This window comes from Nicotiana tomentosiformis, chromosome 3 (genome assembly GCF_000390325.3).
Source record: "Nicotiana tomentosiformis chromosome 3, ASM39032v3, whole genome shotgun sequence".
NCBI lineage: Eukaryota > Viridiplantae > Streptophyta > Magnoliopsida > Solanales > Solanaceae > Nicotiana > Nicotiana tomentosiformis.
Window position 1 is genome coordinate 148,794,676 of NC_090814.1, and position 58,795 is coordinate 148,853,470.

The window sequence follows — 58,795 nt, forward strand, 5'->3', positions numbered from 1 at the left end:
AAATAGGTAGTCTCTTTTTTTCTTTTATGTACATAACTTGCAAGTTTGGTAAATAAAAAATTTACCAAAGAAATAGGTCAGCCACCTAAGCGCATACACAAGCGAGGACTAATTCTTTTTTAAAAATGGGTTTAAAATAAAAAAGACGAGAACAGAAAAGAAAAAGGAAAAAAGAAAAACAAAAAGGAAAGAAGAAAAAGTGAGGTGGGTGGGGGAAGAATAACGCGATCTAAACCGAAGAAAATTAGTCTATACTTATTATTAAGAGCCGTAGGAGCCTTCTCCATTTTGGTTGAATCTGTTCTGTGTCCAATTCCACACTCCAAAAGCCACCCTCCACCTTCACCCGACCCTTTCATAGCGAAATACTGCTTTATTAACAATTAAAGGTAAGAAAAAAGGGGAAGATTTTCGATTTGGAGGTTTGGAACCATCATTATGACTTACGCTACTCACGTCCTTCGTCACTCCAAAAAGGTTTGATTCTGATTTCCTTTTTTTTTTTTTTTAATCTATTCAAGTTTTCAGTATTGACTTGTATTCTTGAATCCCTAAAATCTGCGCGTTTAGGTTAATTTGTTGAAGGAAGAATTTGATTGCCAATTATGTGATATCTGTGATCCATATGAGCCCGTGGTTGTGCCGCATTTTAAGTCAATATTGAAAAGAATATATATTTCTTATCGACGTTTTTCTTCATCGCGGTAGACTAGTGATTGGCGGTGTTTTATTTTGTATGAGATTTTGGAATTGGAGTTAGGAGCTATGCTTGCAGTTGAGCTATAGATTAGTTTATGACTATAGAGCTTAATTTTTATGAATTTGGAGCTTTGCGATTTATATCGATATTAGGTTGAATGAGGCACATTTCCTCAGTGGCGTTTTGATAGTCAGAAGCTGGTTCACTGCTCACACCTAAATGAAATAACTCATGCACATGGCGTGGGACATGAAAATTCTTTATATTTTACCGATAGCAGTTTTAGACTTAGGCATCTTGCTTGCTGGTTGATATTTGTCGTATGGTGATATCAGCGTGAATTCATGCAATTAGTCTAACCATTTCGATCCTAGACATATTCGTGCTATCTATATCTAGTTATTTTTCGCCTTCCCAAACCATTTCGATCCTAGAAATATACTTGCTATCTGTATCTAGTTATTTTTCTACCTGCTACTACAACATAAGTGCTGAGTAACTCTGGCCACCGAGGCTTAGGCATATGGGGAAGAAATCACCTAGTATTTTTTGCCTCTGCTGAGATTTGAATCTGAGACCTCATGGTTCTTCTCCCACTACATTGACCACTAGGCCACACCTCCCTCGCAATGTTAAGAAAGGAGAAAAAAAAAGAAAGGGAATACTTTAAAGTATATAGCGGTGATGCATCTAATGTACTTTGTCTTTTCAAATGGCATCGCCTAATCTATGTAATTTATCTGGTCCTGCCCTTGGAACATCCAACTGTGTGTCCAATTATTCCAGAACCTGTTAATCTTATTTTGTTTCTGTTTCTGTTGCTTTCAAATTATTTGCAGATCAGAAGTTCTTCTAACTTATTACGGCATGACTCTGCTATTCTTGTCCGCTGGTTCAGTAATGGCACGAGGTCTTCTGTGGAGAAGGGAGATGGTAAATTAGTATCTTTAATTATTGGTGTTTATGAATTATCCGTATTATCATATGTTTGTCACTGTGTCCAATTCTTTAACAATGAATATTACAATGTCTGAACATGTCCATGAAGAATATCTTAGTTGTCATTCTTTTCTTGTTATTGCGACTAACCGTCTTGATGATCTCTTCCTGGTGATGTTTTCATTTTTCCCTGTGATGTATGATTCAATTATTTGTGGCTTTTACAGATATTTTAAGGTGCCGTTTTGTATCTGTAGGGGGACACAACATTCCCAAGTCCTTCAGTGGATGCAACTCTGGTTCAGCAGTTTCCAACAACCGTTGTAGAGCAGTGTCACCCACGGTTGTGACCAGACCTCTATTTCCTTTTTACCTTCCTTTTATAGTTTTCTTTTTCCTGTTGAATCTGAGCAGCAATGTTTACATTAAGATCATGTTTCTGACTGTAGGTGTCATTTGTGGCAACATATAATGGAAATGCTTTGAGAAATGCAATTGATCCATGCGCCTCCACGGCTAGCATGGCTTTCATGAGAGGGTCTTCAGGGTTTGTTCTCTGTCTTACTTCTTCTTCTTAATAAATTTAAAAGTATGTTTTGATCATCCTCTTCAAGCAAATTCTGATTTTTATTTGGGGTGTCAGATCACAAGTGCCTTCAAGGAGGTGTTTCTCCACTGCTTCAGGTACTTGTCTTTTAATATCACTTTGTCCTTTGGCTATTCAATCAGAAAATTTATTCTCAGGGCACCCTCCAGAATGCTTATAAACCATGTTTTATTTATGGGCATTTATCTACTCACTATAAGTCTAGTTCCTATTTATCAGTTAAGATTCACGGGAGGACAATTCCATGTCAATGCTCTCTAATTGAGTCATTTGCATTAACTTGTTGCCTATCTTTTACTTTAGTTCTATTTGTGTCTATTTGCCCAACCTATTGCTAGAGAGATCCTTCTTATCCTTAGTAGCTTTAATTTCGAAACATGGAACCAAAGCGGGAGAACCCCCACACCTTTAATTTCTTATCCTTAGTCGAAGCTTTAATTTCTGTTTTCAGATCTTCCTCCACACCAAGAGATTGGAATGCCATCTCTTTCACCTACAATGACAGAGGTATAATAGCTTCTCTCATTAAAGCTCCTCAGAGCATCATTAGTCTTTCTGCACTTTTGGTTGTCTTAGCGCCTCAGCGGTTCCTCATACTTTTATGCAGGGAAATATTGCTCGATGGTTAAAGAAAGAGGGTGACAAAGTTTCTCCTGGTGAAGTGCTATGTGAAGTGGAAACAGTAGGATCACTTTTTAGGTGCTATTATCATGATGTTGTTGAGGGACTTTTTTTTCCTTATGTGTCGTGATTCTGGATTATGGTATTTATGATACTCATTCAATCCCCTTAGGATAAAGCAACTGTGGAGATGGAGTGCATGGAAGAGGGATATCTAGCTAAGATTCTTCGCGGAGACGGGGCAAGCAGTATCAAAGTTGGAGAGGTATAGATGCTTAATCTAATTGATTGAGAGTACCAATTGGGTGTGTTGTATCTTGGTGTTAGACAACTTAGACTCTAAGCCATGTGGTATAAGGGACTCACTATTATCTCCATTGTTGATTTTTTCACTCGTTTGTCCAGGATTTTCACAGTGTGGAATGTTATGCCACTTGTCTATATCTGCATCTATGTAGTTGATGCATCACACAGCACATTCCACGATAAAAGCTAGTGCTTGGACCTCCTAGTTCCTATTTGACTTGTATCTTTGTTGGTACTTCCATATTTTTAACTAATAGCTGCATAGAGAAACTGACAATTCCCTTATTTTATGATGCAGTGCATCTGTTCATTCATATATACTCCTAATATCACATAGTTTTTTTTTTCCATTCTAATATCACATAGTTGACCCACTAGAATTTTCCTTCCTCTTTGAATTTTACTGCCTTGAGCTACATGCCAAGAATAGCCAGATCATTGTGGGAACTAATCAATAAAAAAAATCCTTGATGAATACTGGTAATTCTGTAGGTGATTGCTATTACCGTTGAAGAGGAAGATGACATTGCAAAGTTTAAAGATTACCAACCTTCAGCATCAGATGCTACGCCTTCACCAAAAGCATCTCCTCCTCCACCTCCACCCAAAGAAGAGGTTGCCGAGAAACCTGTCACCCCATCAGAGCCAAAAGCTTCTAAACCTAGTGCGCCTGCAGATCGCATTTTTGCTAGTCCGCTGGCTAGGAAACTAGCGGAAGATCACAATGTACTTATTTTATCCAGTTAAGCTTGTTTTGAAAATATGATTCAGGTCGACGTGTTTTATCCATGAGGTTAATTCTCCATATGTCTGAACATGAGCAGATACCTCTCTCAAACATCAAAGGAACAGGTCCGGAGGGACATGTTGTGAAAGCTGATATTGAAGATTATCTTGGTAACCTTTTTCCTATTCTGCATATATTCTTATATGCTAGCTGATGTCACTATTGGTTTTATGTCACTGAATTTATCTCCTTTTTCTCTTGTGGGAGGAAAGATTTCGCTTTGGAAATTATGTAATTTAGAAGAATCAATAATCTTTTCTTTTATTTGATAGCTTCTCGTGGAAAGGAAGCCCCTGCAGCAGCTCCCAAGGCTGATGCAGCTCTTGATTACACGGATATTCCAGTTTCACAGATAAGAAAGGTACTATTTACCCCTTTGCGGGATGCATCTCGTATTCCCAAAATTAGCGAACTTTAGGTGCTTGTACCGTGTTATCTACCATTTATCTCTTGTATTAAGTTTTAGATAGACTTTCTGTTTACCCACTTCTTTAACAAGCACAAGGTTTTGTCCTAGTTATACCAGTTTGGTGTAATCTGTGCAGGTGACAGCTTCTCGGTTGCTGCTGTCAAAGCAAACCATTCCCCATTACTATTTGACTGTTGATACATGTGTTGACAAACTTATGGAGTGAGTATTACTTTCATTTCACAACAGCAGAATTCAACTTTTTTCTGATATTTATCATGCCCGCTGCTCGGTCTGCAGATTGAGGAGCCAGCTCAATTCATTGCAAGAGTCTTCAGGAGGAAAGAAGTTATCTGTTAATGATCTTGTAATAAAGGTATGAAATACTCCTTTAAGATCCACTCTGCCTCCCAACAAGGAAAAAGAAACCAGCGGTCTTGTTATCTCGTCTCAAGGAGACAATTCTAGCCTTCTTTCTGTAATTGTGAAGGGTCCAGAAAAGAGAGAATATGCGTGGACCTCTGTTTCACATTGGAGCCAGAATCTCGTATATTTCTGTCATAATAAATCTGAATAACTCCTAACTGGTTTCCTTAATCACTGCACCTTGTCAAAAAAAAAAGGGTTACTTCTCTGTCCCATTATATATGATGTTAGAACTATTTGGGAAGTCAAACAGTTTTTCCTCTGGCTACATTTTTCTGGACAATTATACATTTAACTATAAAAAGTGTAATTTTCTTTTCATAGGCAAAGAATTTGTAACTATTTGTACTACTTTTAATATAGTTTCTAAATATACAAGTTTTGGTTATGTTGAAGAATCGGTGTCCAAATTTATACTGACAATTAGGTCTTTTGACTTTGGGAATGGAGTACATAGTATGGGGTGTATAGAAGATATTGACATCAGTTGTCAGTGGTGATGTGTCGCAGAGAGATGACCTGGGTAACTTCATTGCAGGCTGCTGCTTTGGCTCTTCGAAAAGTTCCTCAGTGCAACAGTTCATGGACCAATGACTACATTCGCCAGTAAGTGGAGTATATGAAGTGAGAGGACCTCTATAGTTGAAACTTGGAGTGGACATTAATAGTGCATTCTTTCTTTCAAACACAGGTATCACAACATAAATATCAATGTTGCGGTGCAGACTGATAATGGACTGTATGTTCCTGTCGTCAGGGTTTGTTCTCATCCCAGTCTACTGCTCTATAGTAATTGGAAGTTTCTTGATTCTTACTACCAGTTGTATTTCATCTTGGAAAAATCATGTTGTTGGCAGGATGCTGATAAAAAAGGTTTATCCACTATTGCCGAGGAAGTTAAGAACTTAGCTCAGAAAGCAAAAGAGAACAGCTTAAAACCACAGGATTATGAGGTGTGCATTGCAGTTGTTACGTATCTGCTTTTGCATAGTTAGAGAAAAGTATATTTTATTCGAGCACTTGTTTCTTCTCCACAGGGAGGCACATTCACTGTCAGCAATTTGGGAGGGCCTTTTGGCATTAAACAGTTTTGTGCCATCATAAACCCTCCTCAATCGGCCATTCTAGCTGTTGGGTCTGGTAAGTTTGCATCTCAGTGGATTGATATATTTTAGCTGTGATCTTGTGCTCATTGTAGTTTCTTAAATAGCTGAGAGAAGGGTGATACCTGGTACGGGCCAAGACCAGTATAAGTTTGCCAGTATGATGCCTGTAACGTTGAGCTGTGATCACCGGGTGATTGATGGTAAGTGGCTTGACTGCCTATTTAGATAGTTGAGTCCTCATAACCCCCTCTTTAGGAATTATGGTTAAACCTTTTAATAATTTCAATTTGATACCTTTATCCAGGCGCAATTGGTGCAGAATGGCTCAAAGCATTCAAAGGCTACATAGAGAGTCCAGAGTCTATGTTACTGTAGATTGACACTTCCTTTTCTTGTCTTTTGAATTCTTCACGTTTTCCTCAACAAGCCGGATGAAATTTGGATGTATTATAACTGGGTTTTTTTTTGTGCCATGGCCTATTGCTTGATATAAGCATCTTTACTAGGGAAAATAGCTAAACGACTTGAGAATAATGAGGCTGCAAGGCCATGTACCATTGATTTAGACTTTCCTTCACGCAGTGTAAAAACAAGTTTTTGCTCGAGGTCATTGAGTTGATTATCTGTCTGAATTAGTAGAATACTAGCTGGAAATTCATTTTTTAATAAGATTCACTGACCTGTTAAGTCAGAGATGCTAAATCACGAGGCTGTTGCTTGAATCCATGATTATCTACTTCATTAACGTATGCCAGTTCTGTCTGTTTCTTTTGATACTGTATCTCCTAAGAGCTAAGCTAAAGTTGCGCATTGATCGCATTGAACCTTGTGGGTAATTGCAGTATAGGTAGTTTGCAAAAACTTTTGGGGTATAAGATGGTAAGAACACATTTTTGGAGTAATATGTAATGTGGATAGAACTTATAATTTGGTACGATTCAGAAGATCCTCGTTAAACTAATTTGAGCAAAACCAAGAACCTTGGTGGAAAACTCAGGTAAAAAGAACAAGCACCTCTTCTATGACCAGACTATTATGTTAAAGAAGCAAAGTAAATTTAATTGAACACTCACGTTTCAATAAAAAATTTCAGAGAACACAGCTGATAAAATACTTGGTCTAGAATTGCAACGCATCTAAGTCACGTTTTCTCTAGAGTGAGTGTATATGGACTGGGTTTGTTCTGTTTCTATCAAAACCAAAACAAACAACTATATCGGTTTGAATTGGTTCGGTTTGTCGAGTTTTTCAAAAATTTTAATTATATAAATATTATTTCACTCTTACTTTATTAAATTTTATATAAGTAAATATATGTTTAATAAAATTTTAAAAATTAATAAACACATGATCTATTAAAATATTTTTTTGGAAAAATTTTCTTTGTAACATATAATAATTATTTTTTGGTCATCTCACAATAATTTTTCCTTAATGTAATCTATCAAGGTTAACCAAATTTAATAATTAAACATAAAAATCAATATGATACCTATTTATGTTCTATTTAGTTTTAAAATATCAAAATACCACTTCAAATTCAAAAAAAATATAAAAATTTAATAAATTTTGACATATGAATATGGAAGACAAAGAGATTGATGCATTTCAACCACACTAGATAAGGTTTTAGACATCTACGATTTTATTTTTCTCAAGCTTTGGAGAGTTTTTCCTCCCCCAATCGAGATTTTTAGTGTACTCAATTGTGCTACTCGCGTGTGAAAGCCCTCTCATAGCATTTTCATAAGAAAATCTAACGGGGGTAATGCCCATGAATCAGGACTCCAACCTGAGGGTCAATACTGCCTCTTGTCGAGATCTCGAGAGAGAGAGAGAGAGAGAGAGAGAGAGAGAGAGAGAGAGAGAGAGAGAGTAAGTAAGATAATGGGGAGGAATGGTTTTTGAGAAGAAAGAAATGGGAACACATCAAAGCCAGAGAAGATAATAACCAGGTTGTGTAGATATTAGTGTCTCTATGGCTATGAGTGAGAGAGAGAGAGAGAGAGGGAGGGAGGATCGTAAGAGGACGTGGTGAGAGAGAGAGAGAGAGGAAAGAAAGCATGGCTGAGGGGAGTGATTGAGCAACTTAGAGTTGTGTAACTAAATTGTAAAGATATGCAGCCTTTACTTGAGTGGTTTTGTAATAAAATACTCAAATACCAAAAAGAAGAAAAACTTAGAACGGAAACTAACTAGCTGGAAACAACAGCACATGAATTCAGACACTTGACAACAATCATTGGAAAAAAACTAACACCATCTTAGCAGCACTAGCACATGAATTCAGACACTTACAACAATCATTGGAAATAATTGCCATCAGAAGGGTGAACTAAGAATCATTTCAAAGTCCCATCCTTTGCGTATCAAGGGCATGGAACTCAAAGCCCTTGCGCAATTACCCAAACGTCACATGGCAGTACAAAGAGCTGGAAACAAGAGTACCAAAAACATTCAGACAATAGGGAAATACAGAAGTTAGTGTAGTGAAAAGAAAGATGCTATTTCCCTCCAAATTCAGAAAACAGAGTATCAAACTCATTCTTCCATTTTATTCTATTCAGTAGATATCTAAGTCTAACACCATCTTAGAAGCACTAGCACATGAAATCCAGACAATTAACAACAATAATTGGAAAAAGAACTGCCATCAGAAGGGGTGAACTCAGAATAATTTCAAAGTCCCATTCCTTCATGTATCAATGGCATGGAACTCAAAGCCCTTGCGCAATTACCCAAACATCATATGGCAGTACAAAGAGCCAAAACAAGAGATGCCAAAACATATAGACAATAGGGAAATATGGAAGTTAGTGTAGAGAAATAAAAGATGGTGTTTTATTTTCTCAAAAAGTGCCAATCAACTCCTCCAGAAAACAGAGTATCAAAGTCATTCTTCCTTCTTAATCCTAGTCAGCATATATCTAAGTCTACCAATCTTAGCAGCACTAGCACACGAAATTCAGACACTTGAAAACAATCATCGAATAAAACTGCCATCAGAAGGGGTGAACTCAGAATCATTTCAAAGTCCCATCCTTTGTGTATCAATGGCATGGAACTCAAAGCCCTTGCGCAATTACCTAGACATCATATGGCAGTACAAAGAGCTGCAAAACAAGAGAACCAAAAAGCAGCACTAGCACAAGAAATTCACACACTTGGCAACAATCATTAAATAAAAATGCCATCAGAAGGGGTGAACTCAAATCATTTCAAAGTTCCATCCTTTGTGTATCAATGGCATGGAACTCAAAGCCCTTGCGCAATTACCCAAACATCATATGGCAGTAGAAAGATATAGCAATAATACTCTACCATACATAGTGTCCATAAATCTATTAAGAGAAAAACATCTCACATAACCAATACTTTTTGCTGATAAGTACTCTCATGTGTAGCGAATACACTGCTTAGAAATCAATAAAAAATCACATTACAGTCTCTTTGAACAGAAAGCGTGAGGATGAGGCACCATTTTGGCACAAGGCATGTTATGATAGCATTGATTCTTCTTCAATTAAGATTAGCTAAAATTCAACTACTTGGTGCCCCAAGCCTTTCCACAAACACTGCACACATGTATATACAGATGCAATTAATAACTAGCAGATTTCTACTCGTGAGAACCACACATGAATTCCATAAGGTTATTCACATGCCAGAACTATCTGGAATCAGAGAGAAACTCTTCCACCGCCAAAACAACTAGCTGGAGCATGCCATCAACATTGCAGCTAGCAGAAAGTTGATCAAATGCATGGTATCTACTGAGCACACTCTTCAAAATAGAGTAAAACTTGGGCAAAAAGACCATCTTTTTTTGACAAGTACACTTGGAAAAAAAAAATTAAGCACGAAAAAACGCATTATATCATCTATACAAATCTTCAACACAAGCATCGACATAAAAAGAAGTAATGAAATAAGCATATCAAGATTCAGTTTTTTCAACTTTATTGGAGAGCAAGTCTCCTCTAAACCTAATTTCAGCATATATATTCAATAAATATGTTTAAATATAACTAAAAAGCATGCAACTTTCATGCCAAATTACATTACTTCGCAGTGTGAGAATCACATTTCTCAAAGGTATCATATCAAAATTTTTAGAAACAAATAACAGCTACCAAAGATTGAGTGTCGACAAACCCAAAAGCAGCACAAATTCCTTAGATCGGCACATATCGTTTTAGCGCCTGTTTTCCGGTGACCCCCAAGCCAACAACCACGCCGCCAATAACCCCAGCCACGGCCGCCGACCTCAGCCCCGCCGCCGCCCTGTAGAAAGCTCCAGTCCCTAATCCAGCAACCACACTGTTGATGACGTCATCGGTATCCCTAATAGCCACCATCCCACTCTCCATCCCAGCATAAAGCAGCCCAATAACGCCGGCCCGATTCCCAAACTTCCGTCCCGTATGACCCGACCCGTTTAAGATTCTATTGATCTTAAGCTTCATGGTGTCACCTGGCTCCGAAGCTCTCACACCGTCAACAAATCCTTTACCGGCGCCGACAACGGCGCCGCCAAGATAACCGATGCCGGTGTAGTAGGTCAAATTTTCACCCCATGATCGACGCTGGGCGACGGATTCTTCCTGAAAAAGGAACTCCGGTGAAGTTGGAAGCTTGTAAAGTGTTTGAATTGGAACGTGTAGGTCTTGGTAAGGGTTATAGAGCCGGCGATTTTTGCCGTCGTCGTTTTCGCCGTTGTGATTAGGTGATTGGTGCTGATATGCCATTGCTCTTTGGGTTTGGTCTAGGGTTAAGAGCTAGGGTTTTGGTTTGGCTTCAGAAAAAAGAGATCGCAGAGAACCCAAGAGAGAAAGGGGGTTCTTTTTTCTTTCTTGTATATTACTCTACCACTTCAAAATGTGGCTTCGGTGTTTTTGCGCGAGTTTTAATAAATCGGACCGGTTCAAGTGTTTGGGTCGGCGTGTTTAATTCGAGGGTTAGGGAACCGGTTTTATGAAAGTGGGACTTTGACTGGTTCAATTCCATTGAATATTCGCATCCCATCCCCACCTCTGATATTCGAGTTTTTGACATAAATGATCCCTTGAGTTTAAGGGTTGGTCTAATCTTGTCCCACAACAAAATATGTTCTTTGAATTTTTTTTTGGAAGCACTTTTGGTTTTCAAACTGAGAACATGTAGAACAAGTTAAAATGAATGAAACTCGATCACAACCAAACGTACGTTGATATGTTTGACAATCTCCAACATGCCATGATTACTTTTTTATATATATATTTTTGCTTATATAATATATGTTGATAGGCATATAAATATACATATATTCTCTCTTTCTTGACACATATTAGCACTAATATTTTAGCTACTCATGCATTAATTGAGTTTTCTGGTAAATCAACACTAAAGATCAATAATAATGGCTTGTAAAAAATTAATGATATGATTATGAGGCGAGGCTTCAGATTTTCGAGGACATGACTTTTGATAGAAAGATGTGGAGGTCGAGTATTAGGGTTGTAGGTTAGGAGGTAGTTGAGTCTACCTTACTTCGTACTTTTGTGAGGCTAGTATAGTAGGGTTTTTGCCGATGTCAGCTAGTGGCAATGTTGTGTCTTACTGCTCTTTTGTTTTTCATAGTGTCGCGTCTATATACTCTCTATCACGTTTGTTTTGCATCTACTTTCTCATTTACATGATGTTATCTTTCCTATGGTTTCTATTGGTGATACTGATATTGTCTCTTTTAGTCTTTTTGAGGCGAGGGTCTTTTGAAAACAGCCTCTCTACTCCCTTGGGGTAGGGGTAAGGGCTGCGTACATATTACCCTCCCCACACCCCACTAGTGAGATTTCACTGGATCGTTGTTGTTGTTGTTGATAATGAGTAGCTGATTTTTTGAGCTAAATGGCGTAGCGTATTCGAGTTGAGAGGCCATCTATTAGCAGGACAATAGTATCACATTTGTAACCATTGCAATGTTTGGAAATTCATCGCTGATTCAAATTAAATATGTTGCTCTCAACTTTGTTCTATATGTTTCGTTAGTTGAAACCAAAACTGACCGAAAAATGAACTTAGAGGATTATTTATGTGAAGTTCTATATTTTAAGGATGAGATATGATAACTCTAAAACTTAAGGGAGCATTTCCGTAAAAGAAACACTGCGATATTACAGCATCGTAAGCTCAGCACAAATATAACAGCTGTTACCGTCGTACGTCGTACTTATACGACGACGTTTCATCTTACTTCATCCATAATTTCCCACACTAACGAACCTAACCATATACTAAGCGTGGAGCATTTTGGGAGGGGGGAGAATGCATGCCGCCGGCGCTCCTCCGGTTACGGTGTTGCCGTCGACGTGGCCAGCTTATTCAGCGCCACGTGTAGGCACGAGATATTTGAGTATTCGAGCTTGGACTTCATTATCCAATGACAGTGAGAACCACCATTACAGTAGAAGGTCTCAACAGTACTGGGATAAGTTCTACAAGCTCCACAAAAACAAGGTACAAAGCTCCTGCCTTGTCCATACTCCACAATAATGACCCAATTGCTTGTATTAACAAATAAAAATCAAATCTTTCATTTTTATCATCTCATACATTGTACTTCCTCCGTTCCAATTTATGTGATAGAAAGGAAAACTTTTGAAATTTGTGGTTTTAAATGTGTTATAAAATTTAAGTGACTATAAGAACTTCTGGGTAAAATGAAGTTTAAAGTTGAAATGTTACTATATATAAAAATGCATCATTCTTTTTAGAATGGATTAATAAGAAAATAGTGTCACATAAATTGAAGCGAAGGGAATAGAATTCAGTTACAAACATTTGCATATTCGGCAGTTTTTCAAGGACCGGCACTACTTGGAAAAGGATTGGAGAAGTTATTTTGATGATGAAATTGAATCTTCCCATGTGAAGGTTGTTTTAGAGGTGATTTCATTGCTGCTATTTATATACCTTATTCTAGTAGCTACCTGAAGAGTTTAACTAAATAGATATTGACAGGTGGGCTGTGGAGCGGGGAATACGATTTTTCCTCTCATAGCTACGTTTCCCAATCTCTATGTTCACGCTTGTGATTTCTCACCCCAGGCAATAACCCTTGTTAAGGTTTGTCAACCTTCTTGTGTTATACTGTCATCAAGAGTAACTTTAAATTCATAGAGACTGCCAGTTTTTACTACTTGCATACCTTAAAGAATCAATTTTTAGTTACAAGTTGAAGTATTTGGAAATTTGTTTGTATTTTCTCTGTCACGGTTTAATGGCTAAGGAGTCTTTCCAATATGGTCTGAACCTTATGGTAAATAATTGGATTTGGCATGATTCATCGTGTGAAAAATGGAACTAAAATTTAGTTCTGAAGGTTCTCAATGGAACTCTATGTTGCTCAGCATGGATCATTATCCAAATGTTCTCCTTTTTGCATAGAGGAACTTTTCATGTCTTTTGTATCTTTCATTTGCAACTTTCTAAAATCATTATCAAATAGAAGTATTTAAGTGTTATGGCTACTTTAGCCCTGTTACATTAGCTGTAATCTGGTTAGGATCTCAGTCAGTACCCCTGATCATTTTTCTCTTTAGATTAGCTGCTATATCCAGTTTTTGTTCTCTAAGCTTTTTTAGCTTCCATTGTAGTCTGCTTAGAATCTCATTGAGCATCCATAACTTTGTTCTCTTGATGACTTTCTGTTGAATAAATTTTTTTTTCTTCAAATTTTGTTAGCTTCAACTGGATTATTCCGTTATTTGCATTTAATGTGATATGTCTGAGGAACTGTGCTTGTTCTCCATTGCATGACAAACTCAAAGTGTAATCCTTGCTTTTTTTATGGCATGCTTGTGGCCTAAAGCTACTTATCCTATATGATGCAGCAGTAACTACACACAAACTCCTAAAGTTATTTGTCCTATATGATGCAGTCACATGCAAATTTCAGTGCGGAAAAGATGAACGTCTTTGTCTGTGATGCCGCAAAGGATGATCTCTGTGTTAACGTCATGCCTTCTACTGTTGATATTGTAACCTTGGTAAGTGAAGGGAGTAAGTATAGTAATCAAATCATCACTTAAAAAGGCAAAAAGTATAGTAATCAAATCTGAATCTCTACAACTGCTTAAAGCACAGAATAACCATATCTTCTTCCTTAGGGAAAGTTCAGAAGATGTATGCCTATATGAGCATCTAACTCCTTTAAGTAGATTTTTACATTGTCTGCAGTTTCTCCTGGGAAGATGGCTTCCATTCTAGAAAACTGTAAAAAAGTACTAAAGGTAAAACTTGAATTCAGAAGGATGCTTTGCCTCATTTTCCTATCTCTTTCTCTAGTATTTGATAATTGAATGGATCTGCCATGCTCTTGCGATCTCATTTTGCAGCCAAATGGTCACATTCTTTTACGAGATTATGCAGTTGGAGATTCTGCTCAGGTAAACCCCTGTATATGCAGCCCTTGAATCTTCATATATACTGATGTGAGGCAGTCTTTTGTGTCTAGCTTCTACTTGTCTCAAACCAGAGTTACATGCTTAACTTGTAATACCACAACAAACAACAAAAACAACCCAAACAACCCAGTATAATCCCACTAGTGGGGTCTTGGGAGGGTAAAGTGTATGCAGACCTTACCCCTACCCTGGGGTAGAGAGGCTGTTTCCGATAGAAACTCGGCTCCCTCCCTCCAAGAACTCCCCACCTTGCTCTTGGGGTGACTCGAACTCACAACCTCTTGGTTGGAAGTGGAGGGTGCTCACCACTAGAGCAACCCACTCTTGTGTGCTTAACTTGTAATAGGTTATACATATGAAATGCATAACACAAGTCACATGACCAGCTCTGGTGGTACGGGTTTGAAGTGAAAAGGGATTGCAGTTGGGGGTGATGGGATCTTGCATGTTAAGAAAAGACTAAAAGAGAGGAAACGGATTCGTTGAACCATTCACTTTTTAAATTTGATGGCTGAAAATTAGATAATATTTCACTTTTGTTCCAATAGCTCAGTAAACAAAATTTAAGATAGTGCTACATATACTCACCACCTTACTTGAACAGGAAAATAGTGCTGCGTACTTTGGCCTTATTTATTTCAGTTGGCAAAGAAGATAAAACACCTATTTGAAACAAAAGAGGATAAAGTCCTCCTCTCTCGTTTTCCTATCGTTGATAACTATGTTATTAGATAGTTGGTATGCCCAGAGTTGTGGCTAGTGCTGCAGATACCTCTGCCAAAATGGAAGTATGCCGGGTATAATTTCCGAAATGGAAGTATACAACAACAACAACAACGACCCAGTAAAATCCCACTAATGGGGTCTGGGGAGGGTAGTGTGTACGCAGACCTTACCCCTACCCCGAAGGAGTAGAGAGGTTGTTTCCGAAAGACCCTAGGCTCAAAAAAATAAAAAGACAAAATGACAAAAAGGAGACAATATTAGTATCACAACAACAATCATAGGATAAATAGGAATATCATGAAATTCAGAAGAAAGATGCAAAGCAAAGGGAGACAATATTAGTAAATATTAGTATCACCACAACAATCATAAGAAAAATAGGAACACCATGAAATCTAGAAGAAAGATGCAAAGCAAAAGCGATAGCTAGTAAATAGGACATGCACTGAAAAGCGAAATAGTAAGCCACAACATTGCCACTAGCTATCTTAGACAAAAACCCTACATGGCTAGTCCCACAATGGTACGAAGTAAGGCGCGACTCAACTACCTCCTAACCTACAACCCTAATGCTCGACCTCCACATTTTCCTATCAAGTGACATGTCCTCGGAAATCTGGAGTTTCGCCATATCCTGCCTGATCACCTCTCCCAAATACTTCTTAGGTCGCCCTCTAGCTCTTCTCGTGCCTTCCACAACCAGCTGCTCACACCTCCGTACCGGAGCATCTGGGCTTCTCCTCTGAACATGTCCGAACCATCTAAGCCTCGCTTCCCGCATCTTGTCATCAATGGGAGCCACATGCACCTTCTCCCGGATATCATCATTCCTAATCTTATCTATCCCAGTGTGCCCGCACATCCACCGCAACATCCTCATTTCTGCTACTTTCATCTTCTGGATATGTGAGTTCTTAACGGGCCAACACTCAGCCCCATACATCATGGCCGGTCTAACCACCGCTTTATAAAACTTACCTTTGAGTATCGGTGGCACTCTCTTTGTCACACAGGACTCCAGATGCTAACCTCCACTTCATCCATCCTACCCCAATACGGTGTGTGACATCCTCGCCATATCCGAAATGGAAGTATGTCGGGTGAAATTTCAATGTGGCATTAATTATCATCTTGTTTCAATAGATCTTTTTGATTAGTGGATAACTGTTCTTTGTGGGCGCTTCATAGCTCAACAAAATGAAGAACTCTAATGGAGCTTTGGTTAATGATTTAGCTGACAGGAGAATTTGATTAGAGAGCATTCTGTATGGGATGTTTTCTGTCTAAAAGTGAAACATCATCCCTAAACATCTTTGTTACTGAACATTGTAATTGTGGCCCTTTCTTCTGTTTCAAGTTTCTTGCATGATAGAAGCCTGGAATTGGAAGCAGTTTTTAGGTGGCATGGAATTTACACTCAGAAAGTTTCAGGTGAAATTGCATGACAGAAACCAGATGATTCGTGAGAATTTTTATTTTCGAGGAGATGGAACTGTAAGTATTCTCTGGAGGTTGTTTGTTTATCTGTGTTTCCCTGCTGTTATATTAACTTCAGCTAAATCGCTGCCATTATTGGCTCAGTGTTCATTTTACTTTTCGGAGGCTTTCGTATCAACCTTGTTTCAGAGTGTTGGTTTTGTAGTCGTGGATATAAACACATATTGCAAAGAAATTACGAATCATTCTCGGAATATTACCATGCAACGGTATCTCTCTTGATTCCTTTTCCTTTGTTGAAGATATCTTCTTTTTCTTCATTAGTTTTTCTGGATTCTCTTCAATAGATCTTTCATTTACCAACATCTTCTGAAATTAAGTTAGATTTGGACATGAATACCTGCTTAGAGAGGAAAAGAAAGATAAACAGATGGAGATGATCCTAGAAAAACATTATTTTTGGTATCTTATCTTGTCTATTGTGTATTCACATCATTTTCTCTGTTAATGCTCTACCACCTCCTGGAAACTTTTGTAATCATGAATCTGATAATCAATAAAAACTGATGTTTTATTAACCTGTGTTTACTTGACTCGATATGCTTAGGCGCTGGATACGTGCCACATTTGGTCGTTCATGATTGCAAATTCCTTTCTCCTCTTTCATCGTGGATTCAAAGTCGGTAATCCAAAATTTAACATGCCATCATCTAGCTGTTAGACATGGTTTGTGCTGCGGTTTGTATGTTAGAGCAGCCATTACTGATGAGGCCTGTGAGGCAGGAGGATATACTCGACAAGCTAGCACCTGAAGTCGAGATGCAGTTGAAAAATTGAGTATTTGAAGCTGGAATTGAAGTGTTAAAAGCTACAATACAGTTTCCTGTGCCTAAGGTGCTCGATTTTGATTTTGTGATGATGCACTACACTCTTTCCATTCTAGTTCTCTTTCTGTAAGTTAATTGGAAGGCCTCAATAAAGGGGGAAGGAAAAAAAGAAAGCAAGACAAAAAGGGATACAATTCAGTGAAATACCATTTCAAGATTCTTCAACGTCTCTATATCTTTATCCTCACATAACAATATAAACCAAATAACGAGAGATTAACGTCGTTTCATTTTCTCCTATAGCTCCTCCTACATATAGGGAGGGGAAAAAATGGAAAAATTATGCTACACGTCAAAATATATACTGTATTTATCATTCATAGTTATACTTTCAGCAAATTTACCATTCATAAATATATTTGAATTTTATAGCAAATTTACGAAACAAAAAAATATATGATTCATTATAGATTTTTTGCGCGTTTTATAGATATATTTTAGGTAAATTATAGTTACTAGGCTCTAAACTATATTGCATTATGAAAATTACTCAAAAATAATTCTTTGGCCCGTTGAAAGTTTGGGAGTACGTGGTTGATATCGCATTCAGTATGGGAAAGATGTTTTCGTTAAGAATGTTTCGTTATTAAAATGCTGTCTCAAAAAATAACTTTTCTGATTCTTTTTTTTTTCTCCAGAGAATATAGAGAACTTTTAATATTTATTTTGTATATTTTTGTCTTTGAGCGTTCAAATGGAGAAACATGGTTATTGAGTACTCATATAATTGATATCAACTTGTTTGAGGTTGGGATGTATTTATCATTATTGTTTTTTTTCAGAATTTGATTAAATATAAATAGCATGACTTATGAAAATCACGTTGTAGGCATATAAATTTTATTGGAGTTAAATTCATAAATAATGTGGACTATATTTTAAATATATTAGTCCAAATAAATATTTTGGGCTAATATGATTGGATTAATTATATAAGTCCAATATTATTGGGCTAGCCCATTTAATTGGGTTATAAATGATGAGCCCACCTCATTAGGTCCAACATATCATCTTCCTAGAGGCCTAGTTTGGTGTCACGTATCAAATGACGTGGCACGACAAGTCAAACGGAAAAGCCAATAAGATCATGCTATGTGTAAAAATGACAAGGCATGCCAAGTCAAATTAAAAGGCCAATAAAATCGCGCCACATGTGCAAGTGACATGTTCTGGCCAATCAAATATGGCATTGTCACACTTCAATCTGATTGGTCGGAAAGAGTTTATTCTCATCATAACTCTTCCCTTCCACAACTATAAATAGTGGTCTTCATAACCTAGAAAAGGGACCAGAAGTTATAACAAGAAAAACACAAGGAAGCTCGTGGATCAAAGGCAACAATTCTCTGCAAACTGCAAGTGTTCAAGCATTCAAGCACTTCAACACAAATTTCAAGTATTCAAGATCAAGAACGGAGTCAAATTAAATACAAGGCGTTCAAGATCAATGCTACTTGTTCGTGATACAATTCATAGCAACAATCAAAGTGTTCGCGGCGGATAAATCAAATTAAAATTTAAGATCAAGCTCAAAGGCCCTTGAATTTATATTGAAAAAGTAGAATTAGAGGAATCATAAGTAAGACTCAAATTACTCGAAATCAAATATTACGATTGTTGCAATATTTTCGGTCTTGATTTTATTTTTTCGACGCAATGTATTGTCTACACACGTAATAATACTATTAAGGATAAAAATAGTAGTAATACTTTTTTATTATTCAATAATGACAGTGACAACTACATTTTAGTTCTTAACAATCTATGATTCATTATATTAATACGAAATAAATGTCGACAGAGATAAATGACATGAAGTATGAATACGCATATTTATAAGAGAAAATTTCATTCTTCCACGAGTAAAGGAAATCACTTTGTCCTTTCTAGCAAAAAAATATTGTGTTTGAGTTTGCACGGAGTTCAATTAAAAAAAGAAATTTTTAAAAATTTATGGTCCGAAATGTGTCTATAAATCATCTCATTAAAAATAACGTAAATATTTTAAGATTCAATTATTACTAAATATAAAAATATATTATTCTTTTGGTACTTAAAAAAAAAGTATCACATAGATTAAAACGGGAGGGGTACCAAGTAATCAAATATTAAAAGTTTATTTGATCAAGATACCAAACACAAATGGTGCGGTGATCCTCATCTATAAAAGTGGACAAATGGTGAAAGCAGAAGTAAAGGAGAAATGCTACTCCTTTGTGACATAGCCACCAAACTTGGTTATTGACCTACCATCTTTAATGCAAAACCTTTCTTTATTAAGCCAAGCAAAGTAAAACCTACTCATTGCTTCCTTGTCCCATTTCCATTGGATTGTCAAAAATAGCCATTACTTTATTTAATTCAATTCTTTCTGCTCTTTGATTGTAATGTTTGACGTGTTATGTTTGTAACGTTTTTATTATCTTTTCTTTAGTTCTAAAGTTGATCTGATTTCCTTCAGCCAATCTTATAGAGCCATCAATTCAATTCTTATACGTTAGCCTTCTCTTTTTTGAGAAAAATCTAAGAACCAAGAAAAAGAAAAATCTATTACGTATATATCTTAGACTTCACCACTCTTGTAACGTTATGGTGCTTACTTGTCATTTTCTCCTGCCTTTTTGTTTATTTATAACTTTCTTGGTTTTACTTTTGTTCTGCTTTAGGTTTGTCTGTGGTTGACGTATCTTGAATTATTTGTTGTGGAACAGTGTGAAACAAAACAAGAAAAAAACATATTTTTCCAATAATAATTGGTTATAGTATACTTCTATGCAAACTATGATATTCTCTTTCGAGGCGAATCCAGAATTTTAACATGATGGTAGTGCAATATTTTGTTCAATCAGTATACCCTAAAGACTTTTAACATTCAGGGTGTCAAGTGATTTAAATATATATATAAGACTTCTACCGAAATTTATAGGTCCGTTGACTACTCAATATAACACATAGGTCCGCCTCTGATTTTCTTTGTACTCTTATATCCATCTTGAAGTATTATTATTGGAGGAAAAAAGTACTCCATATTATTAATCAAACATCTAATATCTCTGGGAAAATATATTGCTCCTAATAGATAATAGTTGAACTAAAGCAAATTCTCAAAATCATTTTTGAAAAGTCTAAAAAATGGTATGAATAGGACAAATCAAGGCACTTTTGGATGAACAAGGAATCATAAAACGAGACTTGATTTAGGACTTTATTGTTTCAAACCTTCCAAGTTCAACCACTTATAAAAAAATAAAAATAAAAACAAAGAAGAAGCACACATTTCAAGTTCAACCATTGCCCTTCACTGTATTGTATTTAGACAAACATTTTTAGTGCACTTTCATGTAAATGATTTAAGAGCATAGTTGACATAAATTTGCACAAAAGAGGAAAAAGCAATAAACCTTGTTTTGGGTTAAAAAAGAAAAAAGAAAGAGGGAGAGAATTTAATGTCAAATTTAAAACTTGAAACATAGTTGAAAACAACATATAACCCCAAATACCTAATTTCAACAATAAAAGGAAATGCAATATGCAAAGGCAGCAACAGGCGTACATTAGCAGTAAACCCTTTGAAAAGAATGGAACACATGATAATTGACAAAGAAAATAATGGAGACATTATTTAGGTAATGGCTGACCTGCCAAGAAAGGACACGTGGTGTTTTCATGGAAAGTCCATGAACTCCCTTTTGTTTTTTTTATGTGAAAAATGTACAAAACAATTCATAAGCATTGTCTGTCTGGTGCATTGATTGGAGTTAGATAATTGTATCTACACGTGTCCTCTTAAGGAGTACACCAAGTGGTAAACATTTTTTCTTGAATCCCTTTGTTCAATTTCTCTCTCATGTGCAACTTCTAAAAAATAAAAATCTTGAGAATGGGGCATTTCTTTTCTGGCCATAGTTAAGAGTCTGCAAGCTATTTGATAAAAGGATTTTGTTGGTAAGCATAGTTTTCCACTGTTTTGAGCGGAATTTTTAGTAAATTTGGCAGCTTTTTTATGTTATAGTTATTAGGAAACTTGGATAATTTGTACTGCTCCTTAGTATCTGCTGCATAGAGATTCTTTTTTTTTTTTTGTTGGGTTTGAGGGAGAACGAGAATTTATTTAGTAAATGACTCATATTTTGAGAGGTGGACATGAGTTACCTCAGATCCATGAAACCCAAGTTACATGTGGCAAAAAAGTTTGTATCTTTTTAGGGTTTTCTTGTGATTCTTGATTAGGTGTCTGTTTTTTTTACCTCTCCTAGGTTCTTTTTCCATGATTCTTTTGCTTTCCCTTGTTGAATTCATGGATAAGGCTTTGATTTTGTCGTTTTCCCCATGCTGTTGTGTATTTAAGGGTTGGTGTTGGTGGAGATAGGATTTGCTCTTCTTGTTCTTGATTTTTTCTCCTACAGGGAATTGCATAATTCTAGTTTACAGAAGTTTGGATCTGTTTACAGCTGCAGATCTCCCTCATACCCTTGTTTGTCTCACTAATCTGGAGCTTGTTCCACTTATTATTTGGTCTTTTTTAGTGTACCCTTTATTTCTTGTAGAGTGCTGTTGACTGAGATCTTCTTGCCCATTCAGTTTTATCTTTCCCCATTTTGTGGATTCCTAGCTCATCTCCTTGTGCTTTAAATTTAGCTGTCTTTCCCCATTTTTGTGGATTCCTAGCTCATCTCCTTGTACTTGTAAATTAGCTGTCTTTCCCCCTTTTTTTTTTTGGATTCCTACCTCATCTACTTGTGCTTTTAATTTAGCTGTCTTTCCCCATTTTTGTGGATTCCTAGCTCATCTTTTTTTGCTTTTAGTTTAGCTGTCTTTTCCAATTTTTGTGGATTCGTAGCTCATCTCCTTGTGCTTTTAATTTAGCTATTTTATCGCGCTTGTAAATTTCCCTTTAAAGCAGTCCTACTCTGCGAAACATAAAGCTTGGTGCAAATTTGTTGGTGGAACCGCGGAAGGGGCTTTGATGGGCTAACGTGGTTGACTCCTAGTTTGGGGAGATTCATTCGTAGCTTTTGCATATTGTTTTCCTGTAGAAAGAATTAATGGAGGAGTTGTCTCCAGCTGTTGCTGTTACACTCAGCTTAAGCACCTCTATCTGTGATAACCCTGCAATTTCGAACAATATGGAAATCACAAGGCTCAAATTAGTGACTGACACAGCTAGCTTACTTTCAGATCATCCATCTTTGTTGCATGTTGAGCCCAGTACCAGTTGGGATGGAAATAGCAACAGTATGAAAGCTGAGGTGGGTAGAGTTCCCTTTTGTGGTCCATTGCAGACTGTATTGGGAGCTGAAAATGGCCTGATTGTTAGCGATAGCATCATTCAGGGAAATGAAGAAGACGAGATTTTATCTGTTGGAGAGGATCCTTGTGCAATTAATGGGGAGGAGTTGTTGCCACTGGGTGCTAGCTCGGAGTTAAGTTTGCCAATTGCTGTTGAAATCGAGGGTATTGACAATGGTCAAATACTTGCCAAAGTCATAAGTTTGGAGGAAAGGAGTTTTGAGAGAAAGATCAGTAATCTGTCCGCCATTGCTGCTATCCCAGATGATGAAATTACTACTGGCCCTACGCTAAAGGCATCCGTAGTGGTTCTTCCGTTGCCCAGTGAGAATGAACCTGTCAAAGAAAGTGTCAAGAGTGTGTTTGAATTGGAATGCGTGCCACTCTGGGGCTCTGTATCTATCTGTGGAAAGAGACCAGAGATGGAGGATGCTCTTATGGTTGTTCCTAATTTCATGAAAATACCTATCAAAATGTTTATTGGTGATCGTGTGATTGACGGACTAAGTCAACGTCTGAGTCACCTGACATCTCATTTTTATGGTGTATATGATGGTCATGGAGGATCTCAGGTATAGTGTTTCTTTTATGTGTTTATATTGATTGATTAGCCAATTAAATACTCCTTTAGATAAATCAAATTTTCCATACATCATTTATTTCAGACCTCACAATTATCTTGTACACAGTGCACCAGCCATTTCTTCATCCCATAATTTCAGCTGTGTAGCATTTCAGCAAGATAAAAATGTGTCAATTTAACTTCTCCAGGTCGAACTACCTGGTTATGTGTTCTACCATCAGTTTAAATCCTCATCAAGTCGACTTAATGAGAACTAAGTTTAATATAACTGACTGCTGTTTTGTCATGCAGGTTGCGGATTATTGCTGCAAACGCATTCATTTAGCATTAGTTGAGGAGTTAAAACTTTTTAAAGATGATATGGTGGACGGGAGTGCAAAGGACACACGTCAGGTGCAGTGGGAGAAGGTCTTTACTAGTTGCTTTCTCAAGGTTGACGATGAAGTTGGGGGGAAAGTAAACAGTGATCCCGGTGAAGACAACATAGATACCACTAGCTGCGCCTCTGAACCTATTGCCCCGGAAACTGTGGGGTCCACTGCAGTTGTAGCGGTGATATGTTCATCTCATATTGTAGTTTCTAATTGTGGGGATTCAAGAGCAGTCCTTTATCGTGGCAAAGAAGCAATGGCACTGTCAATTGATCATAAAGTAAATCACACATTTAGCATTACCTTTTGTCTCCTTTTCCCTTTTCTTTTCTTTTTTTTCACATACACGCTTGTCTTATTCTGGCAGGAAAGAATGTGGTTGATCCATTACCATCTCACTCTTTTACCTTGTATTCTTTTACCAGCCAAGCAGAGAAGATGAGTATGCTAGAATTGAAGCATCTGGTGGCAAGGTCATTCAGTGGAATGGACATCGTGTTTTTGGCGTCCTTGCAATGTCAAGATCTATTGGTTGGTGTACTAAACCTTTCAGCTTGCATATGTTGAGTATTATCTACTGATGCTGTGGTGTGCAATGGATTTTCTTGATACCTGTTTTCTTTGGCTTCCGTCAGACGGCTACCTTCTCGTCTTGACAGTCTGTTAAATTTGGAGAATTCTATTTGCTTCACCATAATCCAAAATGCTCCTTCTTAGTGATCGCATATGGTCCTGTTAGTCTATAACTATGACAAATGATGACTAGTTTGCATTTGAACTAATAAACTACATTTCTGAATTTAACCTTGGCTTCTGACTTTAGGTCATTATATATGCCGACTGAGCTCTTCATCTGTTTTTTTATGGAGATTATCTCTACATTTAATCCTCTATTTTAGCTGTTCTGCATGACTTTGAGTTCTAGTTACAGAGAAATGCTTACTATTTGATCTGTAAAGAGATTGAGATGTAGCATCGCTGATTATTAGTTCCGTCAAACTTGAACTAAAACTTTTCAGCAGCAACAAATATGCCTCAGTCACAAACAAGTTGGGGTTGGCGGTATGAATCCTCATTTCTTTCTGTAAGCACAACTCATATCATCATCATGCCAAAATAAAGTAAAAGTGAGTTAAAAAAAGATAGATATTTATATATAAATAATAGTAATAATAATAATAATAATGTTGAAAGTTCTCTACCAAGTCTAAAACCTATTCCCAACTAACAGGTATCACCTATATGGATCTTTCTCCTCCTTCATGCCCTATCTTTAGCTAAGTCTGTATTAATTCCAAGGATTTGTAGGTCTAACTAAAACTTTTCAGGAACTAGACAAATTGAATTCTCTGGAAAACCAAACTGCAACGCAAGATGGAATACTAATAGAAAACAATCAATAAAAGATAAGAAAGAAATAAGGAACTGAAGATAAGAGTGAGATTCACTTGGAAAACATTGAACAGTGTAGTATGGTGAAAAGTAACTCAATAAATAGAAATTTCATGGTTGTACCCATCAAAAAGAGAACCCGTGGGATCTTTAGGGAATGTACATCAGATTTTGCATGGCTAATGCCGAGATTCAGCTATTAGTGCCCAAGTTAGAAGACAGCTACTGTTACAGAAGATGCTTTCTACACTTTCTCATGTTATTTTAGGTTCACTGTTGCCAAGGAGTGTTCCTGTCAAAGATTTTGTATGCCAGTAAAAAATTTCGAGAAATTCTAGTGCTAGAGAACTTAAATCTTTAGAAATATTGGATTGGGTCTTAGTGGAGCTCAATTTCACCTGACCTTCATTTAATAGACTCATATGTCAAGGTGCCATGTCGTTCTGCAGCCTTTTCCACATCTTCCTGTTGAGTCAAATTATGCTCCTGATTATCCGTCTCTCTTGATTATATTTACCCTTTCTATCAAACTAGATTTGTTAGTGAAATTTTATTGGTTCCCTGCTCTTTCCTTTCTTTCAATTAGTTATTTTGGACGGATTGTGAATGGGTTGCCACCTTATGCATTGTCCGAGAATCACATTATTGCGTGCTTTTTTACAGATCATGCTATGCATATTCCGCATTGCTTACATGTCAAAAGGAAAATTATTCATCTTATTGAAAAGAAAAGGAGAAAAATTGAAAAGTATTCATCATTTTGGCGGTCAACTCTTTATTCATGTATACTCTTTTTTACCCTCAGGCGACAGATACTTGAAACCATGGATTATACCCGAACCAGAAGTTATGTTTGTACCACGAGCTAGAGAAGACGAATGCCTAGTTTTAGCTAGTGACGGGTTGTGGGATGTCATGTCAAATGAGGAAGCTTGTGAAGTAGCTAGACGACGAATTCTGCTATGGCACAAAAAGAATGGGACTAACCCTCTGCCGGAAAGGGGCCAAGGAGTTGATCCTGCTGCACAAGCAGCAGCAGAGTATCTCTCGTCGATGGCTCTTCAAAAAGGTAGCAAAGACAATATATCTGTGATTGTGGTGGACCTTAAATCTCAAAGGAAATTCAAGAGCAAATGTTAAGAGATGACAATGTTAACCCACACTTTGGTTTTTAGCATAAATCTATATACGGCTATGGGGTATAATCTCATTATTACATAACTCGGTCCATCCATTTTTTATGGGCTTAAGGTCTGTGTATGAGAATAGTGTTTAGCATGTATTTATAGAAAAACAGTTTAACAAATGACGTTTATCCAAATTTTTGGTGTTATGCCAGCAACTGGCTATGTAAATTGAGCATGTTGTAGCAATATCAAAGGTGCAAGTTCTTTGTTCTTCCGTTTAGTGTACGATAAAATAGAAAAGCCACGACAGTAGTTCTGGATTCGGCTGAACCTGTAGTAGCTTTAGCTCAAACTTTGTATTTGTATTAACAATTTCACTCTCTCTCTCTCTCTCTCTCTCTCTATATATATATATATATATATATATATATATATATATATATATATATATATATACACGGCTGAACCTGTAGTAGCTTTAGCTCAAACTTTGTATTTGTATTAACAATTTCACTCTCTCTCTCTCTCTCTCTCTCATATATATATATATATATATATATATATATATATATATATTAATGATCTATCCCGAAACCAATAAGCAAAAAGAGTTTGTGGTTTAAAATTCATGAACATAAGATTTTGGATCTGCCTTTGTTCGTGTTGTGTGCATTTTGAGCTTGTTGCCATTTTATGACTTAATACGCTCTGTATGGTTGTCTTAATTTTCAGTTGGTTGTTCTTAATTACAAGTTTTATTCTTTCTTATTTTTCTACATTTTATTGGCGTCGTTGGATTTAATGAGGTTAAGAACTCCTATCGACTCACAGGTTATATTTAGGATGGCCTGGACACCACGGTTATGGAAAACAATTCAATGACGATGTTGGCATCAATAGTTAATTCATTAATTTCTTTTCCTACTGAGGTAAAAATAAACTTATTTGTTTTTTTTATCAGATAGTATTGTATCCCCGAGTCTATAGCACCTTAAATTCAATTCGCTATAAGTTTATGTATAGATTCCTAGGTTGGGACGAAAACTCTAAAATTTAAAACATTAATTAAAATTTAATTAATTTCCATGGATGAAGAATGAAGAAAAATGGAACAAAAAAATTAAACAAAGAGAGACTTTTCATTACCAAGGCTCCTGGAGTACAAAGAATACTTTAATAACATCATATAGAATTATTAAAGTTCATTAAAAAAGGAAAGAGAAAAGGGGTGACTAGCAAGGATAATAGCAAGCATAAAAAGGACCATCAAAGCCAATCTGGCTTGGGGTCCAAATTTCTGCTTGCAAAATGAAAAATATTTTGGCTCAACATTGCCTTGATCACACAATATTTTTGTATATATTTAGTAACATGTGTTTGTTACCTTTATTGATGGGATCATCGTTCCAATTGCAACCAATAAAAAAAGATAGATTAAAAATAAGTATTCACATTTAAAAAAAATCTTATTTACGACCTTATTATAAGGCTGCCCCGTCTCAATTTATATGAGGTATTAAATTGAGCATGGAGTTTAGGAGAACAAGAATTTTTTTTGAAACTTTTGGTCTGAAACAAATCATTGAAATTTTTGTAGCTATAAATCATCTCACTAAAGGTAAAATATAAATCAAAATCTGAGCCATTTTTGTTTTAGTTCTAGAAATATAGTTAACTAGTCTTCAGTAGCTCTTGTTGTTTTTCTTTACTAACTCTGGATAATCAAAGTAACCATGAGTGTCCTTTTATAGCTAGTAAAACAGCTGCAGAATATGTCAACAACATACCCAATATTATCCCATACCGTGAGGTATGTGGAAGATAATGTGTACGCAAACCTTACCCCTATCTTGTGAGGATAGAGAGGCTGTTTCTAATAGACCCTCGGCTCAGGAAAGCATAAGCACTATATTAATGAAAATATAGACAAGAAGGGACATATAAAAGCAGAATAAAAATAATAAGACAGTAAGGTGATCAACAATGAAAGAAAACAACGGTTAGTCATAAAAACCTACTACCAACAGAAGGCGAGACTGCGTGCCAATACTACTGTTATGAACACTCTAGATTACCTACTCTACTATCTTAATTTTCGACCTCCATACCTTCCTATCAAGGGTCATGTCCTTGGTCAGCTGAAGCTGCGCCATGTCTTGCCTAATCACCTCTCCCCACCTCTTCTTTGGCCTACCTCTACCTCTCCGTAGGCCCTCCAATGTCAACCTCTCACACCTCCTCACCGGGACGTCTGTGCTTCTACTCCTCACATGACCAATCCACCTAAGTCGCGCTTCCCGCATCTTGTCCTCAATGTCAAGCTACAGAATATGTCGAAATCTAAATTTTATGATTGGATTTTGGAAATTTGGAATATGTAATTAGATTGAGAGTATTTGTTACCATAGGTCTTGGAAATTTGAAATATATACTCCTATTATATTCTGAAAGTTAATTTGTTACCAAATTTATTTAAATTTTGCAAATTAATGGTTCTATCTAACCACTTACTATAATATACACATACTCACGGAGAAGTTCGCACGCATATGCATATTAAACAGAGGGGTGTGTAATACCTAACAATGTTATCGACAAAATTTCATATGGAATGCGCTTTCAACTTTAATTAGAGGTCTGGATAGATCTTCAAGTATAAATCCACGTGGAATGCACTTTTAACTTTATAGGCCATTCACATCGTTCTAGACACCGAATGATTATACAAAACAAAAATAAGAATTATGTAAACGTCAATTAACCAACACAATTCAAATTACCGATATATACCGATAAATGTATGACATTCCTCTTCTGCTAATAAATTTGTGTGAAAATTTCACAATTAAATTAAAACATTTAAAAATTCATAAGCATCCACGATAAGGAAAAAAAAATTCAAAACAAACTAAATGTTAAATTATATCCCATGAAGATGCTAGACCATAATCCATAACGTGCTTACGTTATTTTATATTATTCACAAAATAATTTTTTAAAATTGCTTAAAGTTGACTCATGGATCTTAATTAACTAAGCTTGATTTATAAATCAACTGCGAATTTATGCCATCTACTAAAGGAGGCGTTCAGCTTAGTTTATGAAGAAAAAAAGGTCACTAGTTTGAAACGATGTGGATTTGCTTTGATTTTTCTAAGAGCTTTTGTAACAATACATCTGTTTTGGACAAATGACAGGCTAGTTAGAACGATAAAAAGTCATTAATTTGCCTGGACGCCAGATTAGTGGCATTAACGTGAGAGACTTGATTACCGATTAGTAGAAGACTAGAAGTAGAACCAGTGTAATGCACTCAATTCATGTGCATAATTTTAATCATTTATTTTCCATGACAAAAACAGGGCGGCCCAACCCTAACACTTGCTTTAGGCCTCAAATATTTAAGGGCCCCAAAATTACTAGTATTTTTCTATATATAGTAGTATATTATTTATATAATTATCTTTTATTATTGATAAATTTATTTCTTTATTGTCATATTAATTTTTAATAACTCGATTTCTTCCTCTAATTAATATAACTAAAATAATTTTCTGTCAATCTTATTTTACTTTTTTACTTAATTATATTTCTCTATTCATTAGTTGGTCACGTAACTATATCTAATAATCTAACTTATTATTTATTTTCCTTACATAAATTATACTCTCTCCGTACCAATTTATATGAAAGTGTTTGCCTGAACATGGATTTTATGAAATAAAGGAAGGCTTTTGAAACTTGTAATCTTAAATAAATCATAGAAATTTTTGGGCTAGAAATTATCTCATTAATGGTTAAAAAAAAAATCTAAAGTTGAATTGTTACCAAATATAAAAAGGGACTTACTAAAAAAAAAGGAGTCACTTATGTTTTCTGGGATCTCCCATTTCAGTTGTGATACAACCAACATTAAATTCATTTAATTTTCTGTATTTTATAAAACTAAGTTCTCATTTTTTTTAATTCCACATCCTCACTTGTCTAATTTTTTTTAAAACGATGTTCATTAAATAATATATATATATATATATATATATATATATATATATATATATATATATCCTCTTATTAAGATTTTGCTTTAGACCTCCGGTGAGGTTGGGCCGCCCCTGGACAAAAATATTACTACTACTAAATAAAGATTTTAAACAATAGAGCACTAATAAAATGCTTGTTATGGGAAAAAAATTGTTAATTGTTCATTTGAGCCATAAAAAAAAAACAATTGACGTACTACAGTAGCACATTGCAGACAATAAGCTGTTGAAATCGTCAAACTTCAAAAGTATAACTTCTGTTGGAAGTTTCCGAAGGCTGTTTAGCCATAAATTACTATTTTATTATTGTCAATTAGTGTTTGATTTTCAATTAATTATTATTGGATAATTCTTAGAAAAATTCGCAGTCGCTATTGGTAACCTGATCATTGTATAATAACTCGCCAACCAAACAAGAAATGTAAACTGTATTAGGCATGCCCGGTGCGACAAACTCTGACTCAAGTGAATGTTGGTGAAGGAATTGATCTCAGGATTTCTATACAATTTTTTTTTTGACAAGAGTTTTTAATTAGAATGGGAGCGTAGTTGACGGCGACGTGCGGAAGGGAAGTGAACACACAGGATATATATCTACGCGTTTTTTTTCTCTCTTCACTTCAAATGTGTGAGTTGGTGCATTCTTTGTTATCGTCTTATTAGGCATTAGAACCCAGGTTTTAAGTCTCAACAACTCTCAACTCTCATTTAGTTTCTTACTTAAAGCCATAGTTTTGATAGGTAAAAACGTAAAAGCATTAGGTGTTTACATCAAAACAATAACCCTAAAATATGTGACTTTTTATCTACCTACAAATAACGTACAAAATAAAATTCGAACAAAAATATTTTTAAAATCCAAAAAAAATCTAACATAATATGTTGGAATTCGAATTTTTCACATATGACATTCCATCATAATGTGATAGAATTTTATAATGTGCTGGAGTTCCAACATAATATGCTGGAAGTTTATACACAAGAGCTCCATAATCCAGCATATTAAGTTAGAACTTTTCACATTTCAGCTAGGATATTTTTGTCCAGATTTTATTTCTGCATAATTTAGTGGCTATTTTTTAATAACTTTGCAAATGTAGGTTACTTGCCTATTTTTTAATTACCAATCTGAAAACCGTGTAGCCCATGCTATTTTCGTTTTAACTTTTATCTGCTAAGATTAAATTATTTGATTTAATATGAACATTGAATGCAAATAAATCTTTACCGCTTTGACGTGGGGGTGGATTTCTTGTTGGTGCTAGCTAAATGGTATGTGAAGGATTGAAGGCCTTGAGATTTGGCTTCAAATTTCTCCAATATCTGGATCCAACTCATCTACCTTACAACTTGTTTGGAGGGTTGTTACCCATTATATCGTATTGTATTGTTATCCCAAAATAATGTTTGTTTTGATTGTTTAGTTAAAATTAGTTGTATTGTATTGTTAAATTCATTATTTCGAAACAATGAAAAGTCCTATTTTTCGAAATAACTGATTTGATGTGGTGAGATTGTTTCCTATTTTTCTTTTCAATTATGCCCTTACATATTACTTTATAATTACATATTACTTTTTACCTTCTTTTATTTTAACTCTAACCTATAACCTACTTCTTCATCTCTTTTTTTCCTTCTGCCACTTTCAACTCCAACGTCAGGTATAGGTTTTGCCTTCCTTTTATTTCATTATTTCTCCTACTTTGATTTTTAATTCCAATTCTAATTACTTTATCTCCAATTAGCTGTATAATATTGGCTGCTTTCAAGTGTGCAAAGTGTTATTATTTATATATCTTTGTTCTGTCAACTTCTTCATTCGTTTTTTAATTATTCTAAAAATAGTTAAAAAAAATTTCTTCATGTTTTTGCTCTTGTTTTCAAGTTACATGTACTTCTTCTCTCTCTTTTTTTTGGTCATTTACTAGCTGTTTAATTCTCCCATTGTATTGCAATTAAATCTAGTTATTTGAGTAGTTGACCTCCTATTATGTTGAAATTATGTATGATTATATTGGAGATTCGTATTAATATAATATCAGTATGATTTGCTAATGTGATTCACCAAGTAATATATGCCCAAATATATATAACTAAGTAATTTAATTACTCTTTCATAGGGTATAATGTTGTTAAACACTATTGCAAGAAAAGTTATACGCTATTGAGATTTACAAACAAAAATCCTTAGCATTGGATTCCCAATTAATTAGTTAACAAAAAATATAGTCCCAAAAGTCCAAAAAGGTGATTTAGAAAATATTATATACTTTAAGTTGTGGATTATATGACATGTTGGTAGAAAATATTACTTATGATACTTATTATTGTTTTTAATATTATTAACTTGTTCCACTAATTTCGATAGAATTTGCATGAATTTAATCACTTAATTTATATATAAGACATAATTGGTGATGAATTAGTAGAAAGTAGTTTTCTTAAATTATTTTTATGCACAATTCTTGATAAATTAAATATTTAAAATAATTGAGGGTATTTTTATAAATTTATCAGTTACAGTATAGTACGATATAGTCAAACCAAATAGTAAAATATTATTTAACAATAATAAATAATAAAATATATTTAAATACTATACTCATAAAATGATACCATACAATAACTACAATACGATACGTTATAAAATGATAGATAATACTGATTCAAACAAAGTATTTAGCAAATGTCTACTCCTTGAGCAATTTGTACCTTGGCTGTATAACAAGCGTCAAAATTATCCGTAAACGTTTCCAAAGAACTGGTCAAAATGTCAATTAGTACCTCATATGATTGGTTAGAAACGAGTATTGAAAGATACTTTAATTACAATGTACGCGGTATTGATTATAGGCTGTCATTCTTAAAACAGCAGCAGCCAAGCATGTGATATTTTCCAACTCTTGCATCATACTATACTTAGTTTCATTATTTAATCAAAAGATAATGTGTAATGACCAGACTTTAATGCCTAAATACTCTTTTCAATATTCCCACAACTACTCCATTTCCAACCCCACAAGTAATCTTGCACTTCCCAAACACATTGTTTTCTCTATATTATAAATACATAAGTCCCTTAATTTATCCATCCAACAAAAAAAGTGCCCAACTCCAAGACAACCACAAAGCTAAAAAAAAGAGGCAAAAACCCAAAGTTCAAACCAAGTTAAAGGTTGTCTCCTAAAGAGCTCCTTTTGTCCAAAGCAAGTTCTCATTAGGCCTAAATCAATGGCAGATAATGGGGAAGACTTGACCCCATTTTGGCTACAAAACACCACCGATCTCCGCCGTACTGACCGCCTCCGCCACCACCTGTCGTCTCTTTTCTTTAACTCCGCTCTCTTACTCGTCTTTCTGTTGGTTACAGCAATCTTTTTCTTAGTTTTCATAGTTCCCTCTAGTCTCTCTTTCACAAGTAGTAGTATATTTAAACCAAGCAGTGTAAAGAAAAGCTGGGATTCTTTCAATATAGTACTAGTCCTAGTTGCTGTGATCTTTGGTTTTCTCAGCAAAAACAAGAATGAAGACAGAAATCCCAATGACAATCATCAAATTACTTCTCCAATTATCAGAAATGAAGTTCAGAAATCGAACCCATCAACCCCAAATAGTCGATGGTTTAATGATATTCGAAATCCAAATCCAACTACTCCCCGCACATGGTACGATAATGTGGATCGAAATTCCTATAGCAACAATCAGAGTAATATTACTACTGGTGGGGGTGGATTGAGGAGGACTTTTAGTTCATATCCTGATTTATGTGAAGTGTCGCCGCGGTGGATCTCCGGTGAAGATCATTGGCGGTTCTACGACGATACTCATGTTGATACTTATCGGTTTTCGGATCCCGGTCAGCTTCACCGCCGGCGTAGCTTTAGAGAAGTTGATCGTTCTCCGGAACCTGATATTAAAACTATTTATGAAGATCCTTTAGAATCCAAAAAGGAACCTATATTTACTCCACCATCTTCAACTGCTCCCCTGCTCTCACCGCCGTCACCTCCGCCAGCTTCGGCACCAGTAGTATATGAGGACAAAGTGAAGAGAGCAGCTCATAGTGTACCGCGTAAAAAGGAGAGAGCAAGGAAGAAGAGGGAAAATCATGAGGTAGAAGCAAATGAAGTTGTTAGGGCACCGGCGACACCTCCACCACCACCGCCGCCGCCGCCGCCGCAATACGTGGAGCCGAGAAGCAGTAAAAGCGACCGGAAAAGAGGTGGTGCAAGTGCGACAAAAGAGTTTCTCAATTCATTGTATCAGAAGAAGAGAAAAAACAGGTCAAAAAGTGTTGATAATTTTGATGCTCTCCTCCATAAATCAGAACCTCCTCCTCTCCATTATCATGAATGGCCGGAAACATTCATCACCACACCTCCGCCGCCACCTGCTTCGTTGTTTCAGAACCTGTTTACATCCAAAAAAGCTAGGAGAAAGAGAAATGCGCCTCCACCACCACCTCCTCCTCCTCCGCCTGTGAGGGTGGCACCGGTCAGGATATCAAGACCAAAATCTCAAAATGCCCCGATCACCAGAACTCCAGCTCCAAAGCCAGTGAAGATAAGAAGTTTCGACAGTGTCGAGGAGAACTCGAACAGCGGTGGGAATTCCCCGTTAATACCAATTCCGCCACCGCCTCCACCGCCACCGTTCTACAGGAAGAACGCATGGAAGTTTGTGGTGCAAGGTGACTACGTGAGAATAGACAGCACCGTCAGCTCACGTTCTGGTTCGCCTGAACCTGAAGATATAGATTCAGCTGAGAGCATCCCGACGGCAGAATACGTCGGCGGTGATCGGACGGCGTTTGCGCCGTCGCCATTATTCTGTCCAAGTCCAGACGTCAACACAAAAGCTGAAAACTTCATATCAAAGTTCAGAGCTGGATTGAAGCTAGAGAAGATCAACTCCTTCAATAAAAATGAAGGCCGAGGTTTATCTAATTTGGGCCCAGGAGTAGGGCCAAGTTAGATATTGCATTCTTTTTTACCACATTGACTGATTTGTTAAAATTTTCATTTTTCACACGTTTTTTCATGATTGTTTGAGGTGTTTTCGAAGTTTTATTGCATATAGTATCAGTGTACATAAAAAGATTGCAGCAGAGAGTCGGTTCATCATAGGATAGAAGTTGGATATTTGATAATATATATATATTTTAAAGTTTTTGGTTTGTTGTTGCATTTAGTAAAATTGGTCATGTAGTTGAGTAGCATAAGTTAAGCAGGAAATTTGTGATTTTGAGTAATCCAGGATGATGTATTGATAAGAGCAAATAATATTCGATCTTGGATTCTACTGCATGTTGAGATTTTCTTGTTAAGTGATAGCTGGCTTGAATTTTCAAATTAAGGAAAAGAAAAGGACACACTTGGGCGCAAATTGCGATTTCATTTGGATTTTAGGGGTGTAGGAGATTTGTTGAGTGTTGGTTGAAATTTGATATTGACATTCGTTTACAATTACATTAGCATTTGCACATCTCATTCCTTCTCAAAGGTACAAGTAAGAGAACATATCTTACAATCATTTCATATATATATTAATCACAAATTGATAAGGTAGTGTATGCCCAGTTTACTACACACCAACTGTAACATGTTCTAAGTAGTGATAAACGTGAAGCAAATACCAATTGCTTTTCTCACCCCTGACTTTGTCAATTGGGTCCGAACTCCATGTGCTTCTATCATAAGTGTGTACTCTTAGGACCCCCATCATCATCTTTATGTTACATTACTTTACTATTTATTATATTATACCCCTCCGTTTCAATTTATATGAGCTCATTTGATTGGACACGAAATTTAAGAAAAGAGAGAAGATTTTTGAACTTGTGTTGTAATGTGAGTCATATATATTTTGTATAGTTATAAATCATTGCATAAAGATAAATTATTTTTAAATAAAAAAAATTATAATTTTTTTAATACGTACTAAAAAAGAAATATGTTTACATATATTGAAAAAGAAAAGAGTATTCTCTTCTATTAGAATTTAGAAGCAACAGTTAAGCTTCTTCAACTGTATGTGTCATCAACAAGCCTGCTTGGCATCTGGCATCCCGCATTTTAAGTTGTGTTTGATGCATGCACAAGTTTGAGCTATAATTTGCATCTTTACTTGGACACGTGTCGTCATCTTTTGGAGGCCAATTTCTTTCTTTATTTTAACCAGTTATTACATTGGTTTTCTCTTAGGTTTCTCCAAATGATGTCATTATTGAGTACATTTTGGTAACTTGGCTCTTTCTCTTTCTAGGCACCATCATGTTGTTCCCTAGAGTTGCCCATTAAAAATTGACACGTGGTCCCTAGCTTCTGTCTTGTTCGATGGAACTCAAAATGGCCAAATTTTATTTCTTGTGTTTCTTAAGAAAAAACAAATTAGTTGCAATTAAATATTCCACATGAGATAAAATCATGAAAAGATTCCCCAACTGTTTGCGTTCTCTAAAAAAAAAGGTCTTCACCTTCTTACGTTAAAAAAAATTAATAAATGGTCATTAACGGAAACTAAGATATTGTCGTTCATGGTTTAATGAGGTTTAAGTCGTTTATTAATCACACACAGGACAAAAAAATATTATTTTCTGATAAATCTAAAGAGGCACTTCTCACGTTACACTTATGAGCACATAATTTTTGACTATATTTAAATTTTTATCATCTTTTACTATGTAAATATTTTCATAAATTTAATATATATTTTTTTAGCTTTGTTATATTTTTTTTATATAGGGTAAAGATTAATAATAATTTAAAAGATTAATTAAATATTAGTATTATTTTTTTCTTTATTTTTAAATAAAATAAATTAAAAAACCGAAAATAAATAAAAATTAATTATTATTATTTTATTTTTTTAAAAATTACGGATGGGAATTAAAAAAATAGTAAAAGTAAAAATATAAAATTAAAAAGTAAAAGTAAAAGTAGGTAGAAATTTTGTAATAAAACAAAAAAAAGTGAAAAATTAAAAAAATAAAAGTAAAAGAATGTGAAAATTTTAAAAAATAAAAAGTAAAATAAAGTTGGAATTAAAAAATAAAAGTAAGGGTATCTGATTTTTTTTTAAATAAAAGTAAAAGTAAGTGGAAATTTAAAAAAAGAAAAGTAAAATAATTCGAAAAAAAAAAAAAGTAAAAAAAGTGGGATTTTAAATATATTAAAATTTAAAAAAGTGAGAAATTAAAAAATAAAAGTAAAGGAAAGTGGGGAATTATTTTTTTAAAAAAATAAAAAAAATGGGAAGTGGAAATTCTTTTTAATTAAACAATAAAAAAATAAAAAATAAAACAAAATAAAAAATCTGAAAATTCCGAAATTTTTTCTATAAATAGAAGAGAAATGTGAGGAAAACAAAAGAGGAGAGAAGGAGAAAAAAAAGAGGGAGGAAGGAATTGAGAGAAATTTATTTTTTCTTCTTCTAGAATAAGAAATTTCTACTCGTGTCATTTATTCTTCGACTTTCTTTCGAAAAATCCAGCAGTTCATCAACTAAACTCCATCCCCGAACCAACTGGAAACCAAGCTAAAAAGTACCACAAAAACGAGCCGAAAACCCAGCGAAACAGTCCCTTTTGTATAGAAAACAACAGCTTCAAAGTTGAGTCGTCGAGTTCGAGCTCCATTTGTTGATTTTGGTCGAGGCTCAATTTACATCTTTGTCCATTGTTCGAGCTTCAAAACAGTCTTGTAAAGGTCCATTTCTCTCATCATTATTTTATTAAGATATTATGCTTGAATATATAATTTGATCTTATTTAGATTCATAAAGATTGAAATTTTTTTTCCTGTATTAATTGTTAGGTCTCATTAGCTTTGTTAAATTTTGCTACTTTCTTGATGATTAACATGAAGATTGATAAAAAATATGATTTTTGGGCACGTATTGAATGTTTGAACTTTGGTGATAAAATCTATGTCTGCTAGTTAAAATTGGAAAATGAGGTTTGGACTTAAAAAAAATAATAATTGGGTAGGTGTTTGGGCTTTACTTAATAAAATATGTACTACTGCAATTGACTAATTGATAGGGGAGTAGCTTGATGAACTAGTAACTAGGCATACTCATTAATTGGCTTTAAAGGGCCAATTATACTACGATCCAATTTAATTTATCTGGTCCAAAACAGTTTCTGTCAGGCCCAATTTAGTAAGAGAAAAAGCTGACCCATTTTCCACAATTGATTTCCATAGCTCTTGACCTTACACAGATCTCAAACCCGTAAGGAAAAACAATCATGGATTCGTGTTAGTTGCTTTAGGCGAGATTAATAAATCATCGTGACTATGGGTATGGTTCCCGTGGCATTGTCTCGATACATAAACCCCAACTCAAGTGCGCGTTTCACACGACTTGACTTCAACTTCGAATAATAATAACAATAAGTATGTTGTAAATCGCGGGTACGTTTTACGTGACGCGATTCACAATATGTACAAAAACAAATGAGTGTGCGACATCGCGACTTGTTCAAATAAGTTCCATAAAAAATTAAAAGCATTTAAAAGTTAAAAATGCACAATAAATTTTAAGCACGTATTAAATCAGATAATTAGGCCAATCATTAATAGTTGAGCGATCATGCTAAAATCACGGAACTCGGGAGTGCCTCACACCTTCTTCTGAGTTAATATAATTTCTTACCCGGTCTTCTGTGTTCGCAGACCACAAAAATAGAGTCATATTTTCTCGATTTGGGATTTAAAATAAATCGGTGACTTGGGATACCATAAATTATTCCAAGTGACGACTCTGACTGAAACAAATAATCCCATTTCGAATAATGTCACTTTAATTGGAAAAATTTCCCTATTCCCTACCCTCTCGGGAAAAAGGAGGTGTGACAGCTCTGGTGACTCCGCTGGGGACAGAAACCCAGAACTTCTGGTTCAGGGTTAAGAATTCGAGTTTAGAATAGCTGTTATACTTGGCTTTTATTTATTATCTGATTTTTACGTGTTTGAACCTAATGTACTAAATGCCGCTTTTTGCCGCTTTTATATTGCTTGAACTGTCTATAAAATTGTTATGACACCCTTTTTCTCTCTGAGTCTTCTAAATCTTTTGGGAAGCGCGTGCTTTGCGTGGCTTCTTTTCTGTTAGAGTCATATCCCTAATTTTAGAACGAGGATCGGACAAGTTGCAAAGCCGGTGAAGCTTCTGTATTCCCGGTACGCTGCCCCCCTCCCCTCTCCCCCTGGCTCGAGATGTCCGCTCGGGTAAGCCAGGTCTAGAACAATACACCCAAGATTTAAACCTAGAATAACATAGCCTCATGTTGGATCCCTAGTAGGAACATGTGTTTGCATCAAGTGCATTTGACTTTGGGGACTCAACACAAGGGTTGGGTCCGTCTAGGACAAGTGTATAATATAAAAGACCACCCTGATGCATTTTTACGTGCTACTTGTGCATATGTTTGTTTCGGCTTGCATGTTGACCTGTTTATAGAATAGGGAAAGAAAATCAAAAAAAAAAAAACAAGAGTGAAAGGTAGGTATTTGAAAATTTTCGAAAGTCTGCCGAAAGTTTGAAAAAAAAAAGAGAAAGAAAATAAGCCAATATTTTCAAAAGTCATGCTTCTTCCCCTGTTCCGTCAAAATCGACCGAACTACGCGGGTCTGATTCTCAACGGATGTGAGATACGTAGGCAAACCTCATCGGTTCCGGTCCAAATTTTTTGAAAAATCCGAAAATATTTTCCTTTACTTCGTTCTTTAGAAAAGTCTTTCTTTGAGACCCCAAATTTAAAATAAATTCAAAAATATTTTATTTTCTTCTAAAAATCAAAAACTATTTTCAGAAGTTTAATATTTCCTTTCTTCTTTAGAAATTTTTCTTTCGAAATTCCCAAAAAATAAAATATATATATATATATATTTTTTTTTTCTACCTTTTTAGAAGTCTTTTCCCAAAATATTCTAAAAAAAAAAAATCAAAAATCAAAAAAGTATTTTCTTTCTTCCTTAGAAGTCTTTCTTTTCAAAAATTCTCAAAAAAAAAAAAATCCAAAAATATTTTCTTTCTTCAATTATAAGCCTTTCTTTCGGAAAAATAAAAGGAATTCAAAATCCCAAAAAAAATTAGTTAGTTTATTTATTTTATTCTTAATCTGACCGAACTACGCGGGTCTGATTCTCACCGGATGTGAGATACGTAGGCAAACCTCATCGGTTCCGGCCCCAATTTTTAAAAATTCAAAAAAAAACCTTTAATTCATTCTTTATGAGTCTTTTCTTACAAAAATCCAAACAAATTAAAGATAAGAATTTTTTTTAAACCCAAAATATTTTTTTCCTTGTAGAAGTCTTTCATTCGAAAAAAAAAGAAAACAAATCAAATCAAAATTCAAAAAAATATTTTCTACCATTTTTAGAAGTCTTTTGCCTAGAAATTAAAAAAAATTCAAAAATCAAAAATCCAAAAATGCTTTCTTTCCTCTTTAAAAGCCTTTATTTCGGAAATTCCAAAAGAAAAAAAAAACGAAATGCAAAAAAAAACATATATATTAAAATTTCTTTTTATATTCTTTTTCTAAACGCTTTCATAGTTTGAGTGTTGTAAAAAGTAAGTAAAAAAAGTTAGTTTATTTACTTTATTTTTTGATTTTCCTGAACTATGTGATTATGTGATTCATGCGGCGTCATGATACGTAGGCAATCCCCATCGGATTCGATCATAGCCATTAAATAAACTGAGTGAGAAAAAAGAAAAGAAAAGAGTGAAAAAAAACAAAGAAAAAAAAAAGAAAGCAAGAGTCAAAAATCCAAAAAGAGAACTCTGTATCCAGAAACCGCGGAATGTTTTTGTGAATATGCTGCCAAATGGCGCGAGCAAGCCGCTAGGGTAAAGCCGCAAATGGACGAAGCATAAATGGCTACGATTTTCCTACAGGCCCAAGAGGCGGACTACTTCCATAACATGATGTCTGTTATGGGTGGACCATTCGCCGAGGCTATCAAAATTGGGGAGATGGTCGAAAATGATTAAAAAACGGGCCGAATCTTAAGTCATGCTACCTTTAAGGCTACATTACACGCCGTTCAGAGTGGTTCAGATAGTTTGATGAACAGAAATTGGAGAGATGAGGAATTTGATCCGGCACTGAAGGTCATTGCAGCCATTGGCCAGACAGAAGAAAAGCCGAAAAACGGTCGTCAAGCCTGAAAGTTCCCCATCAGACGGAAGTTTCGGTAGCCAGTCTTGCTATCCTTTCTGCGTCCGGATTATCTCAGGGTGTGATCCGGATGTTTTACTTTATTGTCTTACTTTCCGATGTAAACCCTATATTTCATTGTTCAAGAATGTCTTTTTTCTTAATTTTGTCACTTTTTCTTATTCTCTTTTCAGTTCTGTTAATGCAAATTTTAATATCACGACATGCTTACGGACTTCATGCCCAGATCCTAAAACGCTGTCAGACCTCGAAATAATGAATCAAGAAGCAGAATATTTTGAAGACAAGGCTTATAAAAAAATAAGTAGAAAATTGGAACGAAGTTGAGATTCCCTCTCTTCGGATCATTGTTGAATCCGAGATTGAGGATAAAGATTGGGTCAATAACCGATTTGAACAATTGACACTGATTGATGAAAAATGATTGGTCACAGTTTACCACGGGCAGTTATACCAACAAAGAATGACTCGTGTCTACAACAAGAAAGTGCGGCCCAAGAAATTTGAAAAAGGACAACTCATTCTAAGACGTATCCTCCCACCTCATGAAGAAGCTAAAGGAAAATTAGCTCCAAATTGGAAATGTCCATACATTATAACGAGAGTACTGCAAAAGGGAGCATTGTACCTGGGAAGAATTGAATGAAATGACCCCGAGATAACTGTCAATACAGACGCGGTCAAAAGGTATTATGTTTGACCCTTTTACGCAACTTTAATGCTCTCTGATTGAGATGATGAAGGTTTTCATTCTTGATACCCAAACACTATAAACCCCTTGCAAACCCTTTGAGCCGGTTACCTTTTCTTTGATTACCCTCTTTGGAACCTGAAAGCTTTATTGCAAAAAAAAAAAAGAAAAAAGAAATAAATACCAAAAAAAGAGAAAAATAAAATGAAAAATGAGAAAAAAGGAAAGGAAAAAGAAAGAGAAGAAACCAAAACAGAAAAGAAAACCAAAACAAAAGAAAATCAGAAACAAAATTCCTTGAACTACGTTTGACTTGATATCAAAAGGATACGTAGGCAGCCTCTCTCTAAGGTTCAGTCACACCAAAATAAAAATCCACATTCCCCAAAAGTTGAAACTGGGGTAGAATTTATAATGGTTCCGCGATGGTTTCGCCCGAAGGGTTCCAAAGTTGTAAGTCAGTCCAAATCCTTTTCACCCAAACCTTTTTCAAAGTCCTTCCGATCAATTAATGAGAATGTTCAAGAATTGGAGAATACAGTCACATGATCTGATGCAACCAAAATAAAAGAGTCTTGGTGGTGAAAAAATTCCTCACGGGCACCGTAAGGCGATGGGAAGTAAAGAAATTAGAATGAGAGTCTTATTAGTGAAAACTCGCAAAGAGCACTATAAGGCGATAGTGAGAAGAGCAATGGGAGAGGTCAGTTGGTGAAAAACCCGCAAAGGGCGCCACTTATCGAAAAGAGGATCTTCACAGCCATTGTCATTGAAACAGTCCTAGGCAAGGTTTCTCGGTTTCAAGGCAAAAGTTGTGATAAATTTCTGAGAGTCGGACAGTTTACACAGATCAGGCATCCAGTCCAAAAGGCATGTCATGTTCATTGAAGTCCGCATGTACTCCAGATAAGTCCTTCTTTCCTTTCCCCGAAAGGGACACTTCTTGCCTAAATTCATTCTCTATTCTACTGTTTGTTTCTCTATTCCTTTCCGGTGGTCTCTTGGGAACGCCTCTTGTAGGGTCTTCCATGTCTGGATGGTATGTCTTTAGACACCCCACATGGAAGACAGGGTAGATCTTTAGCTTGGAAAGAAGCTGAAGTTTTTAGGCAACTTGTCCTACTTTCTCTATGATGGGGAATGTCCCCTCATACTTGCGGCTGACACCCTTACTAAAAAAGAAGGAAAGATTTTTTACAATAGTGGATTTTTTTTTTCTCATCCTCCCGCTTGGAAATTCAGTTTCATGATTGAGTTTCCCCTTTCTTCTACAGATGCTGGGGGTCCAGCCCTCATAGGAAATTGCCTATGAGATCGCATTCCATCGATTTTTTAAGATTGGAGGGCTCCCTCTAGTGCTAAATAAAAAAGATCTTTGAGCAAGGGCTAGCTTTTCAACAGGCGAAGAAAGGCCTCACCAAACACTTCATGCCCAAAGGAAGAAGCAAATGAGCAATCGAGCCACGAGGAAACGAATAGTGATGCAAGTCTTCATCAAAGCTCACACGCTAAGTTTGGAACCCTTACCCTTTCCTGCGAAAACCAAAGCATCAAAGACATCGGCCACCTAGTAAAAAACCGACAGTCGATGAAGAAAAATGCTTCAATTATGGACATCCCAGTGGGCCCCCTCACATCAGGTTTTCGAGAAAGAAGAAATAAGAATTGCTTTTAACTTCCTATCGGCCCTCTTCTCTGTTCTAGGTCCTTTCCTCACTAAGGACCATGGGCCAATAACTTCAGATACAAAGCATGATTTTTCCAAGACGTGCAAGGCGCCCCCCATCGTTCCAACGGGAAAGACTTCAACATAAAAGTAAATTTCCGTTCTTCCTGTTCCCGCGGCAGACGTATGCTCGGTTGAAGCTGGATTTAGAAAGGATCAGCAGCGGTGCATATATGATATTTTAAGGACAAGAAATATTGGACTAGACTATTCCTTATGTAGATGTAGTGGATAAGCTCTCCGTGTTGGGATAGGCGTTCGGATTTCCACAGCTATTCTAAGAGCGTGCTGAATCCAACCGTTGCACGTTCCCCCTTTGGCTAAACCACCACTTCAGGCTAACCCTTTTGCCTGGCTGGCACTTACTCAAGTTAGAGTTTTGCGCTCTCTCAAAACGCCTGCACGCCTGCGAGTGTTCTCCCCGGTCCTACAAATTGAGCTTCCGAAAGGGGTGCTTGCTGGAGCAGCTCAACGAGATGTGGGTTCAATTCCCGCTATGCCTCATCCTAGTAGGTGTCTGCGCCATTGGGCCAGCTAAACTTGCTCTGATCTAGTGTGCGTCCGCTCCTGTTCGGGCTCACTCAGCAGAAAGCTAACTCTGTTCTCCTGCTTTAGCTTAAGCCCACCCGGACAGACTCTGGCATGACACCCGTCACCATACATAGGTAATAGCATGTCCCAATGCTATCTTCCTCGAAGTTGCTGCTCAATATGATCTTGTTTTTTGGGGGAGGATCCACTAAATGTACCAACAGAGCACTGTCGGGTCGATAGCCCTTGATCCGAGATCTCTTTTTAACAAAAAAGAGTTGGATTTGCCAGCCTTAGTCGAAGAAGACTGTTCGTATAGTAGTAGGTTTGAGAACTGGTTCAAACCATCTCATAGGTCATCCTCAGTACAAAAGGTCAATTCAATGCTCAAGTCAAATGGGGGAGGGTCAATTTTTCTATTGATCGAGAAAGCTTGGGCGGGCCCCCAACCATTAGCACATTCTAAGATTCAGATGACTAATTGGTTGGGAATCATGAATTATCACGTCTTGACGGTCAGTACAGAATCTTGCTATACCCATTTTTATTCTTTCCCTTTATTAGTAAGTAGTCAGGGAGCTAGACGAAGATCGACGAGTTGTCTGCTTTGTGATTTGCAAACGGGTTTACCGTCATCCCTGAACAATTTGGCTGGAGTTTCAGAGGGAGAAATAATCCGCTCATGATGCGTGGAAAGTAGGGGAAGAGTCTGATTCAAAAGCGTCTGTGATAGATCACGTCGAACTGAAGCACTTAAGAAAGAAGCTGATAACTTTTGGTTTATTTGATACTTATTCTGACACGGTTCATAAGGTCACAGCACAGACATAACCCGGAAATGCCCTACCACTATGGCTCCCCCTTTTCTTTCATACGCTCGTCCTTCAGAAATACAGGGGAAAGATGACTTCTGTAATGAAGGATCTAGACTTAGATGGGACCAAGCAGAGACAATTCTATACGAAGAAGATCGGTCCACTTACAAAAATACCTGAACGAGAAGGGATCAGTGCTGTCAACTATGCTCGTTATCAGAATGGTTATACCATGGAAAGATTGGGGACCATCTTTCAAAAATGAACCCGGACGCATTTCTTGCGTGGCCGAACCCATAGATCTTGATGTATGCCTATCTTTTACTTGGACTACAAAAATGCATTCTTCGAGATCCCCACGGAGCGGTATTCAAATTAAGACTACAATCATACAGATTCGATGCATGCTTCAATATTGGACCAGTCCTTGAATAGTTCAAAATGATGTGGTGGCCAAGATATGGACCGCTTAAAGAAAGGATGCCTCTCATCAATTTAGTCCATTATGGTTTTCTTTACCATTCCGGACTACTAAATTCAGTTCTAGCAGTTGCCATCTCACGAAATTGGCCCATTCGCCAACTTGACGTGAAAAATGCCTTCCTCCATGGTCTTTGACTTTAAGAGGTATACATGCAACAACCTCCTGGATTTGTTGATCCTTCTAAGCCTACTCATCTTTGTCGCTTTCATAAGGCCATTGTTGGTCTTCGTCAAGCACAATTGGCATGCTTTCAACGGTTCAGTACCTATCTTCTCCAAAGTGGCTTTCGTCAGAGTGTTGCGGATACCTCCATCTATCTTTCTTCACCATTCCTCTACTGGCTGTATCGTCCTTTTGCTTTATGTTGACGACATCATCTTAACTGGTGACAACGGATCTCTTCTCACTCAATTTATTCACCGTCTCAGTAAATATTTTGCCATGAAGGACTTGGGTTATCTCAATGACTTCCTTGGCATTGAAGCTCAGCGTGACTCCTCTGGCCTTCTTCTGTCACAAACCAAATATGCTTTAGATTGATTCCGCCGGACCAACATGCTTGGTTGCAAACCTTGTGCTACACAAATTGCTTCCGGTTCTAAACTTTCAGCTTTGGATGGTACACCTCCCTCTGATCCTCAGGCCTATCGGAGTACTGTTGGTGCTCTCCAATATATCACTCTCACTCGACCGGACCTCAGCTATGCTGTTAATCATGCCTGCCAGTTTATGGCCAATCCCATCACTGTTCATGATCAGTGTCTTAAACGCATTTTAAGGTATTTGAAAGGCACTCTCCATTATATTATGGTCTTAGATTTCCTCATCGCCCTATCTCAACACTTTTTTTTGTTACTCTTATGCGGGGCTGGTTGTCCAACAATTCGTCGCTCAACCACTGGATTCTGCATTTACTTTGGTGACAATCTAATTTCTTGGGGCTCTAAAAAGAAACCAACAGTTGCCCGTGCTAGTGCAGAAGCTGAATACAAAGCGTTAGCTATCACTGCTTCTGAAATTTGATGGCTCTCCTACTTGCTAAAGGATTTACATGTGTCAATTCCTCACCCATTCCTTCTCTTTTGTGACAACTCTTCATACTCTGCTTCCACCTTATTCCTTTCAAGGTTGCACCTTGTCGTAAGTTCTCGCCGTCTCCATTGCGTGCTTCTTCAGTATCTCCTCAGGAAGCAGCAAGAGGACGCGGCAAACTAGAAGATTAAGATGGCACCGCAACTAGCCTAGCTTTTACTTTCTTTCAAATCAGAATGTTCTCCTGCTCGAAGAATGTGTTCCTACCACAATAGTAGTTGAAGAAAGGGCTAAAGGTGGGCTCGGGGAAGGAAGAAAATGAATTTCTAAATCCCGAAAAGGAGGAATAATCCCTTTTCTGTCTTTTTGTATCCGTAGTGGAATAAGCCTTGGCATCAGCATCAGCATAACTATCTCCATCCGAAACATCAGAATCCTCGTCAGCAGACGAATCCGTAGAAAGAGCTGCCACTTAATAATTTGCCGAACCAACAAACTTTTACAAAAAAGTGCAAACTAGGGTGATCGTAGATCAGGGGAAGGTTTAGAATCCTATGGGAAAAGATAGGTAAGCAAAAGTGACTAAAGGCTACCAAGACTTTAGAGGCCACTCATAATTACTGAAACACCACCCAGAACGAAATGCGCCGTCAATGAAGTCGGTCAGTCAAGCCTGATCTTCGACCACACCCTTAACACTAATCTAGAAGCATTGATACACGAAACCCGGAATTATGAGCTTCGGCAACAGGATCCAGACCCCTTCCGAGAAGCTAGAAAAGCATCTGATGGTAAAGTGGAAGCTAAAGGATATAGGGCTACCACCCTCTAAATAAAGATCTAGATACAGAGTCGAAGGTGTTTCGTTTTGGAAATAAACAACTCGGAAAGCTTGATCTGTGACGTCGCATAGCTCTTTAGGAAGGCAGTAAGAACAAGATTCCATAGAGAAGCGCCATCAAAAACAGAAGCCAGCCAGTTCCAGCAGAGTCAAAGTCAAATAAGAAGGGCCTTGAGCCCGGTACTCCTTCTTCAAGCTATCACGCCCATCCAAGCCTATTGCTTCTGTAACAGCATAAAGAAAAGACTGACCGCTACTACTACTTTCACTACTACAGCTAGGGGCTCTTCCACTCAGATTCTTTCCTTCGCTTTAGGGAAGGTTGAAAGTGAAGCCGAACGAAGGAGAGTTAAGTTAATTGCTCATTCCCCGGCTACAGAGCATGCCACTATGCTTGATACATGCAATTGCTTTCCTTGGCACTGTAGTTAGTGACTTGTCTCCGCTCGCCCTCGATCAAACTATCAATTGAATAAGAGAAGAAAGCTCAAGATTCACCGTTTTCGAGCTCCCCCCTTTTTCCTCAATTCGTAGATAGAGAATCGGATTCTTATCCATGGCAAGTGGCATCGTATAATAATATAACGGCTGCTTTGAGGAGCTTTCTCTCTAACCTCTTTCATGAAATTACATGTCCCGAAGTTGACTGTCGAAATCCATTGTGACTCTGGAGGTGATAAGGGGAGCTACGCTTTGTCATTTCCGGTATGTTAAGTCTACTAGCTTGCTGGTAGGCGTCAGCGGTAGGTAACTTTCTGTATGTGTTCCAGAGCATCATAGGCTTTCAAAAAAAATCTTGTGGAATCCGTGAAACTTAAGTATGGAGGTGGGAATCGTCCCGCTCGCACGTGCGGCTGCAAAGATCCGATCCCCGCTGGAACTCGACCAATCCCAATAGCTGTTGCGACAAAACAGCACTTTTCTTCCCCTCCAACCGTGAGTCCGGACTGTCGCCGCGAAGTTGAGTGAACTTAATCGTAAGTCTCTTAGTGCAACTCAACTCTTCTCCGAATGGCTGAATGCCGGGTTTGAATTCCTCCCTTCTAGTTACCGCCCCGTGGGTTCCTTCACTTCAAACCAGACTTTTTGCGATTTGAAGATATAAATTATATTCTTTGTGGCAGGTGGTATCATATATCATATATATAAAATAGAAAGGCTTCATTTAGGAGCGCTGTTTTCATCCAACTAGTTTTATCGTAAATAAGCGGTTAAAGAATGTTACGTCCAATTATTCCCATGTTTTTCCTTGGTCAACAACCAAGCAACTACATATATCTAAAAAAGTCTCTCTTTTTGTTTGGGGGGAGCAGAGCAGTCAAAGAATGAACCAAACCATCATGTTTAATGAACTTCTACAGGCCGTAGAACCCTTTTTAGAGGTCGTTCAAATCATGTCGAACGCGGGGCAAGAGGGGCTACCGCAGGTTCCCGGGAATCCACCCGTGGAAGGAACTTCGGTGGTCGAAGGCGAAGTCTCACAGAATGAGATTTGGGCAGCTTTGGAAAAAAAGGAGTGGAAAGATCTTATTTCGTCTAAGGAGTGGAGGTCTATAGAAAAACACTTTGACCTCTGCGAAAGCAAGATAAAGACCATTATAGAAGAAACTCTCTCTTTATATAAGCAAGGGAACCTTCCCCTTCAGATAGAAGAAGATGCCGATATTGGCAGAGGTATTGATGCCTACTTCGCCGATCTGAACCACTTCGAGTCTAATCAACAGCGGTTACAGCATATTAAGAGGGCCCAGGCCTGTATAGGAAATCCCAATAGTAAAATTTGGCGTGAGATCAAAGGTTTGATTGAGAGCTATAAGGTCTAAATATTCTTGATAATATTGAAGGTAGTAATCGTTTACGGTGGGTGGGTAAGCAGGAGGGGACCCCTGTGGTTAGACTAACTGGCCGAGAAGGTTAGCGAGGTTCCTGCTATGGTGAAGTGAAAGATCTTTCACTATAGTGGGAAGAAGACAGGTGGGAGCGAGCGGAGCGAGAGCAAAGCAAGTTCCAGTGGTGGGTTGTCTTCCTGGTCCCATTGAAATATTTTTCATGGTATGGAACTCACTTCATACCTGCAACAGAGTCAAAGCTGCGGTAATACTGACTCTCCTGGTCAATAGGGCTATTCAAACCAATCCCCCCTTTCTGTTTGCAATTACCGCTGCAGAATAGTCATCCCTAAAAGAAGCAGTTTTCCAATTCAAATAGGTTGCTTTTAGAATAGGTTGTTCTCGAATAAGCTCTTTGAAAGATAACTGAATGCGTTTAGTCCCTTGGGGAAGGGTCTGCGCCCAGGGGCTCTTTTTAGCACTTTTGAGGAAGTGAAGACGAATAGTCGACTTTGTTGCCTGCTTGACTGCTTTCATCTCCTGATGTCAGAAAAGGTGTTCTATCTCATTCTTTTAGCTGCAAGGGAACCGTCAGGTTGTAGTGGTTGAAGTAGAGCCAAGCAGCGATGGACTAAGCGAGTCAAATAACGCTGGTGCGAACCATGTTGGATGACGGGTGAGGGTGAGAAAGAAGTCCTGCTCTACTGCCCTGTGTTAAGCAAAGTGAGTTTACTTCGTTTCAGGCCATGTTATTCAGTCTCATGGAACTAAACTCTTAGATGCAGCATGCAGCCGCCTCCATCCATCGGCACATCCGCCCCAGATGCACGCTTAGCCGCATTGTTCATCTTGAAAGGGAGCCGCGAGGTGCTGTCATGTCAAGCCCAAGGTTCGTTCTACTGCTGTAAAATTTCTGCCATTTACACGTCTTGGTGGGGGGTCTTCTTGCAACGATCTTCGTTTCTTCAGGAATGGTGCCGGTCAATTGGTGTATAGGCCATCTCGGTCCAGTTTAGAATTTACCTCTATTTTGAATCCCGCTTCCTTGTTAGCTGGGAACCCCCTCCTCTATGAAGCAGAGAATGATCGATCGAAGACTGAGAAGATAGAAGAAGATCTTTTAAGCATCGGTTGCGACATCGAATGAGACTTATCCAGGGAGCAAAGACTCCGGTTGTCTTTCGTCTTTGAAGAAGTCAAACGCAGCCTAGAAAGAGGCTACGAAGCGGTCGAGGGTTGAGTGAGGGCCAGTGGTTGCGTTGCGAATATTGAATTCCATGTGCTAGATATCCCTGCTTCTTTGAATCTGTTACTGGGTAGGCCATGTAACCATGCCTTTGGGTGCTCTTCCTTCTTCGTTACAACAAAAGATCAAGATGCCAAGAGATGGGGGAATTCTTACTATCCATGGAGATGCTGATAGGGAGACAGCTTTCTTCGAGGTGAAGGATGACAATGCAGGATTAAATCTAACCGGGTTCCAGTTTGTTAATGCTATAGAAAGGGTGCCCCTTTCTTTTTATCCTATGCAAATCATTACGTGGCTCATATAGAGATGGGACATTTCCCTGGACTTGGCTTGGGGAAGAAAGAGCAAGGGGTCACCAAACTTTGTGAATCACAAGGCAACTTATAGGCTGGGTTATGTTCCAACTGAAGAAGACAAGGCAGCCGAGGTAGATGGGCGAAAGAGAGAAGAGGGTTTGGCCCCATATCCCAAAACTCTCATTCAAAGGCGTAAATGGGTTTCTCATAATCAGCTCGAGGTGGGTTAGTTATCAGGATATCCTGAGTAGTTTATCCCCATTCTCTGAGCCTTTCAGATATCCTCCCTTTCTTCAATCTAGTTTATTTAAGCGGGCTATTCCCCGAAAATGCCATTCCTTTTTCGTTGGGGGTCACAATCTTCCTTATTTGGTCAATTCCTGCATAAAGGTAGGGCTGGGCAGTAGCTTTACCCGTTGTCAGAATCGAATGTAGCCTTTCATTTAAAAAGGCAAGGCCCCTAGCGATAGGGGAAAGAAGAGAGGGAATGCGGGCTTCTTTCACTCACTTGAGTTTTGTTTTGGAGAGAGCATTGTGGAGCAGCAAAAGGCATAAGGGGAGTCGGAATGGAATATCGTATGTAGTGTTGAATCCAATCTGAAGCTCTTTCGAACAAGCGAGGAACGAGTGACCACAAGCTCCGCTTAAGCGCTCGACATGCAGTTAGCTTAAAACATGTTCATCATGTGGTCGAGCGAAGCGCACCTCTGTGAAGCAGCCTAGCATCACTTTAGATAGGAGCAGAATGGATGACTTAAACTGAAAGTAAGTTCTCCGGATCGATATATCGTACGACGTAATGGAGATCTTGATCTAGATCCGGTGCTTCGCAGAATTCGGGACCTAACGATGTTCGGTTCGTCACATGAACTGAACGGTAATAGTCTATTACCCCTCTCACTTCGTTCGAGCTGAATTACATCCACCCTCTCACGGCCGAAGGCTCCGCAACACGTTGGAGAGCTTTTAGATCCCGCCCTAAAACGCCCATTCCCCTAGAGTTCCGAAGTGATTCTCATTCTCACCGCAGCCTTCTTAAGCCGAAAGAAAGCCGGGCAAGAATCTCATGGTAGTACGAAGGGGGAGCAGAATCGTATCTGGGAGTGGTTCTTCGGATCGATCACAGATTCTCGGCCCCGTCCTTTGGCTTCCACTCCAGTTGACCTCTCTTGTTTCCATCCCACCGTGAGAAGGTAGAGAGCAAAACCAACCCAGCAAACAACTATTACTATGCCCCTATTAGTAAAGCATGTACTTCTTGCAAGGCTTGCTGAGCTTCTTCATGTGACAGACATCGCAAAAGTAGTCCGTTGAACGATCGCCGATCGAGGGCATCGTAATAGTATACTATTTTTGAACCCTGATGGGTTTCGCAGTCGACCATTTGATAGCCCTGTTCCTGAATATACACAGAATAGGGCTTCGATGAGCCCTAGATGTAAAGGGGTTCTTGAACCCTTCTAAGCAATTAGAAGAGCGCGGAATTGGACCTCCCTCAAATAGATGGATCTGGGATTGATTGTGGAACCGAGCATAGAGAACCGGGGGCGGGCAGGAAGATAGGCTAGGCGGAGTAGTCGCTCTGGAGCAGGTTCTTCGACTGGATCAATGCATGTATGAACCCTAAAAAAATCCCGAAGGTCTAGTCTAGAAAAAACCCGGATTTTGTTGGGTTAGCTTTTTGGTAGGAAAGGCGGTCACAGGAAGAAATGCCCTACCAATGAATAGATTAGTCTACTAACGTCAACAATCTCTTTCTTCATATACGAGACCGTCTGCTTTTCTATCCTAAACTATAGATATGAAAGAAAAAAGAAAGATAGATATTCCCATGGTAGGAATAGGGCAGTTGCACTAAGGAAGAGAGCTAGGGATTTGATAAAGGTGATAGGACAGGGTTCCAAACCTGCCTTAGTCTCAAATAGGGCGCAAGCTAGGGACATTACTATATGAATGAGACTTCATCCTTATTACATTACAAGCGATACCTCAAATTCCAAAAATGCTCCTCTAGTCCCGAGCTTGGTAAATAAGGCCGTGGGAAATTTTTTTCTTCCGGCCTTTAAGTGATAGGGGGGAGTCACTCTTGCGTTCTCTCTCTTGGGTAGGTCAGTCTCGCTCTCTCTTGTCGGTAAGTATATCTGTTATGGTATTGCTGTCGTGCCGTTCCAGTAGTGTTTGTTAATTTGTAGTTTTGAGGGGGGGAATGAAAAAAGGTAAATAAAGACCTTAGCCAAAAGCAAGGGATTCCCGGGGCCCGAACGAGAGCAGAGGCAGCAGGGCAGGTATTCTCAAAAAAGAAAGAAACGAAAACAGGCAGGGAGGTAAGAGCGAGTAAGACTAGGTTATAGCAAGACAACAGAGGTTAGATAGCTCTTACCGGAGGAAGAGGGTTCAGGTCACCCGTCCCCTTGACCCAGACACGAACTAATCCTTCTCTCTCTCGAATGTATGCCCGGTTTTCGTCGAATCTTTTTGATCACCTTCAAAAACAAACCGGAATTCCGTCTTGACATGATAAATAGTGATGCCCACCTGCAGAGCGTAGTCCTCCCTGCAGCCTTGAAGTAGACTATTTCTCGAGTCTGATCTTATCCCCAAAGCCTTTTTGCAAAAGGAGTAGGTAGCGAGATAGATGACTAAAAGCTGATGATCTTTGCCTCTTACTAGTAAAGGGAAAAGCCCTATATATCTTATTAGTCAAGCCTAAAGGCCCTTTACTAATATAATAGAAGGTAAGACCGGCTTTCGCGCAGCAGCTGCGCCCTTGCTTCTTGCCCATAGAGAGTTAGGATATTTTGTGAGCTCCTTCGCCTAGCGGAAACCTCCGCTTTTCGGCCGTAATCCCGTGCTTTACCAACGCATTCAATGGATTCCACCATGAACCGGGAGCGGGCGAAGACATGCAGCTTCCATTTTCGGGGTACACAGTCACGTGCTGAGCAAAGAGGTATATATCACACTCATTCACAAGCGCAAGGTGCGGCATCCGCCTGAACGGGGAGAGGATTTCCCTAAAACAAAGATAGGCGTGTCAGGAAACAATGTGAAGTCACCCCTATTTCGCTGTCCAGGGAGCTGTTGACTAATGACCTAAAAAATGCGTGACGTTTGGGAAGCATGAGCAACCCTTCGCGCACGAGATAGCAATGACAGGAGATTGACCGGTCGGGGTCGAGTGATCTCAGGGGTTTAGGGGTGCTTCTCCTGCTGCGACTACCTCTCTATTTTCAAAAGTATATAGAAATGGTAGGCACTGGGAGTGAGTGAACTACCCGGGGAGAAAGGGGCAACCTCTCTATAGAAGGGAAGGAAAAGGGTTATCCGCTCATAATGATTGTAGAGTCTCTCGGGGTTGGAGGTCTAATAGTAGTCACATCAAGTCCTCCCCCTCTTACTCAGAATAGCTAGCGAGAGGAATACTACTGATTATCTATGAAAGAAGGCTTTTAAGAATGAAAAAAATCTTATCTTAAGGATAGAGAGCCCCCCGCCTGCCTTTTCAGATACGAGTGAGTGAGCGCTTTTTCTGCTATGAATGAATGACCTCTCCATTTATTTTCAAGCTTGCTCTTCAAACCGGCCTATCGCTCTCCTCTATGAAAAGGTTCTTCCGTAATCACTCTCAATAAGACATCCATTCCCCTTTCAAATGAAAAGAGAACTAGACTTTTCTCTTCATCATTGAAATCCGCCATTCAATCGCAGTGCGGTGCTCTCAAAAAGCTCAATCCTCTAAGGCTGAAACGAATAGATCAGGAATTCGACCTGGGATCCGCCCGTTCCGATCCTTGCCTACTAAACAGTTGCACCCCCGGATATGTATGTTGGGAGAACCCCATGATCCTTCCGTGTGGAAGGGAAGGAAGAAAGAAGGCGAACACGAATACTAAAAAGCGGTTCATGGGGACCCCCAAAAAAGGGGATAGAGAGCGCGGAACGGGCTTTCCAAGCATAAAACAATCCCTACCTATACATTCCATGGCAACAGACAGAAGGCAGTTTTGTCGTTGTTCTTAACCCCAGGCACATTTCCGTTCCCAATAATCTCCATGAAAAGACTACCATGATTTCCGAACGAACCGAGGGAGAGTCGAGGCATGAAAAAACTTCTCTATGATCTGCTTATTTCCAAGTACGTATCATCCGCTGCCTTATCCGCCGTCTCTGCGGCCGCCAAAAGCCTACCCTCTCTCGGATATTGAGTGGGTTGACCCGGGAAGAGATCCGGACGAACCTTCCAACAAGCAGAATAGAAGTTGACCATAAGGCCATCTCGGGCATGGGAAAGAAAGGCGGCGGACAACCGACTTAACTGGAGAGCCTAAACGGCATTGAGGATGAGTCCACCGGTCGACAAACGGCTTCTATCTACAGGTGCTTTCATTATGGATCGGTCGACTTGTCACGATTGATTGCTCACACACAATTAGGTTAGGCAGGCTTGGGGAGGTGATCTGAATCGCTATCGATACGATGCGGGGCTGATTTGCTGACCGTAACGAACTTGACTCTGCCCCGGGCGGGAAGACCTTTGACCTGGGCTGGGGAGGGATTGGGGTCGCTTTTCTTTAGGACTTTAGTCCGTAACAAGGCTCGAAGACCTCCGGCTGGATTTGAAATGGATCAGGTAGGGCATCCGTTTACGACGTGGGTGGGATTAGCAGTTTTATCTATTTTCTTCAATGGTAGGAAATACGCATCAGCGGGGGTATATGGGAGGAAACCAGTCTGCAGTAATTCAAATTGCTCCTTCGGATCACTAAGTAAAATCTTGACTCACACATACCGCGGTGTATTGTTGTCAACTCACATAGTCGCACCTACCAGCAACAAGACGACTACTCCCTGCACGCCACTAAACGGCGCTATTTAACGCTTGGGTTCGCCCAATACAAGAACTACAGCCCAACCTAGCTTAAGGCTAAAGCCGTGGACTACACCCCCGTGAGAGCCCTCTATTTGACTAACATACTCCCTTTTGATCTCCCCCATACCTTCATATCAAAGCTGGGAATGATTGACTTTCGGATTAAAATAATAGCGCATAATGGCAGTACTCCTTCCCATTTCTTCTTTTATGATCTTATCTACTTGAAATGCTTACCTGTAAGTGCGGAGAAGGTACCCAGGGGACCAAACGAAAGGGCACTGAAAGGTCTTCAATTAAAGCTTCGCCAGTACTTGAAAGACTCGAAAGACCTACTTGATGAGTTTCCTTATGAGTGAGTTCGTAGGTGCCTTTAAGTCGAGTGTAGCGAAGGGATTCTCCTAAGAGAAGCTTTAGCCCTTGAACCTGAAACGACTTTTATGAGCTGTCTCAGTAGTGACCGACTTTATTTTATTAGCTGTATGATTAGTGGCTTAGCTGTTAGCTGTCTAAAAGCTACGGTAAATAAAATCCCTTTTGAAAATAAACCACTAATCCGCCTTAGGTACTCTTTTAAGTCCGTGTAAGGCGGAGGGAATGAAGGGACCTGCAGGAGGCTGAAAAGCCGTAGTGCGCTAGCGCTAGCGAGTTAGCGCAACAACTTAGTGTCTTGTTTTCTTCGCTGCTTTTTTTTTACATAAGGTCCGCAGGAAAGCGGTTGCTAAGGCTTGTAGCTTGCTTCTGTCCTTAGTCAATTTTGGACTGAAGCTGTTCTGACTGCCGTATCTTTTTTGAACCGAATACCTTCCTCTGTCATCTCTGGTCTGTCTCTTTTTGAGAGAAGATTTTCTACCCCGCCTGCCTATGAAGAACTTCAAGTCTATCGGGAAAGGATGTGGTGGTAACCCCTGCAGCTTTGTCTAGAACCGGGCGTCCAGCCGTGTAGGAAGACTCACCCTAGCCACTATAGCGACCCCACCCCCAACTCTAGCTGAGAAGCACCCTCCACCCACTTCCATTTTTCCGTGTGCCCAAAAGCCCGCCCGCCCGGTTTTTGAGACCCTTTCTGATTCCCTCACCCAATCTCATGAGAAGCAAGCCCAGCAGGCCCTGCCTTAACCTGTCCTCAGACAGCCAGCCCTCACCAGGCTGCTGGCATTGCTAAATGCTCCGCCACGAAGCAAGCTTTCCCGAATACGACAGATGCGGAAGTGGCTAAAGAAGTCGGAGGAAGAAAGTTGTTGGACAACTGTATACACGAGGGTACATTAGTATTATGGTAATTGGCAACATTGAAAGAAAGGGTAAGGGGTAGGAATCAACTTTTTTAGGTGTTGCTCTACTAAAGTAGTCGGCCTAACCTTCGGTTCCCGTAACCAAGTTTTTCTTTCTCACTCCTTATGTACTTTTTTTTACTTCATCCATACTTTTTTACTTTTTCTGAAGTGTGGGGCAAACGGCGCCCTCTACTTCTACTTCTAACTAAAGGCGAACAGCCGGCATTGCAAGCAAATAGAAAGCCCCCGCCCCTTTGAGCCGGAAAGCGTACCGGCTGTTTGAGTCGCGAAAGGGCCGCTTGCTTAATATTATTTAGATATATAATAATAATAGATAGATAATATTATATTATATATCTATCTATAAACAAAAATAAAAAACAAAAATAAAGAAAATCATTTTTTTATAAAATTCTTCATTCCTGGGAAGAGGAAGAAGCAGATAGGACAAAGGCCTTCTCTTTCCGTCCGCTCTTCCCGAAGTGAGCGAATTGCATGTAGAGATCCGTAGGGGCTTATAGTTTAATTGGTTGAAACGTACCGCTCATAACGGTGATATTGTAGGTTCGAGCCCTACTAAGCCTACCACCCCCTTCTCTTCACCTGATACAAGGCAGTCGAAGTACCCGCCACCCTGCAGATCTCAATCTAGCGACGGCATCTGGAACCACACTGCTGCCGCTGCCCTTCGGGCACGCCTCCTATGCTTATCACTCACCTACGCTCTTGCAGCATGCCCCCTTCGGGCAATACGGTGTAATACGCGAAGCAGCTGAGCCATAGCTCTTCGATCGCTATATTCTTGCGATAGCGAAGGCGTGGTTCATCCTCTAAGAGAGAGTAGATGCGAAGGTTCGGATCGAAGATCTTCGCGAGACAGCCCCGGGGCACCATAGCATGTCGGGAATAAGGGGGACATAGTGAACGTAACCACTCCCTTGGTTGGGGGCTGTGACTCCCCTATCCTTTCAATTTTTTGATTCCCAGGTCTTTTTTATTATCACTCTTGGAATATTTTTGTTGACGACTTGGTCAGGGCGGTTCACAATTTCTTTGCTGAAGGCGCTGTTAAGCCCTAAGTTTGAATTCCAATTTAATTGCCCTTATTCCGAAAGTCTAAAGTCCTTCCAATTTTCACCAATTCCGACCTACCTTTATTTATGGGATATTTGAAGGAGAGCTTTGTAACTTTTTCTATAAAATTCTCTCTAGCTCGAAGAATTAGTTTGATTCTCCCTATAAAAATAGTTAAGGAAAAAGGGGCGCTTTTGTTAAAGGACTCACTATTGTAGAGAAGATCTCCTTGGCTCACGAGGTGGCTTTAAGTGATAGGGGATTTTAACCTAAAGACAACATAGGAGGGAGGGGGGTCAAAAGAAAGTCAGGATATGGCAAAAGCATCTTTTTGGATCGAATGGGCTTTTGTGATAAATGGCGGAATTTGATACATGGATGTTTATGTAATGAAGACTTTGGAGTGCTTGTGGATGGTGTGCCACATGGGTACTTTCCAGCTTCTCGAGGGCTGCGACAAGGGTTCCAAACCTAGCCTGTTGATTTTAGCTGAAGAAGTGCTAAGCCGGGACTTGGTATCATTGAAAATGATAACATCTTACCATGCTTCGAGATCGTGCCCAGCACTCTCCTACTTTCTCTTTGATAACGATGTTCTAATATTATATAATAGCCATAAACGGAATCTTAAGAAGCAGAAAATCTTTCTGGAAAGAAGTAAGAAGCTGATTGTAATGTTGTAATGGCCAAAAGGT

General features: G+C 38.1%; 6 protein-coding genes across 16 annotated transcripts; 5 read left to right on the top strand and 1 right to left on the bottom strand.

Moving 5' to 3' along the window:
- Positions 1–257: 257 nt before the first annotated feature.
- LOC104108652 (dihydrolipoyllysine-residue acetyltransferase component 2 of pyruvate dehydrogenase complex, mitochondrial-like) lies at positions 258–6,506 on the top strand. Of its 3 annotated transcripts, none has more exons than XM_009617737.4 (19): positions 258–477; positions 1,540–1,633; positions 1,867–1,982; positions 2,089–2,186; positions 2,283–2,323; positions 2,698–2,753; positions 2,854–2,928; positions 3,040–3,132; positions 3,666–3,899; positions 3,998–4,070; positions 4,233–4,321; positions 4,506–4,591; positions 4,670–4,745; positions 5,334–5,401; positions 5,487–5,553; positions 5,653–5,748; positions 5,833–5,935; positions 6,006–6,101; positions 6,206–6,506. In XM_009617737.4, exons 1-19 carry the CDS (start codon positions 439–441, stop codon positions 6,274–6,276), a joined length of 1,671 nt encoding a protein of 556 aa, XP_009616032.1. In that variant the 5' UTR covers positions 258–438; the 3' UTR covers positions 6,277–6,506. The 3 variants fall into 3 exon arrangements, with proteins under 3 accessions (XP_009616032.1, XP_009616033.1, XP_009616034.1); XM_009617738.4 differs by having other exon boundaries at positions 297–477; positions 2,089–2,177; XM_009617739.4 differs by having other exon boundaries at positions 297–477; positions 1,897–1,982.
- A 3,399-nt stretch (positions 6,507–9,905) lies between these two features.
- On the bottom strand, positions 9,906–10,840 carry LOC104108654 (mitochondrial import inner membrane translocase subunit TIM23-2). The gene has a single exon (XM_009617740.4). It carries the CDS (start codon positions 10,647–10,649, stop codon positions 10,077–10,079), a length of 573 nt encoding a protein of 190 aa, XP_009616035.1. The 5' UTR covers positions 10,650–10,840; the 3' UTR covers positions 9,906–10,076.
- Positions 10,841–12,099: 1,259 nt separating this feature from the next.
- On the top strand, positions 12,100–17,560 carry LOC104108655 (tRNA N(3)-methylcytidine methyltransferase trm141-like). Of its 6 annotated transcripts, XM_009617744.4 has the most exons (9): positions 12,108–12,396; positions 12,736–12,825; positions 12,901–13,005; positions 13,821–13,928; positions 14,100–14,171; positions 14,277–14,327; positions 16,503–16,565; positions 16,653–16,777; positions 17,116–17,560. In XM_009617744.4, exons 1-9 carry the CDS (start codon positions 12,205–12,207, stop codon positions 17,147–17,149), a joined length of 840 nt encoding a protein of 279 aa, XP_009616039.1. In that variant the 5' UTR covers positions 12,108–12,204; the 3' UTR covers positions 17,150–17,560. The 6 variants fall into 6 exon arrangements, with proteins under 6 accessions (XP_009616040.1, XP_009616038.1, XP_070053933.1 ...); XM_009617743.4 differs by having other exon boundaries at positions 12,102–12,396; positions 12,736–12,813; positions 16,503–16,777; XM_070197832.1 differs by lacking the exon at positions 12,736–12,825 and having other exon boundaries at positions 12,103–12,396.
- Positions 17,561–21,065: 3,505 nt separating this feature from the next.
- On the top strand, positions 21,066–26,431 carry LOC104108656 (protein phosphatase 2C 16-like). Of its 4 annotated transcripts, none has more exons than XM_018775012.3 (5): positions 21,066–21,200; positions 22,574–23,256; positions 23,559–23,918; positions 24,064–24,169; positions 25,836–26,431. In XM_018775012.3, exons 2-5 carry the CDS (start codon positions 22,633–22,635, stop codon positions 26,168–26,170), a joined length of 1,425 nt encoding a protein of 474 aa, XP_018630528.1. In that variant the 5' UTR covers positions 21,066–21,200; positions 22,574–22,632; the 3' UTR covers positions 26,171–26,431. The 4 variants fall into 4 exon arrangements, with proteins under 4 accessions (XP_018630528.1, XP_018630527.1, XP_018630525.1 ...); XM_018775011.2 differs by having other exon boundaries at positions 21,135–21,340; XM_018775009.3 differs by lacking the exon at positions 21,066–21,200 and adding an exon at positions 21,201–21,340 and having other exon boundaries at positions 22,299–23,256.
- A 6,764-nt stretch (positions 26,432–33,195) lies between these two features.
- Positions 33,196–35,503, top strand: LOC104108657 (uncharacterized). The gene has a single exon (XM_009617748.4). It carries the CDS (start codon positions 33,429–33,431, stop codon positions 35,169–35,171), a length of 1,743 nt encoding a protein of 580 aa, XP_009616043.1. The 5' UTR covers positions 33,196–33,428; the 3' UTR covers positions 35,172–35,503.
- A 10,684-nt stretch (positions 35,504–46,187) lies between these two features.
- LOC138908661 (uncharacterized mitochondrial protein AtMg00810-like) lies at positions 46,188–46,655 on the top strand. The gene has a single exon (XM_070199342.1). The coding sequence runs from the start codon at positions 46,188–46,190 to the stop codon at positions 46,653–46,655; it is 468 nt and encodes a 155-aa protein (XP_070055443.1).
- Positions 46,656–58,795: the final 12,140 nt, after the last annotated feature.

Coding starts and splice junctions, on each gene's coding strand:
- LOC104108652 (XM_009617737.4), top strand. CDS start 439: ATGACTTACGCTACTCACGTCCTTCGTCACTCCAAAAAG. Junction 3,900..3,997: donor AACTAGCGGAAGATCACAAT/GTACTTATTTTA, acceptor GAACATGAGCAG/ATACCTCTCTCAAACATCAA. Junction 5,402..5,486: donor ACCAATGACTACATTCGCCA/GTAAGTGGAGTA, acceptor TTTCAAACACAG/GTATCACAACATAAATATCA.
- LOC104108654 (XM_009617740.4), bottom strand. CDS start 10,649: ATGGCATATCAGCACCAATCACCTAATCACAACGGCGAAAACGACGAC.
- LOC104108655 (XM_009617741.4), top strand. CDS start 12,205: ATGCATGCCGCCGGCGCTCCTCCGGTTACGGTGTTGCCGTCGACGTGG. Junction 13,006..13,820: donor AGGCAATAACCCTTGTTAAG/GTTTGTCAACCT, acceptor TATATGATGCAG/TCACATGCAAATTTCAGTGC. Junction 14,172..14,276: donor ACTGTAAAAAAGTACTAAAG/GTAAAACTTGAA, acceptor CTCATTTTGCAG/CCAAATGGTCACATTCTTTT.
- LOC104108656 (XM_018775009.3), top strand. CDS start 22,441: ATGGAGGAGTTGTCTCCAGCTGTTGCTGTTACACTCAGCTTAAGCACC. Junction 23,257..23,558: donor ATGGTCATGGAGGATCTCAG/GTATAGTGTTTC, acceptor TTTGTCATGCAG/GTTGCGGATTATTGCTGCAA. Junction 23,919..24,063: donor CACTGTCAATTGATCATAAA/GTAAATCACACA, acceptor TTCTTTTACCAG/CCAAGCAGAGAAGATGAGTA.
- LOC104108657 (XM_009617748.4), top strand. CDS start 33,429: ATGGCAGATAATGGGGAAGACTTGACCCCATTTTGGCTACAAAACACC.
- LOC138908661 (XM_070199342.1), top strand. CDS start 46,188: ATGCTTGGTTGCAAACCTTGTGCTACACAAATTGCTTCCGGTTCTAAA.